Source organism: Lepidochelys kempii, chromosome 3 (assembly GCF_965140265.1).
Source record: "Lepidochelys kempii isolate rLepKem1 chromosome 3, rLepKem1.hap2, whole genome shotgun sequence".
Classification (NCBI taxonomy): domain Eukaryota; kingdom Metazoa; phylum Chordata; order Testudines; family Cheloniidae; genus Lepidochelys; species Lepidochelys kempii.
Genome location: NC_133258.1, coordinates 133,724,404 through 133,796,492, shown reverse-complemented (window position 1 = coordinate 133,796,492; position 72,089 = coordinate 133,724,404). Strand labels below are relative to the sequence as shown.

General features: G+C 43.4%; 1 protein-coding gene across 2 annotated transcripts; it reads left to right on the top strand.

The window, feature by feature from the left end:
• The first annotated feature begins 44,259 nt into the window (after positions 1 to 44,259).
• Positions 44,260 to 50,648, top strand: IRF2BP2 (interferon regulatory factor 2 binding protein 2). Of its 2 annotated transcripts, XR_012158156.1 has the most exons (3): positions 44,260 to 47,379; positions 47,944 to 48,855; positions 49,719 to 50,648. XR_012158156.1 is itself a non-coding variant. In XM_073338131.1 (2 exons), the coding sequence occupies exons 1-2, from the start codon at positions 46,392 to 46,394 to the stop codon at positions 48,657 to 48,659; spliced, it is 1,704 nt and encodes a 567-aa protein (XP_073194232.1). In that variant the 5' UTR covers positions 44,260 to 46,391; the 3' UTR covers positions 48,660 to 50,648. The 2 variants fall into 2 exon arrangements, 1 of the variants encoding a protein (XP_073194232.1); XM_073338131.1 differs by having other exon boundaries at positions 47,944 to 50,648.
• Positions 50,649 to 72,089: the final 21,441 nt, after the last annotated feature.

Genomic DNA, 72,089 nt, shown 5'->3' with positions numbered 1-72,089 from the left:
GATTTAGTTGTAGTTCTTTGTACCTGTGAAAAGGCAGGACATGGGGCACATTCAGGAGTCTGGATATCTAAGATTTGTGAGGGGACTTTGGGGCACCGATGAGGATTTCCCCAAAGGGCAGTTGATGCAGCAGTGAACACAAGCAGCATTTCATAAGAGAAGTAAAGCAGATTTGCAGAGACACTCCAAGAGATGTGGGAGGAGGTGAGCCGGTCTGGGTCAAGGTAGGAGATAAAGATGACAGAGTTGAGTTTTAGGACACTTCTTGTGATGTAGGGAGCTTTAAGAACCATGGTGACACTCTGTACAATCTGGAACAAAAAGTCCTATCACTTAGAAATCAGTTGGTTGGAGACTGACTACATGAATGGAGAAGACTGGACGCAAATTATAAAAAACACCCCTCATAACGTGCTGACTCAATTCAGATTGTTTTTATTTCTTGTTGTTTTGTTAAATTAAAGTTCTTTAGTTAACTGAAGACATGATTAGTCTACCATGTGGTCAGGAGACTTAACACTCGTCTTCTCTGAGAGAAGCTCTTCAGTCTTTGAGACATGTAAAGGTCGGCAGTTGAGAAAAATCCACAAGTTTATTTGGTAGGAACAGGGAGGTTAGAGAGGAGTTTGATAATGATTGTGTTATTCAATTCAATGAGAAATGTAACTGCACAAAAAAGTAATAGAATGCAGCAAAACAGATAACCCTCTGTCTAGTTAGTATTTCACTCATGTCTGGAAAATTAGTACCAGGTTTCATGCTTATCTGCACCTATCTGTGAACATGTCATGAAACTGAACTTAGCACAGAAGCCATTACTCTTCTGCACTTTAAAGAACATTATTGGTTTCATTACTTTATCACTTTTTCTGCAGTATATTAAATCTTTGTATTAAGGTGAAGAACTAGCAGCTTTATTTATTTAGTGTGGTTTGATAGGCTAGAACCAATTAAAACTCCCAAAATGTCCCCTGATTCTTGTCCAAAACTTGGGATGGATTCTGTGGGTGTTGTGAACTTTGCTCCATCTCAGTCCGGCACCCAGGAGGGCTTATTCTAAGCACATTACAGCCACATGTGCAATTTAAACATGCCCATATATTTGATCCCTATAAATATGCAATTGCTACAGTAGCACAAAAGGAAAGCAGGCCCCAAACTGCCCCAGAACAGAAAAGCTATTATGGAAGATTCCCAATTAGCTTCAGATGCTGGAGCAAATCTGACTACGTCTTCATTTTATCTAGCAACTGTTGGGTCTACCACATCCTCTGCTGCTCTCTCTGCCTTGGAATCCTGGGAGGCTCCAGGACAAGTGCAGTGGTTACTGAACCTCAAGAGGAGGAAACTACATAGAAACAGAAAATTGGGTAACCAAAACCACCAAATACAGCATATGTTAACAAACTGGGTCTCTGAAGCGTGGTTCCTCACAAAAACAAATATGTGAGGAGAACAGGTTCCTATTTTGCCCATATTCTCTTTGGGTTTGATCCAAAGTCCATTGAAGTCCATTGAAAAGCCCCCCTCCGCCCTCCCAATGATTCAGGGGGCTTTGTATAAGACCCTTACAATACCGTGAGAGATGTGAAATGCTGTATTTTACTAGTTGAGGGCTTGTCTACACAGGATGTTACTGGGCAGCAAGCCAGGGTATGACTCTACAGTGCACTAGCTTGCCACACAGTAAGGTCCCATGTGCACACTGCTCCAGTGTACTAAAAGTTCTGTAGTGCACTTTGATGTACTCCCATTACAAATATACTAGCAATAGTTGGCAATAAGAAAACACTCCCTAAAATTACAGCTGCCTCCTCCTGTAATATAACATAGACATGCATGGGTAACATCGCCAACGCACCACTTGAGCATTACTAAAACCGAAATACCCATTAGATAAACCCATCTAAGGTAAAAGCATGAGAGAATGGATTGACTTTGCACTGCGCCCTGGAGGTTAACAAGCTCAGATCTGTTGGACCAAAGGGGGAAGCAATTTTCAGAGATGAGGACCCTCCTCCACTGGGAACACTTGGCCCCCAAAGCCTTCATCCAGCACACACTGAAGTCAATAGTAAAGTTTGCATTGACTTTCAGTGAGTAGAATCAGGCATCAAATCCCAGCCTCTGGAGGTTCAAAACCTATTAACATTTGCACAGAGCCAGCTGGAAAGGCTGTTTAGCCCTTAATTTTTAACAAGTGGCTCAGCAAAGTGAAGCTGGAATGTACATTTGCAAGGAAAGCCACAGATGAGACGAGAATGCTAACATGCTTCACTTGAACACAGCTGGTGTTCTTAGACTTCACTGAATCCATAGTAATCTTATCCTCATGAACGGAGGTGATGCTTATCCAAACAAATTCCTCTTTGTCACTTCCTACAAACCCTTCTTCCTCATCTTGTTTACGTTTTTGTATATGTAGTTAAGTTTTGATTTACTTGTTTATGGCTATATTATTAAAGGTGGTCAACTTTTTTTTTTTAACGAAAAATGGCTTTTTGACCAAACAAAAATTTGCGTTTTGGTCAAATGTTTCTGTTTTTTGGAAGAAAACCTAATATTTTTCAGTAAAAATTTTGTTTTCTTTATCAAAAAAGTGAAAAATTTTCACAGGATACTCCCCTTTCCTCAAAAATTCTTTAAAGAAAGAAGAGAGATTTCTTGATCTGTTCTCTGTATTATACAGTTGTCTCAATACATGCTTTGCCCACTCTATCACAATACAAGCAATGTCAATTTAAAAAAACAAAACTATGAGATCTTTAGAAAATAAATAAGAGATGCACAGGACAACTCAGATGGGAGAGACAAGCAAAGACAAATCAAGAAAATTACGGAGAAACTACCATGTGGTAAGACAATTTCAGGTAGGCCATGATATACACTTGACTTTATTCCACTTAACAAATGGAGCGAGGACAATTTTACTCTAGCTGAGGATCTGCCCCCTAATTCCTCTTCTACCCCCTTTTGGTTCAAATTGCTTCTTTAGTCAGAAAGGGATTTTTTTTTTTAAAGACAAGGTCTTGTCTACCCTGGAAGACTTTTTAGCAACTGGAACTAGAACAAGTAGAACTAGCGAAGTTATGATATTGTAAGAGATTGAAAGTTGAGTAACTGAGAAAGGTAAGTAACTGAGTAACTAACTGTGAGAGATTTTTTTGTCAGTTTATTTAACTCCAATGCACAAGAAATATATGGGAAAAAGGATGTCTTTGTTAAAAGAGAGGACACTGCCATCTCTTCAATTAAGAGCAAGACCTCATGATACACATCTGAGACCTACCTGTCCCCCAGCAAAGCTAAAAAGGATAGATTTGACATTCCTGACTTTTCTTAAGATATTAAATAAGCAGGGGAAAACAAACTAAATATCCACCATAGAGGCCTTCTTCATACATCATAAAAATGCAAAAGGGGGTACAAATCCAACTTTTTAACAATCCTTTGCAGGTCACCTTTAATATGGAAGATGCAGGGTGCATACTGGGATCTGTAGCCTCCGTGGACTGTTATAATTAATTATATTGTCTACTTAGTGCCCAGAACAATCTCCAGCACTATAGCATTTTTTTTATTAATGATATGTCCTGCAGCAGTAGGAGTTGAAGCCATAGGAGGCGATGGCTCTAAGTAATGGTAGCAACCCCTTAAATTTAAGGAAACTGCTTACGTTACTTTGAAATGTACAGATGTGTTAGTGTGAACTAACAAACACTCAAACGTTTTCCCTGCATAATTTTAATCACACAATGAAATTGGTCATTGATACTCTTGTCAAACACTTGTTTTATTGGAAACTTCAATCTATCAGTTGCAGCTCAAAAGCCAACTCTTCACTCAGTTCCACAGACAGAGTCAGAGCTCAACAGAATTCTGTTATTGCCTTAAAGGTACAGTTACCCGACACATGTCCCTTATCTAAATAGCGGTCAGGATCTAAAACAAGAAGCTGTTGCCTATGTGTGTGTCCGAGTCTCATCCTGAGGCTGACTGACCACAACAGAAAAAATTTTAAAAGTTTTCCATTGCTGTGAAGGACGGTTTCTTAGCCCTGGTCTACAATACAAAGTTTTGTCGGTATAACTACATTGCTGAGGGGTGTGGAAAATCCATGCAAAAACCTTAGTTCTATACCGACCTAACAGTCTAGACAGCACCATGTCAATGGAAGGGCTTCTCCCATAGACATAGCTACTGCCTCTCAGGAACGTGGAGTACCTATGCTGATAGGAGAAGCTCTTCTGTTGGTGTAGGTAGTGTCTTCACTAAGTACCGCTGCAGCACTGTAAGTGTGGACAAGCCCTTAGTTTCTATTATAGCATCTGCAAAGTCATAGCTTAACTGTTCTGGGTGGTGAAAAACCTGGTTGATCCCTTTTTATTTGCACTCAGTGGATAAGCTGAGTATTTCTCACTTGTGAGGCATTTTAGACTGTGCTGCAGATAAGCTTACTCACAGATAAAGACAGAGCTGTCTGCCTCCAGCATAGTGGAGCTGTGTCTGGAGGGCATAAATGCAAAGTTTGCTCTGCTTGAGTTTCAGCTGATGTCACCAGGGCCGGCCCACAACATTTTGGCACCTGAGGCAGGGAGCTCAAATGACACCCCCATACCCCCTCGCTTGGACCAAAACTTTGAAAGGTCTCAATTCTGCCTTCTTCCTGTTCTACTCCTCTCATGGTACTGCTCTGCTACCTACCCCAATAAAGGAGAACTAACCACTTAAATTGCCTTGTTCAAAAATTTTAAGTAACACTTAACTTTCAAACGCCTGAACCGCAAATGTACCTTTTCTTGTCTGCATAGTAAACACTGGCATTTTTATCAGTTTGAATAATCAAAGTGGTCCTTTCCGTGCCTTCTTGGTTGCAAAGATTTGAACTGCTTCCTGAAGGTCCACAGTCTGGGCCAGCTCATGCTCTATTGAGATGGTTGCAAGGTTGACCAGCCTCTCCTGTGTCATTGTGGAGCGTAGATGTGTTTTTATTAACTTCAGCTTGGAGAAGCTGTGTTCTCCACTGGCAACTGTTACAGGAAGTGTTGAAGTATGCGCAGAGCAACAAAAGCATTTGGAAAGAGGGTGGTCATCTTATTTGTTCACATATATTCCAGAACAGCCTTTGGAGTTGATCCTGCTGAAATGTATCTTAAAAGGGCTTTCAGTTCATCACCTAAATCACTTGCATCAATATCACGCAGGTCATCATGTGTCAACCCTGTCTCTAGTGCCCTGCATTGCTGGTGTAGGTTTCAGGTATAGTGAGGAGTTTTGGAATATCATACAACATCCCAAATATACTGCTGTGTTCCTTGAACTGCATAAAACGTTCTTCAACTGATTGTATTGAACAATCTAAGCACCTGGTTAAAGAATTCAACTTTGAATTGTTGTTTGGGGTCTCTTATGGGATTATCCCGTGCCTTGTAATCAAAATGTCTTCTTCTTCTTTGGTGACTCTTGTATTCTTGAAGGGTGCAAAAATAGCTTCAGTGTGAAGTTTCTCTGCCAACTTCTGTGCACTCTTCAGAACGTTTTGAAATCCCTCATCTGACTGGTAAGACTGTAGGTATGACTTCGTGTTGTCCAGTTGTTCCATTGCTCCAGATATATCAAGGTCAAAACCTCGGATTCTCTTGCTTACAACATTTATTTCAAACAGTATGTCATGCCACAACACTACGCCACACAGAAATTTGAAGTTATGTATGCTTCTGGTGATTCCATTTCCCTCTGCCACTGTTCTCCCACAAACAGTTCTTGTCCTAGCATTATCCTCCTTAATGGCAACTGTGGCATCATCTATCTTCCCAATTTGGTGTTTGATAGGCTTTATCGCCTCCACTCAACTTTCCCATTGTGTGGCACTCAGTGGTTTCAGCGTCAGAGAGAATGTTCCCAGATGTTGTTTCAAAATTTGCCATCGATGAGTTGATGCAGAGAAAAATACATAGATGCTTTGAATTACATTAAAAAATTCAGCAGCCTCACTAGAAACTGATGCTGCATCACTGACCACCAAGTTCAATGAATGAGAACTGCATGGAACAAAAAAAGCTCGAGGGTTTAACTTTCGGATCCGTGTCTGCACTCCTCTGTTCTTTCCTCTCATGTTAGCATAATTATCGTAGCCCTGACCTCTCATGTCAGCTATTGCAATTCCCATATCTTCCAGCTTTTTAAGAAGCACATTTGTCATACCAGGTCCTGTAATATCATCAATGTCAATAAATTCTAGAAAATGCTCTCCGACAGTCACCATTGCAGGGACATTTTCACTAGGTTCTACTGTTGTTACAAAACGCACCATTAAAGTCATTTGTTCCGTATGGCTGATGTCAGGTGTGCAGTCCAGAATAACAGAGTAATATCTTGCTGACTTCAGATCTGCCACAATCTTCTGTTTGACATTTGTTGCCAGTAACTGTATGATCTCGTTTTGAATTGTTTTTCCAAGGTCGTGGTATGTGTACATTTCTTGGGTGGTAACTCTTCTTAGATGCTCCTAGAGTACAGCATCAAACTCAGCCATCAGCTCCACAATTTTAAGGAAGTTTCCATTGGTGACACATACAGCTGATCTGAAGTGCCACACAGTGCTAGGTTTTGGGTAGCAAGCATTCTCACAATGGCAATGAGCCTTTTCGGAATATTTTGCCAGTAAAGAGACTATGATGCAGTCTTCTCTTGATGCTGATCATCTATGGTGGCCTTTAACCTTAGTCTCATCTCAAGCTCTTTCCACCTATGGAATGCTCTCTGGTGATTTGCTGCCTTCTCATGGCATGCCAGATTTGTAGCCAGATGTTTTCCAGTCCTTTGTTCCTGTAGAACCCAATGTGGCTGGAATATTAGACTGGAAGAGTTTGCAACAAAAACAGTATGCAGCATTCTGGGTTTCTGAGTACATAAGCCATGGCCTCTCCACTTTGTCACCATTGGGGATTTCACGCCAGTAATGTGTTGGATGGAAATTTCTATTTTCATTGTCTTTGGGGAACATGAAGTTTTTCACTTGCTGTGGCCCATGCAGTACAAGGAAGTCCCTTAGGCTACTGATCAAGTGGGTCCACAGTCCTGGGCCATTGAGACTTAAGGAACTAAACTCAGCAGCAGCTGTTTCTTGCGCCTTCACCACACTCTTCTCTGATCTACACTTTTCTTCAGGAATGTGCATGGTTACATCCATTTGAGATGGAGATATGGATGGTGCAGTAGCTGCCAGCTCACCTGCAGTCTGACTAACTGGAAGATCAGGCATCTCCTCACCACTCACATCCTCACTGGGGCCGGAAGGCTCACCGTGAACATGTGTGTCTATGTATCTCAGGAGAGCTCCTTCCTGCTTAGATAGAAAACCTTCCTTTGCTTTCTTTCTTTTTCTGAATGCTGCCCCAGAGGGGCGTTTTCTTCTTTCACTCATGACTGCTGTTCTGTGCCAGCTATAGTGGCTCTCAACACTCAATTGAAGGGGACAAATAAGCAGGCTGGTAGCAGGGCCTGAGTGAGGGAAGATATCGGCGTCTTAAGGGCCTAACTGGCTCCTACTACTTTGGTTGACTGCCTGTTCTCCTTAAGTGGGTTCAGGGAAGCAGCAGGAAACAGGAAGCTCCCTGAGAAGCTGGTGTTAATCAGTCCAGGCTCCTGGGGGTACTAGAGAGGTACCTAAGAGGCTCCTCCTCCTCTCTCTCCCTGCGGCTCCTGCTGCTTTCTGTTATTCCCTCTCACCTTTTCTCCTGCCTGCCTGTTATGTCTCTTGTGCCCTCCTCCCTCCGGCACAGCACTCCACCATCTCTGTGCATCTAGAGCAGAGAGAATACATATGCACCAGCAGGAGACACAATTTTCTACACTCTGGGTCCTAGTGGCGCCCCCCCACAGTCTGGCACCTGAGGTGGCCGCCTCAGTTCGCCTTATGGTAAGGCCAGCCCTGGATGTCACCCACTGATGTTCTGAGGCATGTGTGGACCACAGTTCCATCTTACTCCCCGCTGTTGAAAGCCAGTGAGAAAGTGGTGGGGCCATTATTGGGTTTGATCTTCAAGGGCTCCTTAAGAGAAAAGATGCCAGCTTTTCTTTAAAAACCAACTGTTAGCTACTTGTTCAAGAAACCATCTCCTAATGCTCACATTCTCTCCACTTCTTTCTTTACAGAAAACTATCAGGAAGGTTGTGGCAAGACAATTCCAGCAGCATCTGCAGTGCTAGGGGCGTTTTATCCCAATCAGTTTGGTTTTAGTCCTGGATGCAGACTGGAGACTGTGCAGGCTGATGATCTTCTCCAGGCGTCTGTGTTGATTCTTTCAGATTTCTCAGTTGCTTTTGGAAACTCGTGGCCAGAAGGTAGCACTAACACTCCTTCAGGCCAAGAATGGATGAATGGAGTCCACTCTTTTCTTTCTGAGAGATCCCAGGGGATAGTATTGGGCAACAGTTTTCTTGCTTCGAGGTTGCTCTTGTGTGGGGTTTGGCAGAGTTCCTTTTTGTTCCACCTTCCTGTTCAATATGTATAAAGGGCCATTGGGAGAGTTAATGATGAGGTATCTGGATTATCGTACCGTCATTATCCATGACACTAATCTGTATCTCATCCAACCAGACCAGTAGAGTGGAGTGACTTACTTAGTGTCTGGTAGAGATCGAGGCATATATACAAATTATTTGTCTGAGATAAAGAGGAAGATAACCTTTATCAGGGTAAGTGAAATAGTTGGACAAATAGCAGAGATTATAACAGTGGTCCTTTTTGAGGCCCATGATTACTATTTTAAATTTAGATTCATAGCCTGAGAGGTTTTATTGTCTCCCCAGCAGCTCTTGGATGTCTAGTTGATAGTGATTGCTTTTTACAATTCTACAGGTCAGAAAGCTGTGACTTTTTTTGCTTTTGGAGGTGGCTTTCCCATGGCTAACTATGCCTTAGTCAGCTCCACACTGGAATGCTGCAGTGTGCTTTACTTGGGATTACATCAATCCCATCTGGAAATAGCAGGTAGTGCAGAATGCAGCAGCCCTCTTGTTAAGTGATACTTCTCCTACATGACTGTCTCCACACAACTTGACTCCAGGAGACTGCCAGCAGGTTTTAACCATGATTTCTGAACCAGTGTTGGGCACAGTCTGTCCTGGTGTGCATTGATCATTCAACTGTGTTGAGTGCCGATTCATCTGTACCCACTGCTGACACACCTTGTAGATGAGGTTGTTGAGACACCATTGTGGTATGGTTGCCATAAGATTTTATCACCATGTGTTTGGGAAGCCCTATGTCAGAAGGACATTGCCAGATATTTGAAAATTGCCATTAGCTGTAACTTACCCTTATCAGTTGGCAAATCACATCTTCTTCCATACTGATTTTTTTTTCCATTTGTCAACCATTGATTTATTTTCCCATGTGTTTTGAGGAGAACTGAAATTAGCATTGCCCTTCTTGTCTAAGAATAACTTCAATTTACTGTACATGGTGCCTTTTTATGCCAAAACATCTTTGGGCACTAGTAACATCAATCGATGTCAACACGACTCTTGAATAATTAAGCAGTGCAGTCAAACCTCGTTTATCCAATAGCATAGTGGACTTAGAAGTAATGTGGATAAACAGGGTTTTGGATAATTAGGAGACATTTCAATGTACTTAATGTATCGATGTCTTTGATACCTGTTAGGAGATAGAAAAGGAGTACTTGTGGCACCTTAGAGACTAACCAATTTATTTGAGCATGAGCTTTTGTGAGCTACAGCGATGAAGTGAGCTGTAGCTCACGAAAGCTCATGCTCAAATAAATTGGTTAGTCTCTAAGGTGCCACAAGTACTCCTTTTCTTTTTGCAAAGACAGACTAACACGGCTGTTACTCTGAAACCTGTTAGGAGATACAACTCATTTCCGATCAGCAACTGTTGAAATAAACAAGGTTTGGCTTGACCTTGTGCAGGGCATTTCCCTAGTCTAGGAAGCTTTTCGGGACAGAGACTGTCATTTTCTCGCTATTCGTGCAATGCCTAGTGCAATGGGGCCCTGAGCTGGTTGGCCTGTAGACACTACCACAATACAAATGTTAAATTGTAATGATGATAAATGACAAGACTGGGTTTGAAGGCCTGATGCTGTGTAAAAGTGAGGAGGAAATTATAGCGGTATAGGGCTAAATTTTGCCCACTGCTCTATTTGTGCAACCTCACTGAAGCCAGCAGGCAAGTCTGAGTGAACATTTGCCCCCGAGATTCTTTAAATTTTGTTTTTAATAGATGATGCTTGGTATAGAGAGAGAACTTCTAGAAAATAAGGACCTGATCCTATGCCACTGAAATTACTGGGAGTTTTGCCATTGACTTTCATGGGACTAGGATCAGGAACTTAATGCTCTTTATATGAGCCAGTCAGATTACCTGAATCACCTCTCAGCATTTCATTTGGTTTATACTATTGTTTTAGAGTCACTGCACAACCAGCAAAGCAAGCATAAAAACACTGCATCTGATTCTCAGGTCTGTTAGGGCAGCTTTGTGCCTGTTTACTGGCGCAAGACTGCTCTAGAGTTGGCAGCTACAGTGACTGGAAGATTCCCTTATGTAGGGGAATCCTCTTCCATGGTGTAGACCTCCCAAAGTGGCTCATACATACTTCTCCCGATAAGTCCCTGGCATAGGGGGCATGGCTAGGGGAAAATGGGTGTGGATGGGCTATTCTTATGCCCCACAGATTCCCATCTCCCAGATACCACTCATTGACAGTTGGTGTAGTTTAGTGTAACCCTGAGGCTGTTCTAGACTATACTGAGAGCCAAACTGACACAGAATGGTCCCCACAGACAGGAGGCATAAACAGCTACTTTTCAATCCTTTCCCCTGCTGCAAAATAGTGGCTGTTATTTTTTTAAATTTCATCAGTATAGTTGGAGAATTAAAACATAATAGACATTTAGAAACTTTCTCACTTTCCCCAACTATCTGCAACAGTTTCAAGATAAGTAATTATTTTTAAAATCACGTTGAACAGAAGACTACTTTTAAAAGACATATGCTTGTATCATAGCACAGATACTCTCTCTATATCTACTTTGTATCGTTAGTTATGCAAAGGCAAAGAAACTACACTTACACGGTAATTTTGTTTGGCAAGGTAAACCACAAAAGATATGCTGTGTCATGCCTTTTTATGAGTACGCAAGAATTGCCAAAGAAGTCTAAATGAGATGATCGTTGTTAGGAAAAGAGGAAATAGCCCTGGTCAGTTATACAACACTGAGACTTGTAACCACTTGTGGTGGATAGTTTCAGGACCGGTTTAAGTCTAATTTAAAATTATTTTCTTAGTAGCTGACAGCAGCTTCCAAAGTGATCTTTATGTTACTCCATCACCACCTAAATTTTGTTGATTTGCTTTACATTCCCCACTAAACTGTGGCCTGGTAGTTACAGTAGTTGCCACATGAACAGGAATTGTTTGATTCTCTTGACCTATACTGTAAGGCAGTTGTGAATTTAGGGAGGTGACAAGGGGGAAGACACTTCTAGCAGAAAAAAATGATCCTTGAAATTTACTGTGGACACGCTTGCTATAGTGACAGCTATTTTCAACTAAGTGTAGAGCAGCCGGTCACATGCTAGTTTGTCCATATGCAAAGAACAAAACCCACATTTCTCAGTCGAGATGACTTTGTTTCAGATTATGGAATGACAGCCCAAAAAAGAACAAATAATGGGTGAAACCAGGCTCCACAAAAGTCAATGGCAAAACTCCCATTGACTTCAGTGGGGTCAGGATTACTGCCATTGTCTCCAAAGGGGAAGCCCTTGAGGAATTCCACCATGATTTCAACAATTTCCATCCCACCATCAACCTCAGCCTGGACCAGTCCACACAGGAGATCCACTTCCTGGACTCTACAGTGCTAATAAGCGATGGCCACATGAACACCACCCTATACCGGAAACCTACTGCCACTATACTTACCTACATGCCTCCAGTTTTCATCCAGACCACACCATACGATCCATTGTCTACAGCCAAGCTCTAAGATACAACTGCTCCAACCCCTCAGACAGAGACAAACACCTACAAGATCTCTATTAAGCGTTCTTACAACTGCAATACCCACCTGCTGAAGTGAAGAAACAGACTGACAGAGCCAGAAGAGTACCCAGAAGTCACCTACTACAGGACAGGCTCAACTAAGAAAGTAACAGAATGCCACTAGCCGTCACCTTCAGCCCCCAACTAAAACCTCTCCAGCACATCATAAAGGATCTACAACCTATAGAATCATAGAATCATAGAATATCAGGGTTGGAAGGGACCCCAAAAGGTCATCTAGTCCAACCCCCTGCTCAAAGCATGACCAATTCCCAGTTAAATCATCCCAGCCAGGGCTTTGTCAAGCCTGACCTTAAAAACCTCTAAGGAAGGAGATTCTACCACCTCCCTAGGTAACGCATTCCAGTGTTTCACCACCCTCTTAGTGAAAAAGTTTTTCCTAATATCCAATCTAAACCTCCCCCACTGCAACTTGAGACCATTACTCCTCGTTCTGTCATCTGCTACCATTGAGAACAGTCTAGAGCCATCCTCTTTGGAACCCCCTTTCAGGTAGTTGAAAGCAGCTATCAAATCCCCCCTCATTCTTCTCTTCTGCAGGCTAAACAATCCCAGCTCCCTCAGCCTCTCCTCATAAGTCATGTGTTCTAGACCCCTAATCATTTTTGTTGCCCTTCGCTGGACTCTCTCCAATTTATCCACATCCTTCTTGTAGTGTGGGGCCCAAAACTGGACACAGTACTCCAGATGAGGCCTCACCAATGTCGAATAGAGGGGAACGATCATGTCCCTCGATCTGCTCGCTATGCCCCTACTTATACATCCCAAAATGCCATTGGCCTTCTTGGCAACAAGGGCACACTGCTGACTCATATCCAGCTTCTCGTCCACTGTCACCCCTAGGTCCTTTTCCGCAGAACTGCTGCCTAGCCATTCGGTCCCTAGTCTGTAGCGGTGCATTGGATTCTTCCATCCTAAGTGCAGGACCCTGCACTTATCCTTATTGAACCTCATCAGATTTCTTTTGGCCCAATCCTCCAATTTGTCTAGGTCCTTCTGTATCCTATCCCTGCCCTCCAGCGTATCTACCACTCCTCCCAGTTTAGTATCATCCGCAAATCATCCGCAAACCTATCCTGAAGGACAATCCCTCACTCTCACAGATCTTGGAAGATAGGCCAGTCCTTGCTTGCAGACAGCCCCCCAACCTGAAGCAAATATTCTCCAGCAACCACACATCACACAACAAAAATGCTAACCCAGGAACCTATCCTTGCAACAAAGCCCGTTGCCAACTGTGTCCACGAATCTATTCAGGGGACACCATCATAGGGCCTAATCACATCAGCCACACTATCAGTGGCTCATTCACCTGCACATCCACCAATGTGATGATATATGCCATCATGTGCCAGCAATGCCCCTCTGTCATGTACATTGGCCAAACCGGACAGTCTCTACATAAAAGAATAAATGGACACAAATCAGACGTCAAGAATTATAACATTCAAAAACCATCCAGAGAACACTTCAGTCTCTCTGGTCACTCGATTACAGACCTAAAAGTCGCAATATTACAACAAAAAAACTTCAAAAATAGACTCCAAGGAGAGACTGCTAAACTGGAATTAATTTGCAAACTGGACACCATTAAATTAGGCTTGAATAAAGACTGGGAGTGGATGGGTCATTGCACAAAGTAAAACTATTTCCCCATGCTTATTCCCCCTCCTCCCCCCCATTACTCTCACCTTCTTGTCAGCTGTTGGAAATGGACCATCCTGATTATCACTACAAAAGGTTTTTTTTCTCCTGCTGATAATAGCTCACCTTAATCGATCACTCTCATTATAGTGTGTATGGCAACATACATTTTTTCATGTTCTCTGTGTATATACACCTCTACCCAGATATAACGCGACCCGATATAACGCGGGTTTGCACACAATGTGGTAAAGCTCTGACATGCTGCTCTGAGCAGCGTGTTAAGGGTGCCATGCCATGCTGGGTTGGGGCTGAGGGGTTGGATAAGGGGCAGAGGGTCTCGGGGGTGGTCGGAGTTCTCCCCGTTAGGGTCTGGGAGGCAGGAGCTGTGGAGGGGTACTTTTGAGGGTCCCGCAGTCCCAGAGTGGCCCGGGGGATTAGCAGGGGACCGGGAGCAGCCTGCTCCGCTTCCCTCGCCCCAACCCCAGCCATGTCGCTCAGGGGAAGGGGCTTGAGAGAAGGGATTCCCCACTGCACTCACCGGCAGCGACGAAAGTGAAGCAGCCCGGCCCCCGCCTGCTCCACTCCTCCAGCTCCCAGCCGTGGTGCTAGCTTCCCGCCGCAGGTGAGTGTGGGATCTTTCCCCAACCCCCCTGCCCCCTCCCCAGCAACATGGCTGGGGCCGGGGCAAGGAAAACAGAGCAGGCTGGGACCCCGTCACTCCACTTCCCGCCGCAGGTGAGTGCGGGGGCGTCCTTTCCCCAACCTCCCAGCACTCACCGGTGGCAGGAAGCGGAGCACCGCGGCTGGGAGGTGGCAGAGTGGAGTGGGCTGAGGCCAAGTTGCTCCGCTTCCCGCCGCTGCCAGTGAGTGCCTGTCAGGGGGCAAGGGGTGTGGATGGGGTCGGAGCAGTCAGGGGACAGGGAGCAGGGGGGTTGGGTAGGGGGTGGGGTCCTGGGGGTGATTAGGGATGGGGGGTCTCTGGAGGGGGCGGTCAGGGAACAAGGAACGGGGGGGCCAAAACAAGTTCAATATAACACAGTCTCACCTATAACACGGTGAGATTTTTTGTCTCCCAAGAACCATGTTATATTGGGGTAGAGGTGTATATATCTTCCTACTGTATTTTCCACTGCATGCATCCGATGAAGTGGGTTTTAGCTCACGAAAGCTTATGCTCAAAAAAATTTGTTAGTCTCTAAGGTGCCACAAGTACTCCTCGTTCTCAGCACTGTGAGTTCCTCAGTCAGTAACATTCTGCATTTGACCTGAAAGACCGCAAGTGGCAGCTACCTCAAAGCTACTCCTGCAACTGGCTGGTACAGACTCCTCTATATTTAAAGGTTCAGCACACAGGAAAAAGAATGACACCATCTCCTTTCAGTTACATAGCTCCACATACCACCCCATGCACTCCATTCTGACAACAAGCCAGTGGCAAACCTCAAAGGATGGAGTTCTATAAATATACCTTGGGCTAACTTCTTCTCTACTGATTGATTTCCATGGGATTACACAAGGAATGATTTTGGTTCCTCGAGAAGTTGGAGATGTGAACATGAAAATTGTTATTCAGTTTGTAAAAGTGCAACTCATTACAAAATCCTCTGGTTGTTTGTGCAACTTCTTAAAACCAACACACTCCACATCCCAATTTTAAAGGAAAAAAAATAGACTCCATCCACAAATTAAAAACCTGGTAGAACCTGTGTCCCTTGTTCTCACTGTTCAGAAATACACTTGAGAAAACACGCCATTCTCTGTTCCCTGAAGGTCTGCCTTTTCAAGGGGAAGCTAATACCAGACTCAAGGACTTTCTACTGATAAGTGTTTCCATCCTCCCACCAGCCTCTGGACGTTAATAGCTAGGGACTGTAGGTCAAATGTACTGGCTAATCTCAGTTGTCATGGCAGAACATAGGAAGATAGGTGGCCCTCCATGTAGCTCTGTCTCAAGCTATATAGGACATTAGGCCCTGATCCAGCAAAGCACAAAGTGCGTGCTTAAAATCCTACTGACTTCAGTGGGACATAAGCATATATTTAAGTATCTTGCTGAATGAGGTCCTTAAAGAGGTAAGACTTGATCTACAGCAAACACCTTGAACTGAACCCAGAAATGAGCCGGAACTGAGTATAGTCTTTGAAGCATTGGTGTAATGTGCTTTCTGTGGCCAGCAATGGTGGCAGGTGAACCACCACATTCTGGGCAGCGTACATTCAGTGGGGTGATAGTGAATGAGGAAGGGTTACATGGCAGTGGGAACTATCTGGATCCCTTTATTAGTCAGTTCCACATTTGCTAACTTTTATGAGGGATTCTTTTAATGGTGCAAAATATATGTATAGAAAGTTGTGTTTTGGGGTGTTAAGGCTGAAAGTGTGTTTCATTGGATTTCAGCTACCTCTTGTTTAACAAAGTTTTCTGTATGGAAATAGAAAGGACCTGCTCCTGTTCCCATTAACAGATCAATGGCAAAACTCCCACTGGCTTCAATGGAAACAAGACTGAACCCTAAATAAGGCCTAAGATAAAGGGTCATCAACGGAAAGATGGTAACAGTGATACATTTCTAAGGGTTATTATTCATCTATGATCAAATGTTATCTTAGACACAAAGAGGGAATTTTTATGAGCTGGGAAAACACTGAAAAGGAACTTGAAATAGTTTTCTCTCATGTCAATTCAATCCACAGGACAAGTAACATTTTCATATCTCGCCGTTCTAAGGGAATGCACTTCCTGGGTGTAAGAATTCAAAGAATTGATAACCAGCTTCATACAAATGCTGATGGAAAGGAGACCAGACAAGAAGACCTTTAAAAAACACAATATCGGGTTTCATCACATACCCCGAAGGACAGCCTCCCATGTAGACACATTCTGAGGAGTCAAAGTCTTGTTGAAGATAATGATATTTGTAAAAGTAGAAATGCAGAAAGTGATGGAGTGGTTTATAAGTAGGGGCTGTGACAGCAAGAGCATTACAGCATCAATACATTAGGAATAAAAGAGAGTTTTTTTTCAAAGACACAAGCGAAACCTCTGTCCCATTTAGCACTGCTTTCAACCCAGCTCATAGACAGCTATCTAAAGTGATGCAGTGACACTAACCATGTCCTTTCAAGTGATGAAATATGGAAAGAGACTTTTTAACTATCTCCTCTTATAACTCGGAAGAGGTAAAAATCTACGCTAAGTGGGTCTTCTCACCCATTCTCATTTGCCTGAAGAGAGAAAAGCAGACTTGCTATTACTAGCTCCAAAGGGTAACTTTGTGGGAACTGTACCATTGTATTAAATATACAACAAAAAGGGGGATGGTTTCCATCAGCCACATTCTGGCAAAAAAAGAGACAAGAAAAAGAAATCAGAGACTTTGTGCTCTGCGGAATCGAATGCCCTTGTGGTTTATTGTATATTAGAGAAAGAACCTGAACTATAAAAACCCATTTCCAGTTTGAAATTCTTCTGCACTGAAAAGGTACGAGGACCAAAATGAGAAAGAGACAGACACACAACTTTCAAAACAAAGAACCCCTTTGTAGATTTTTAGACTATAGCTGCTTCCAGAGGCAGGAGCAGGTAAAGTTCATCAGCACATTCACCACCCCTGAATAAAGCTTTGCCCTAAGAGCCAGGGTTTAGTCATCCGACCCAGGTTCCCTAGCAGAATCCCCAAAGAGCTGGTTGTCTGCTTCTTCCACTATAGCACACAACCAGTTCACTTAAGGTGAATTAACTTGCATGTTTTTCAGATAAAAGTTTCTCTTGCTTCAGTACCGATCAATGATGTTATGTAAGAGAAGCCACATCTCTCCTTCCCCCTCGCTCCCCCTTACTTCCCTACACCATTCTAAGCAGCATGGATCTGTGGGGAGGAAAGAAATCCGCTGTGGAATGACAGCAGCATTACGCCACAGCTTCTAGGAGCACCTGCTGCTGTATCCTCTCCATGGCAAGCAATGGCTGCTGGAACTCCTTAGTGACTGGTCATCTAGCTCTGCCTGTTCTCTTCCAGACTGTCCCCCAGGGGTGCTGAAACAATTTGTATAGTGGGGGTGCTGAGAGCCATTGAACCAAACTGTAAACCCTGGATATGATGGAAACCACTTCAAGCCAGGGGGCGCAGCAGCTCCCCCAGCACCCTTAGTTCCAGCACCTATGCTGCCTCCTGCGCCACCCAAATACCAGCTGTGCAGGAATCCTGCCTCCCCCAGCAGTGGAGCCATACTAGTTCTGCTCTGACGGGCACCCTATGGGGCATGTAGGAGGAGACAAAATTTTCCTCCAATCTGTTGTTCTCCTCACACCCAAGCAACATGCCCCCAGCACAGACGTGCCATTAAACACAATGGGCCAGACCTCCCTGCTGCTGTACAAAAGTGCAAGGAGGGCAAAGTGCATGAAGCCTCCTTCCCTTGCTTGTCTCTGAGCAAAACGATTGCCTCTGACTCTGATGATATTGCCCACCTCAAAAGTGGGCAGGGAGGAAGCAGGGGCCCCCCTTTTATGGCTGTAGCAGCAGGTCCATTCCCCCTGCATGCTGATTTGCTCCAGGAGGCATTGTTGGTACTGTTGGTACATACAGAACAAGAATCAGTGTAAACCTTGACGCTGTCCTGTTAGCTGGGCTCTACCCTCTTTAGATACTTACTGGCAAGGTCTTTGGTAACAGCAGCCACTGCACTAGAGCAATACAGTCCTATCTAGCCACAGGCTTAAATTCCATTCCCTGGCACATATGAGGATTCAGTCCTTTGGGGAATCTCAGCCCTTCTTGTCGAAAATAAACCAATAATGTGGAAACATTAAGTGGGGCGGCTCTATCCCAGTTAAGCCAAGCAGGCCCATTTAAATGATCTGAGGCCCTGGAAGGTACATGTTAGCTCCAGAAATCATGTTTGTGGCAGTATCTGTAGTTAAAACGTTACTGGAACACAAGTTCAGTCCCAGTGCTATGACTGCTCCAGAATCACTAAACGTATTAAAACTCTGGGAAAATATTGGTAACTATGACATGCCTGCTATTATATTATACTCTTACCTTTATGAAGGCAACAGCAGTAAGCCCAGAGAAACTGAATTCCTCCTGGGAAACTGAGTTGGAGAGCACTTTAATTGTATCCCAGTCAGTGACAGATTTAACAGTCAGCAAAGGCTGACCGGGCCTTGCCTGGTCCATGCCACTCTCTTTCTCTCTCCCATCTGCCAAGGGCAGAGGGACAAAAAGATGGTTCCAGGTGCAGGTTTTTATTCTTTCTTTCTTTCAGGATTACCCCTATAACTGAAGGAAAAATGAAACAGCACAAAAATACACTTTATTTAGGCCTATATACTTCCAGTTTAGTTATTCTCATATGGCAAGATGTTTGAAAATGAAAACCCTAAGTACAAATACAAGTCTGATTTTACAAAAGAAAAAGGAGATTTTGTCATTACAAACTGCCTCCAAAGATCCTAAGGAGCAGAAACTGTCATTTTGTAAACTTCCTGATCAACTCCTGCAGTCTGAAGTAGAAAGTCAAGAACTGCCTCTCAATTCATCAAGCATGAATCTAGGGTGACCAGACAGCAAATGTGAAAAATCGGGATGGGTGTGGCGGGTAATAGGAGCCTATGTAAGAAAAACACCCAAAAATAGGGACTGCCCCTATAAAATTGGGACATCTGGTCACCCTACATGAATCTGTCATTGTGTCAAGGTTTAATCAGGAAAACAATTTGTGCAGTACCACTGAAGTTGCACCTCTAGTCATGGCTGATGATATTTCCAGAGAAAGTTTGCTTGAAACCAGCACAAATGAAGATCATGTAGATGAGCTACAAACCAACCATAGGTGATCTTAAAACCAAAAAAACCCACCCCAATTTGAAAGGAGCAAAACAAAAAGCCCTGTAGATAAGCAGGTCTACAATGAAATGGATAGCTCAGTAGTTTGAGCATTGGCCTGCTAAACCTGGGGTTGTGAGTTCAATCCTTGAGGGGACCAATTAGGGATTTGAGGCCAAAAAAAATGAGGATTGGTCCTGCTTTGAGCAGGGGGTTGGACTAGATGACCTCCTGAGGTCCCTTCCAACCCTGATATTCTATGAGTGTTCCTGATGAACTAGGTGTGAAGTGCCCAGCTAATAAAAGTTGCTTTCAAGATTCCATTTAATCAGCTGAGCAATTAAGTATGCTTGTATAGATTGGTCCTTTCCAGCCCACTGAAAGTGATATGCGAAAACGATAGTTTCCTTTTTTACCTACAAGCCATCATTTTTCATCTTCATTTTACAGAATGACAATAGCACTGCATGAAGATTTGCATGTCAAGTGGCTAGCAAACTCATATCTTTTAAATTTCACATATGGTCACATTTATTGGTTGTTTGGAAATAAAGAAACTTGAAAACCAACATGGTTAACTGGGATTGGAAGAATATGCTCAAGTCAATGTCTGTTCATGGGAGGAGCAAACAACATGTAGTCATGTGGCAATTCTACAGTTTGAAAGGTCATAGTATCAATGCTTGTTTTAATAAAGAAGCATCTGAAAATATTAAAAAATGTAAGTACTAAAAATATTGCTTGACACAGTGAAAACTTTAGCTAGTTTAGGTCTCCTCTTCCATGGTCACTGTGAAGTGCTGGAGAGAAACAATTGTGGTATTTACTTGAGCATCATTAAGCTACTTGCCAGACATAATATAACTTTTTCCCATCATATTAGTGATACCAAGATAATCAAATACTTGAGCAAGACAATTATTGATGATTATCATCAGAAACCAAGAGGCACATACCTAATAGCTGCAAAGAAGCTACGGTTTTATTGTCATTGCAGATGCAACCACAGATATTAGCTATACTGATCAAATAGTCATTTTGCTTCTCTTTGTTAATATTGATCATATCAAAGGACAAGTAGATATAAGAGAGAATTTTGTAAGTTTTGTGGCAGAATGAGGTAGATGCTACGTCCTTGTGTGCATAGGCGCTGACTCCATGGGTGCTCCGGGGCTGGAGCACCCACGGGAAAAAAATGGTAGGTGCTTAGCACCCACTGGCAGCACCCCTATAGAGCCTCCCTCTCCCCGCAGTGCCTCCTGCCCACCAGTGGGCCCTGCTGATCAGCGCCTCCCTCTCTCTCCCACCGCCTACCACCTGCCATGGATCAGCTGTTTCACAGCATCAGTAGCCACTGGGGGGCAGGAGGGAGGAGCGAGGCGCAGTGCGCTCAGGGGAGGGGTGTAACTGGGTGGGGAAGGGGCGGGGTGGGAAGAGGCAGGGGCAGGAAGAGGTGGGGCTGGGTGGGGCCTTGGGTGGAGTGGGGGCGGGGCCTTGGCAGAGCCAGGGGGAGCACCCCCTGGCAGATTAGACACTCGGCACCTATGCTTATGTGACCAGTAAACTGATGTTTTATTCTGCAAGTATAGACTAGACCCCAAATATATGTCTGGACAGGTATATGAACGGGGCCAGTGTTATGGCTGCAATTTGTGGAGGACTGCGAGCAAAAAATGACAGAATATCTTTCAGGCAAAAGAGGCAAAATGTATGCACATTACATCTATTGCTTAGCTCATCAAATTAATCTAGTTCTGTTCCATGCTGCTGAAGATAAGACCAGTCCAGAACTGAAAGTTTTCTTCTCAGTTTTGTAGGAAATATATAGATATTTCACAGACTAACCATAGATGAAAAAAACTAATTATTAAGTATAAAAATAATCTTCAAACTCTGGCTCAAAAGAATACAGTTTTGCAAATGGGAGAGGAATTGGAGATGCACTTCAGGCCCCTGAAGACATTGACAGGATTGAGGCTGCAGATGAAATTGAACATATTTCTGAAGAACGAAGGAGACCTTTACATTTAAAGGCATTCTGCAAGACTAGATAGGAAGCTCAAATGAAAGCCACTGAGGCAATGATAGTAAATTTTCAGCGTATAATTGAATGCCTAGAAGATGAAACTGTCACTGAACACAGGAGTAGTGAGAACATACGATAAGCAAAAAGCAACCTGTCTCTGATGGATTGGATGTTCTACCTAAATCTGTTATGGTGGCATAGGATCTTAGTTATCATGGCTGCAGCCTCTGGAATACTCCCATCAAATAATATTGACCTGTTCCAAGTCCTCCAAACATTTGACAGCAAAGTGAACAAGATCAGCAAGCTCAGATCTGAAGAAAAGTATGAGGAAATTGTAGAAGAATCTCAGAACAGGTGGGAAACAATGGGTTTTGAAAATGCAAACGATCCAAGCCACAGGAAGAGATATGTATGCCACATGGATGATGAATTTGTCCACGATTCTGTGTTAGGTGCAAAGGATAACCATCAAAGGAAATATTTTGAGGTCTTAGGCAATATGGTAGGGGAACTAAAATCTTGGTATGAGGGATTTCAAGAGGTAGCTACTCTATTTGGTTTCCTCCATCCCAGCAGACTTCAAAATATAATGCTAGAAGAGTGAAAGGAAGAAGTTCTTAAACTCATGGAAAATACTCATATTTTTCTTTGGACTTGGTTCATGAGATCATGTCTTTCAAGATGTGTTATTTTACCAAGGACACAGAGGTGTTCATTTTGTCAAGTGGAGTCCAGAGGTACCTGAATTTCATAATGTCAAGTTCTCTTGATAATGTTTTACCAGAAATGGAAATGTGTCGACTCTCTCTCACCATACCAATTGGAGTGGCTAGTGCTGAATGTGCAATGAGCACATTAACACATGCCAAAAAACTACACGCATTCAACGCTAGTTCAGACATGGCTGGGTGACCTTACTTTCCTTTTAGAGTAGCAGCCGTGTTAGTCTGTATTCGCAAAAAGAAAAGGAGTACTAGTGGCACCTTAGAGACTAACCAATTTATTTGAACATAAGCTTTCGTGAGCTACAGCTCACTGCATCCGATGAAGTGAGCTGTAGTTCACGAAAGCTTATGCTCAAATAAATTGGTTAGTCTCTAAGGTGCCACTAGTACTCCTTTTCTTCTTACTTTCCTTGCAATTGAGAAAGATGAGATAGTAAGGCTGGAGCTCAATGGCGTCACAGAACAAATTGCCAAGGACAAATGTTGCTGTGGTGCAAGGGTCCAATTATTGGAATTCACAAACCAACATGATTTGGCTGAGATTCCACTTCTGTTGAGGCCTGTACTTTTAATTTTTTTAAAAAGCTGTTTATGTTTTAAAAATCCTAAGGTGATAGAGAGACAAGGCGGGTGAGGTGATATCTTTTATTGGACTAACTTCTGTTGGTGAGAGAGACAAGCTTTCGAGCTCACACATAGATCTTCTACAGGTCTAAGGTGATGTGACCATTAGGCCCTACGCTGCATGTTTGCTGACCATGCTCTCATGACCCTTAAATCTCCCCCTTATCCTAATGGAATATCAGCCATAATATTTAAAAAATCCATACCTGATCTACAGTTTCAGTTCACTCAACATAAGATTCTCCTAAAGATACACTCGCATAAAAGAGGAATATTAAATGTTGGTGGCATAGGAAAGCTCCGGGTTCATTGATGTTCATGCTCGGGTCTGTGCTAAGGTGAAGGGTGTTTGGAGAGATGTGTGGGACAGAATACATTTTAATTGTGGATATTCCTTTAACACTTGGAACTTTCAAACTAACTCGGATGCAGGTGGAATTAGGCTGTACAAATTCTCAGGGACTCTGTTTCCTTTTGAGCTGCCCTTGTAACCAAAGAGCTTATCTTGCACAGATGGAAATCTTGTTATTCTCCCAAGATCAGAGACTGGTCAAATACGTTATCAGAAATGACAGCTCTTGAATATTCTGTTCTTACACAGAACTCTTCTTCAGGTCTGCTTCTTCAAACCTGAAGAAGAACTGGGTGTGAGCTTGAAAGCTTGTCTTTCTTACCGACAGAAGTTGGTCCAATAAAAGATATTACCTTCCCCACCTTGTCACTCTTATTTTGATTTAAATCAGGCTTATTTGAATCAAAATAAAGAAGCTAAAGTAACACTGGTTTAAACCAACATAAGAGTGTCCACTCGTTTAACTAAATCTGTTTAAAACCACACATAAGTTAAATCAGTGCAACTTTTTCATGTGGACATGCTGTCTGTTACAGACTAATCATTACCTTTCTTGGTTTAACACTGTACAATTGCGTTTTACATACAAGCAAAGCTGCTGAATGATATTCCTAATGGGTCAGATTTTTCTAACATCTATCTCTTTGTTCTTTTTAGATTTCAGAGTTCTTTTTGTCTTTCATCTTTTTACTTCCGTGCTGAATTCTTTACAGAGGATTCCTCTCCTCTCTTCTCCCGAAACTTTTATTTTTCTCTTCTAGCTCTTACTCATTCTATCCATCTTTCTTCCTACAGTAGAGGCACATCAATGACTATTTGTTAATAACGACATTTTAATGATTGGCGTGTTTGCATTTACTTCCTATCTACGTTTATTTGTGGGAAAAATATTTAAAATGAATCAAGATTTGGTTAAAAGAAGAACAGGAAAAAAGAACACCCCCCACCCACCCACACATACTCTGCAGACATGCTTGTTTAAGCCATCACTGTCTTACCCTCACCCCATCTTGAAACTCCGGTATTCAATGTAAGGGTCATGCTGAGTCACTGACAAAGGTTAATAAGCACAATGTTGCAACAGCAAACACCCATTAGAGGAACAAAAGAGCTGTTGACAGTTAACAGTGCATAGCTAATTCTGATTAAAGGCTAGAATGTGTCTTTAAGGAACCATATGTAGTGATGGGAGGTTCAGAAAGGGTTGTGTAACAAGGAGAATTCTGGGGTTCTGGGGAAGTATATTCTGCAGCAGAAACTCTCTCACCCTTTTGCAGGATGCAGAATGCGATCCTCTCCACATAGCGACATGGACAACCTCTCTTTTGCATTTACATTAGCTCCACATTGGTTACCATTCTGAAACCTGTCAATTTGCTCCTCCAACCTTCAGCAGATCCACAGGACTCAGACATGGAGTTATTGATGATCCGCTCTATGCCAGTTTTTGGGTTGGCCTGTCTGTCCACAAGATCAGTGAGGCTGGTGGAGAGTTCCTTATTGTGTACCCCTCAGAATGGTGTACTTAACAGCTATAATGACAGGTGTCAGAGTAGCAGCCCTGTTAGTCTGTATTCGCAAAAAGAAAAGGAGGACTTGTGGCACCTTAGAGACTAACAAATTTATTTGAGCATAAGCTTTCGTGAGCTACAGCTCATGAATGCATCCAATGAAGTGAGCTGTAGCTCATGAAAGCTTATGCTCAAATAAATGTGTTAGTCCCTAAGGTGCCACAAGTACTCCTTTTCTTTTAACAGCTATAAAACACTTACACTTTAATAACAATGTACTAATACTTTCAAGAGAAATGCAATAAGCATGACTATTTACATTTCTTTCCAAGGAACGTGATTCCAGATTCCCTGCCACTTGATGCTGGGATGACTTGGGGTTGTCAGACACCCTGTTTTGGAGAAAGAAAATTTAGAAGCAAGACCAACATTTCTTTTCTTCCTCAGTAGTGCAACATTACTAGCAATTAGTTCAGAAAAAGGGAGGGAAAGCATTACGGTCCCTCAGGCTAACATTTTTTCAAATCACTGCTTGGAAAACTCGCCTATCAAAGCCTGTGTTCCCTGAGGGTGACAAGTCTAGTGTTTGGTGAATATACGCCCATGTGGCTGCTTTATAAATCTCCTCATTTGGGGAATGTGCAAAATGTAGCACAATGCTGTTGACCCGGTCCTGTGGGCTCTAACCAGGCAGGGGTCGTATCTGAGAAGAAAGAGGCAGTAACTCTTTCAAGCTCTACTCACAAATACATTCCACCCACATTGAGGCATGGCTCACAGTCCATTGCGCAGATATTCAAAACAGATTTGTACGTGGTCTTTGTGCTCCTTGGGCTTGTGTCTCTCTCAGTGGAGTCCAAATACACTCCACTCTGCTGGACTTCTTGTGCTTTTCTTCCCCTCATTGAAGCTCATGGACCCCCACTGAGCTTCTTGGCTGTCCCTCAAGGAACCTCAGATGCCCCATTGGGCTCGTAGGCTTCTTGGGTTTGCCCTCTCCTTTTTCCCAACTCCCAGTAGATTGTGCAGGCCTTCATAGTGTAATCCTGCGGCAAGTGCTTTGAGCAGTGAAATAGTTAATAGTTTAAATGTCAACCTTATTATCTGACTTGGCATCCATGGAAATGTATGGGACAATTTACACCTCTCAGAGCTATTGTTTCAGGTTCAGCTAATGCAGGCATCTGTTACACTTGATTCACCTTTTTTGAGGCTGTTTCCTCAACCATAATACCTAGAAACTTGCTTTAAAAAAGGGCATGGCTTCAGGAGAATAAGGCAGCAAGAAAGAGGTTCTGGTACACTGTTCTGCCACATAACAGCTTATTCTGAGTCCTGGGTTTAATTCACGTTGGTGTGTCCATGTCCTGCTGCTTGTAATAAAATATGTTCTTAATCATTCTCTTCTCTAGATTAGGCCCTAATGAACAAGAGGGAGCCTACTGACAAATTGGAAAATTGAGGCACAAAGAAGTGGGAAACTGAGGCAGCACTGGAGAGGTCATCATTCTATGGTTCCTCCTAACATGCACACTTCTATAGAAAAGCAATCAGTTACATTTGGGATTTATCCCAAAGAATCATTGGATTAATCCTCACCAGAACTGTCAGGCTGGTCTTGTACAGCAGTGTGATCATGAAAGACAGGATTGGGTCATGTTTGGGTGGAGGCAGTGAAAAGCTGTTTTGTAGGCCCACCAAAAATGCTAATACCAATTCGCCAAAACCAAACCAAATGGCAGTAAATTAAACAGCTGGCATTGAGATGATTTGGAGTGAAGGAGTGTTTCAGCATTGTGGATAGCTCTTTTGCTGTCTTGAATTTTATTAGGTTCTTTTGAGTTTCTCTGGGATTTAAGGAAGAAAAGGCAGAGGAAGGGCGTTGCACAAACTTTGTGTCCATTTTTGTGCTATGGATGCTCTCATATACACATTTTTACAGATAGATTACCTGGCAATTGCAATTACCTGCACATTTCATTTTCTGTTAAGATAAATATTTCTATAACATGCCTCCTAACATACAATTAGGAGCAGTGACTCTGCTGCATAGGGCTTTCACCTTCACATGGAACACACACATGACAAAAATATGGGTAATTTTCAAACGTCATCAGAGCTTTCACATATTATTTCCTTTGTGTTTCTTTCGGTTTAGAAGACATAAAAGTGCCTGTACACAGGGTCTGAGTGCCCTGCCAATTGCTACAAATTATACAAACAAAATGATACAATACAATCTATTATTGTTATAATGCCATTATAACACACCATTTGGTCTGAAGATGGTGGGGGGGGGGAGCCACAAAATGACACTTTGCATAAATTATAAGAATTTCTGCAAAGCTTTCCACTGTTCAAACAAGAACAATAGCATTCTCTACACGGGAAAAACATCTGTAAGAGCCATGAGTTTGTTTCTTTTCGGCAGGAGGGCCTTGGCCATTTCAATCTATGGATGCCCTGAAAGTCATGGGTAAATGTCATGGCTCTAAAGAGAAGATGGGATTCTTTATGCAGATGGGGTTAACATTAATTTAGGCCTTGTCTACATGGCAGGCATGTCTGCAGCAAGGGAGATTTAGGTTGAATAATAGGAAAAACATTTCTAACAATAAGGATAATTAAGTACTGGAATAGGCATCCATGGAAGGTTGTAGAAACCGCATCACTGGAGGTTTTTAAGAACTGATTAGACAAACACCTGTCAGGGATGGTCTAGGTCGGGGTTCCCAAACTTGATTCACGGCTCGTTCAGGGTAAGCCCTGTGCCACTTCCCGCAGCTCCCATTGGCTGGGAATGGCGAACCGTGGCCACTGGGAGCTGCGAGCGGCCATACCTGCGGACGCACAGGTAAATAAAGTGTCTCATGGCCTTTCAGGGGCTTACCCTGAACAAGCCAATAACCAGGTTTGGGAACCCCTAGGTATACTTGATCCTGCCTCAGCACAGGGGGCTGGACTAGATGACCTCTTGAGGTCTTTTCCAACCCTACATTTCTGTGATTCTACAATTCTATTTGAAAGGTTTTTCAGTATGTTTTTCTGCTATACCTAGACCAAAATAACGTGTTGGCTTAAACTATTCCCATGTGAATCATTGAGCCCCACACAAGTCTATGGGGTTTTGTTTGGTTGGTTGGTTGGTTTGTTGTTTTTTTTTCTAAATAACTGCACAGCATTTTGTGCAAATATCCCATGGTGCAATGTATTGGTGCTAAACTCTATGCATTCTGAGATTTTTCTTGCAGAGCATTGTGGGATACCTACTGGAGCCTGCTGCAATTCTGGGAGTGGGGTCAAATTAACAAACTCCCATGATTGCTTTCCTGGTATCCCATAATTCTTCTGTTTTTATTGATCCACAGCCATTTTCAAACTGCTGTCAGGCAGCATGAAGGAAACACTGTTGAGCCTTAAGATCTCGGCAGTCATTAGTAGGAACAGAGTGCTCCAGATGTATTAGCAGTCACAGAGCTGGATGGCTTTGGATGAGCTGGGATGCAGCCTCCGAGATGCCATGCAGATACTGCTAGAGGAGGAGGAGAACGATAAAACTGAGCAGTTACTTCTGCATCATATTTCCATGGAGTGGATTCACTTGGTGGCGTGCCACTTCTGTGCTCATCCCACCAGCATGACAGGTGGGCTAGGGCTGTGATGCAGAGCTGTGATGACCACCTGTGGCAGCAGAACTTCAGGAAGCAGAAGTATTTCTGGAGATCTTTGCAAAGCTCACTCCGGACTGCAGCAGCAGAACACCAACAGGTGAGTTCCATCCGGGGTTGAGAAGAATGTGACCACAGCCCTCTGGAAGCTCTCCATCCTTGCTCGCAAATTCTCCACAGCTTTGAGAGGGTGAGTACAGCAGAATTAAGCCACGCTCCAGGCCTGTCCCAGACCTACTGACTTCTACTCCATGGAATTCCTACCTTGTGTTGTATCCCCAAAGGGATTCCATAAACTCAAGGAAAAAGAAAGTGCGGCATATCACAAAGCTCTGCCTTTGATTCCACTTGAACATACTGTGAGGTCCCTACGATAGCATGAGGGGAGAAAATGATCAGGCCCCAAGTGATCTATTTACTCTAGGGCCTACCTCTGATCTGGGCAAAGGTGTCAATATTATAGAACTGCCTGGCAACAATGTCAGTAAACTCTTCCTTTCTTGATTTTTCTCACAATGTTTTTAGTTAAATGCCAATCTGATAATCTCTCAGAAGTATCCCATCAAATATACCAGTGATTAAATGTGGGGAACAGCTGACCAAGATGAAAACAATAAGAAAAATTAGCACTGAAGGACAGGCCCAATGGTTTGGAAATCACTTACATAATGTTTTCTAGTATTCACTCACACAAGAAAGTGTCACAATTCAACACAGCTGATGTAACTAGCAGTAAGAAAAAGTCTATCTAAGCCAAGTCTGAGTGATGCTGAGGGTCTGCCCAGAAATATTCTTCAGTGTTGAAATCCTCACTCCAACATGACCACATGTGAAAGCAGCAACAGTGAAATCAGGCCTTTGCCTTGAGAAGCATCATTACCAGTAAAGAAATATGGCTTGCATAAGAAGGATCCAGTCCCACAACCCTTGTTTGTGTGAGTAGTCCTGTCTCACCCAAGCAGTCCCATTGAAATCAATGGGACTGCTTGGGTGAGTAAGACTACTCTGATAAGAGCAGCTGGATCAGACCCTAAGGTGCTCAATTTCCATAATCAACTGGAAGCTGAGGATACTCCACACCTTGCAGCTCACAATCCTGACTGGGAAAAAATACAACCAAGAACTAGAAGAATGGAACTACTCTCTGACTTACTAAAAAAAACAAGAAGGCCTCCTGATTTTCTAGTGTTTGTCCACCAGATATTACCTGATTTGATCTTATCCAAAAGACAGAAGAGTCCAGTTAGGCTCTCTCTTTATATTAAATTATTCTGACTGGAATAATAACTAGACACAAAACATCCCAGTGAATGTATGCATTGTTATAAGATACTTTTCCTCACAGATTTTAGTTCTGCTTACTTAATCATTCATGCTTTGTCCATGAATATGAAAATACCTTGATCACTATGCAGTAAGAGTCATCTTGGCACCATCTGTTTATATTTGGGATCTGAACCTTGTAAATAATAAAATGTACTTTGCTCACAAACTCATAGTTCCTAGCAAGAGAGTAGTTATAATTGATTAAAAGTACAGTATTGAAGGTATTACTGGCAGCAAAATTTTGGTCTCTGTCCACTGAAAGGATTGCTTCCTTCCCATTGTCTACCTTGTAGGAGACTAATATATAAAGTCACAGGATCATTATCTGTATATTACTCTATTTGTACTGATAATGTGCTTGGCACTGTACAATAATCAAAATAAAGATAGGCCCTACCCTGAAGAGCAGTTCACAGCCTACTTTTAAGCCTCTTCACCTTCCCTGAAGACCCCAGAACGAATGAGTGAGCTTGTTTACAGGTCTATAGCTCTAAAAGTAATGCAGCTGGCTTTCCTTATACCTCTAAAATAGGCATCATAGCTCTAAAAGAAGGCAAGGAGCACCTAAGGCATCCGTCTTTCATAACCACAGAGCACACAAACTGGAAAGAGTTAGGTCTCCTGTATCAGGCTCCCTGGGTACACACAATTGGATGAAAATATAGCCGTGGTATAGCGGTTAAAAAAAGAAGTGAGTAAACTAACCTAAACTAAACTCCATGTTACCCAAATGAGAAGTGAGTAAGCTCACTTTACCCTTGACTACACTACTAGGGACAGTTGTGGATGTTTTAATAGAATGATCGTGTTTGATGGATCAGGATTATGTGATCTGGCCCAGGCTAATTCAGGCCTCAAGAGGGGATGGGAGACAAGACTTTTTGCAGGGTTGGGGTGGGATTTTGTATGGAAGTCACAGCTTTTGAGCAACAACAGGATCTACCAAGAAGGAAGAGTCTTCCTCATCAAGAGGGACCTGAACATAGGATTTATACCCTACCCTCCTAAATGGGACTGGCCCAAAGGGAAAAGCACACTCTTATGAGTTGGGTGAAACATTATGGATTGAGTTTGAACCAATCCAAATTGTGTGACTGAGTCCCCCATTTAAGACAGTTGTAAAAGATAGTTAAGGAGCCACACCTAAAACAAAACCTAATAGAATCTGCCCAGAAACTAGCACCAGGTGAGTGGAGGGTTCGCCTGGGTCTTGTGACAAACTTGGGGAAATGTTCGGGTGGAGAGGAACACACAGAAAACTGAAATGATGGTTTGGAAGACACCTAGAGAGAGGTTTTTGGGATCAGAGTGCATGCTGAAAAGAGCACTCTCGGTCCTCTGAGCAAAAGAAACTATTTCCTGGTACTTGATTCCTTCTGTGTTTAGAGATATAGGACTTTGCACATTCTTTGTAAATAAACAAACCAGAAACTTTGACTAGCCAAGTAGGTTAGAAAAGGGGCAACAATAGGTTGATCATTTTAAGTGCTTTAATTCTCATAGCCAATTTTAAAATGAGGAATTAGTTGCCAAAGGAGGGAAATTTTACAGGAGGCAAAGCTGAATATGATTATTCATATCAGTGAAGTTTAGACAAGTGTATTACAAAATATCTATACAACGGAGGGGTCGAATGGAGATCTGAACATGCTATTGGCCACCCTACACCGCATTAAAAATACCTTACATCTCTTAGGCTACCCATTAAATAACAGATAGTATGTCCTGTTAATTGTTAGTGTGTTCTGACCTTAGACTTTGACCAGGTATTTAATAACACCATCTGCTGTCTGCGTCTGCAATACTGTTATTTTTACATATGGATTACTCTTCTGTCTTCAAAAACAAGGCTGTAATAACAGTGCTAAATGGTAGCAGAACCAAATGAGATTTAAATTACACCGTCCAAGTAAAACATGAAGGGAGAACAGAACACCAAAAATACATCAAACTTATTTTACTGGCTTAAATCTAAAAATCCTAACTTGCTAGAAGGTTGATTAGCTGTAGCTCAAGTCTTGCTGTCCTTACTTGGGGAAAAGTCCTATTGTTTTGCCTGAGAGAGGACTGTGGGTGAAATTTACCCCTGTGCAGGCTGCCTGCACACACCCTGCATTACTTGAGTCCTCAAAATAGGCTGACCCTTTGGACAGAGGTGAAGTTCACCCTGGAGGATGAGCTCTTTACTCTTTATTTGCATGCCCTTTCCTCCCCACCCCCCCCAAATCAACCCAGCAAATAATATTTTAAAGAGACACTGTTGAGTATTTTAGGCCACAAATAATTAATCACTTGAAATTCAAATATTCCTCCTAATTATATCTATAATGGTATTTGGTTTTTAAAAATACATGTATTTAGCTCTGAATGACCAACTTTATAAGAGCCCACATATGCAAAGGCCCCAGTCCAGCTCTCATTGAAACTGATGGGACTTTTGTCATTGCTTCCAGTCGGGGGCAGGATCAGGTGCAAAAAGAATTGTGCATTTATCTATTGCTTCAGGGTCTTATATGTAGCGTTGCCAACTCTCAATTTGATTGCATATCTCACAATATTTGGGATTTTCCTTAAAACCCAGCTCCTTGAGTGAAACACTGACCCTACTGAAGTCAATAGCAAAACTTCCCTTGACTTCAGTGGGTCAGACTTTCACTCCAAAATTGTGTGATTTTTGTGAGCGTCCTTTTTTGTTTTGCTTTAATAAAAGCTGAAAGTGCCTAGCCCTTATACTTGTGGAGAAAACCTTGAAAACCTTAAAGGCTTAAAAAACAGAAGGCAAATTAAAAAAAAAAATCCCAAGGTGATTTATTTTTTAAAGTCAATTTCATGATGTTTAGGGAACCTGAATGTTTTGTCATTGGCAATACTGCTAATCACTATAGTATCTCAGTGTGTATGCACTGTAATAATGAATCATGCATCCTCTCTAGCTTTATTTGTGCGTGAGACCTACCAAAAGTGCTTTGCCTTTTTTCCTACTGAAATGGAGAGGTTAACTTTTAAAACCAAACATATGAATCTAATCCGGAGGGTATGTAAAATATGGGGGCTGAACTATTTGACAGCATTTGAAAGACGCATGTCTTGACATGTTTTCTATTAGAAAGGATTTTAAGCATTACAATCTGTCAAATGAGGTATCTGGTTACATCTGAAAAGGGGTTCTTACCTTTTCCTCCCACTATATTCAGGAGGAAGGCATCTAGAAGTCTGATTCTGAAGCCCTAATGAACAGACACACTGACTTATTTTATAAATATGTGAAATGATGTATGTCTGTCTTTTTTCCCCTGTAGTTACTAGTTTTGGAAGAAGAGTTGAAAAAAACCTAAGCAGATTCTTTACATATTTACTCTGCATCAAATTCTGAATCATAGAAATGTGTAAGTATATTTATGTATGTTATCTAACCTCAATTCAAATACACTAGTGGAGCATGTTATGTTGGGTTTGGCATTTATAAACAGCCTAGCTATAATTTCCATAACTGTTGTAAAATAAAATTTGTATAAATTACAAGCAATATATAAAATCTAGGCAGAATTTATTTCTAAAAATATCTGTCACTTTGTGTACCCTGCATACAATTTACCTCTTGTGCATGTTCTTTTAAATCTGTTCATGGGGAGTATTACACTACCTGTGAGCAACTAGGAACTTGTACAAAGATGCAAAAAGTCTTGGACCAAGTTTCCAAACCCTGCTGACCTATTCAGCAAAAAGTCTGCCAATGCATGGAACTCTTTTAGTTCTTGTAAGCAAGCTCTCTCATCAACATGCTTCTTTCCAGCTTGTGTTGGCCTTTCCAGTATGGTCCGTTCCAAAGGAAGAGGGGCTTGAGCACATTATGTGATTCACTATAATGTATATGATATATTTTTCAAAGTTACTTAACAAAAGGTTGGACTCCTGGTGACATAGTTCTCCTTAAGCATGTACACACACTACAGACAGTAGTTTAGACATGCTGGACTGGGATTCCAGCTCTAGCCAAGCAAGCATGATGTTCTCAAATGCTGTGGTGATCTGTTAGCTACATAACCTTTTGACCTTGTGTTGAATGGCATTGTTTCTGATCTCACTGGGCCAATTTCACCCCGGTGTAAGTCCAATAGTTTCAGTAGAGTAACGCTATGGAGGAATGTTGACCAATGTGTTTCAGGGTTGGAGCACCCACCGGGAAAAAAAATTGGTGAGTATTAAGCACCCACCAGGAAGCCTCCTTATCAGCGCCTCCTCCACCCCCCAGTGCCTCCTGCCCACCATGGCTCTGTTGTTCTGTGGCGTGCAGGAAGTGCTGGGGGGAAGGGGAGGAGCAAAGATGGGGCACGCTTAGGGGAAGAGGCAGAACTGGGCAGGAAGCTGTGGGGGAGGGGGTGGAACTGGGTGGGAAGAGGCGGGGCAGGGTGAGGTGGGGTGGGGCCTTGGGGGAAGAGGTGAAGTGGAGGCAGGGCCTGGGGCACAGCTGGGGGGAGCATCCCCTGGCACATTAGAAAGTCAGTGTCTATGCCAGCACACTAAAATGGTGAGGACCCTTGCCACTGGGATATTCTGATGTGGGTCTCTCTGTCTCTCCTGTTGAACCTGTTCCACTTTGGATAAACATTGAGTGTTGCAACACCTAAGTTCCTTTGTGGATCCGGGCCAGGGTGTATCGCGAATGAGGTGGAGGATTCCAGGAAGAGAAAAGAGTCTCATGGTGAAGACAACTGAATGCTGCCCTGGAGAACTGAATTCTATCACTGCTCCTGCCACAGTTACTATGTGATGCTGGGCAAACTACTTAAAAAAAGCTTTTCACAGGTAATCACTAATTTTGTGTTCCTTATTTTCTGGGTATCCAACTTGGGACTCAAAGGTCTGCTTTGCAGAAGTGCTGAGCACTCACAGCTGCTGCTGAAGTGAATGGGAGTTGTCTTTTGAACATATGAAATGTATATGATGTTAAGTACTCAGAAAAATCAGGTACTAATTATCTCAAATTGGGCACCCAAATTTAATCTCTCTGCATCAGAACCCTCTCTGTAAAATGGGGACACCACCACCCAGGGGTGCCAGAATAGGGGAGGCCAATCGGGCCATGGCCCACCCACTTTTTACCCGCCATAAGGGCAAGCGACTAAGCAGAGGGGGCAGAGAGGAGCAAGCGGGGAGCAGGGTCTTGGGAGGAAGAGGTGGCATGGGAGCAGGGCCTCAGGGGAAGGGGTGGTGTGAGGGAAGGGCCTCGGGGAAGGGGTGGGGCCTCGGAGGAAGGGGTGCCGCAGGAAGGATGGGGCCATGGTTTGGGCACCTGTGGTCCCCTCACCTTTAGGGATCTTCTGCCGCTCCTGACTCCCCTTCCTCACTTCACGGGGGTTTAATGTTTGTGAGGTAGTGAGATACTATAGTAGTGAGCACCATACAAAAGCCCATGACAAAGTTAATAATTCTGTGTTCAGAGCAGGATTTGAATAGTCTGCTGTAAATAAATCCTAGGGCCACATATTGAACAATTAGCAGAAAACAAATATTGAATAGCTGTTCATTAAGTGAACGCCCTCCATTCTATGCACTGAATAAAGCTGGGGTCCCAGGAACAGAATAGTATGTGATCATATAATTAAAGACTGAATCATAATCCATACACACAAGGAGCCAAATTAAGGTTGCACAGGCAACTTGAATTCTGGCATTTCCTATCTTTTGAATGCTTGACTTCGCAGCCTTAATAATGTTCCTTTAACAGGTGTGTGTGCGGCATACTATATAATATGGGCTAAATCCCGCCCTAACTACTAATATAATATATAATATGGATAATATGGGCTAAATCCTGCTCTAGCTAGTGCAGGTGAGAGCAGAGATGCACACACTCTTTGCTCTCACCCGGAATCCTGGAGTCAGGATTCTTCTTGGCCAGTTGGGGCCTTGTGCTGTGGCGTGCACTTCATTGGGGAGAGTTTGTTGGAAAGGTAATCCAGCTGGAGGCCACAGGACTGGTGTTGGGATCGATGTGTATCACTCCCACACTTCTCATAGCCAGCTCATTTCAAAGTCCCTTTTGCCATACTGATCCCTGGATCAAGAAAGGGAGGATGTGTTACCATGGAATTGGCTGAATCCCTCTTCTTCGGGTGTGTCCCCCTCCAGAGATGGTTCCTCGGGATACTAATATTATGTAATTACACACAAAAATTTTAACTGAAGGCTGAGTCAGGCAGCAGCTATTACAGAGATGTTTCTGAGAAGCTCCAAACATTTTTTTATTTGGTCTGAATTTTTTTTCTTAATTATAATGTGTGCGGTGTTACATTTAGCAATACTAGTAACTGGTGGAAGGGAAGTAGATGACTCAGGGGATTGGTAATGAGATACACAGCCTTTCACCGTGGGTCAGCAATTCAAATCCAGCTCAGGTCATTAATGTTGAGATGTTATTGCCTTCTAAAGTTGTTTGATGCCCTGTGTGGAACGAGTTTGGTGGCATTAATCCACTTCCTCAGGTACAAAAATCCCCACCATAAAAAATGTCTCTACTCTGGCCTCCACTACAGTTTGCTACTCTTGATAGCAGTCTCTGAGGAAAAGCTAATGAATGAAAAGGCATAGACACTGCACTACTCTCTCACCCTTACTGATCTTGGTAAATCACTGTGGAAATATGTGTCCACCATGTAGTTGTGTTACTGATACAGGGGTTCAGTCCTAAGGCTGTCAGCCTAGCGCTTTTCACCAGCACTTCTTTCTGCACCAGTCAAATGGCACGTTAAGCCCACTGAATAAAAGTGAATCCTGGAGCCTACCCTGCACACCTAATTCAATCCTCCACACAGTAAATATGAAGATGCTTTTGACGTACAGGTACTGAGGCTGCACAGACACTAATGCAAGGACAATCTGCGCACAGTCCTCCAGGCAAACCCAATATAGGGGGAAACAAGTGATGTGGAGAGTCCATCCTTGGTGACATAATCTTATAGCTAAAGCCCAGAACTGGGAGATCTGAGGGTTGTTTTTTTTACCAGTTCTGCCAAATACTCTGTGTTACCTTGAGTAAGTCATTTAATTTGCCTGTGCTTCCATTTCCTCATCTGTAAAATGAGACTAACACCTACATACCTGACAGGCTATTATGCAGCTAAGTTAACTGCATTATCTTTATTATTATGATATACTGGTAATGTGCAAAATATCATTAGTTATCATTATTAATTTTGCATGTATTAATTATAATTCCTATCAGTGGCCTCCTTACAGTGGTCAAAGTGAGCAAGAGTGCTTACTGTGGTGGTTTTTTTAAACTGGAAAAAGCATGATGGAAACAATGAAGTAGTAGCTGTTTTCAGAAGTTAGAAATATATCATGAAATGCCTTAACAGCTGAATATTTTTACCTATCATAGTTGCACACATTATGTAATATTACTGAAGGAGAACAGGGATAACAATTCTGTCTTTTAAATTTGTTTATTTTGTCTATTTGACAGCACTTCAAGTAAAATTTTTAAGAGTATCTAATTGATTTAGAAGTCTAAGCCTCACTTTAAAAAGTGAGTTGGGCACTTAGGCCCAAATCCTCTACGTATGTAAGCAGTGCTTAATGTGTAATGAAAGAGGTACTGGGGCTCAAGCAATTTTTTTACATTCATAATTAATGCAGCAAGCCCAGAGGTGCCAGGACTATGAACTGCCAAGCCTAGATGTGCCATGGCTCAGCCTGGCAAGCCCTGGCAAAACTTAAGCACTGTATGTAAGTGTCTAACTCCCATTGATTTCAATGGGTAGAGAGAGACCAACATTTAAACAAATAGAAAAATGTGATTGTAAAACCACAAAAAAATTGGCAGGGAGAAACAAGGCCAAGGGTAGTACCTGAAACTATCCTTAACTTTTCTTTTAATTGGACTAGATTTCAAGCTGATGGTGGTCCCTTTAAAGGTTTAAATTGCTGTACTCTGTGCAGTGTTTGAGTCTGCCCATATACAGAGGCCAATGGGGAGGAACATGTTCATTCTAGCTGGTCTGGTGTGGAGCTGACAACCAGCTCAACTTCACTGCTTCAGGGGGACATTTTGGAAATACTGGAACCTCCACACTGCAAACAGCGTTAATGGTTCTGGCACAAGCCTTGAGAGGGTTTTGGCCTTGGCTCAGATATTCAAGTTGCAGTGGAGGAGGTTCAGATTGGATATTAGGAAAAACTTTTTCACTAAGAGGGTGGTGAAACACTGGAATGCGTTACCTAGGGAGGTGGTAGAATCTCCTTCCTTAGAGGTTTTTAAGGTCAGGCTTGACAAAGCCCTGGCTGGGATGATTTAACTGGGAATTGGTCCTGCTTTGAGCAGGGGGTTGGACTAGATGACCTTCTGGGGTCCCTTCCAACCCTGATATTCTATGATTCTATGATTCTATGATTTTAGACTTTTATTATATGTGAGGGTCTCTGTTCAAAAAGGATCCACATGGACAAAGTGTTGCAAAGCCTGAAATCTCCACAACACTTTAGGAACGTACTGGCATAAACTGCTCCTGGATATTGTATTTGTGTTGGTCGAGCATAATCAGCTTTTATATTTGTCCCTGACTGCCATTAAATGGATTCTGTCTTTTCCTTTCAATAATTTCATGTCCTACATAGTATTTTGACAAAGGATAGGTTGTAGGCTTGGGACAAAGATTAATTGTTTGTTAGTTGTATTCAGGCCAAACTAGGAGTTCTTAACAAAAAAAAAATTGCGCCTGCCAAATGATAATCTTACTTCTGTGTTTTGGTCTCAGTTTGTAACAGGCTTCCTGTGAAATTCTTGTCCTTTTTCCATTTTCTGTGGGGCATTTAGTAGCCTATTGAACTAATGTGGGTATAAAGTAATGAACACAGCTACAGCTATGTCATAGAGGGGTCACAGATTCCATGACTTCCTGTTTATTTTTAAAAGGGGTCACTGGGGTCACCGTTGTCCCTCCACCCCTCACATCAGGAAATCCAAAGCCAGGGTACACTCCATCCGCTTTCAGATCTCAACAAATCCTATGTGTTGATTGCATTTTTGGATGCAGAGGAGCAAGGCGAAGTGTAAGGATAAGAGAATGTGACATTCCCTATTTATCAATCTGAGAAAAACTGTTAGGAGCTTGACTTATCAACTGTCCTCATTTCTGGCACCTGGAAACATTGCTTATAAGTCTCTATTTTTAATTGGATTGTAGTAACCTCTGAACTTCTCTAGTATTTTCATAATCCTGTCCCTTCCTGGCAAGACACATTGTAAATATCTGTTGCAGCTGACTCTCTAACACAGAAGAATAAGGTCATTTTGCTAGATTTTTCAACTGTGCTACTTGAAAATGAAAAAAGTCAGCTGCTGGATTAAAAACAAAATTAATTAAAAGGTTTAACATTTTCCATTCTCTCCAACAAACGCATTTTGCTCTTACAAATTTTGCTGCAGACTACCTCAGCAGGCGCACAGTAGTCTGCTATACATTGCAGGATTGGGCATTTAGTTTTTTTACATTGTATCTCCCTGAAAATTAGCATACTCATATATATGCATGAATACTTTTTTAAAGGAAAAATCATAAAAAAATTAATAAACCATAAAAAAATCATAACAAAATAAGGAAAGACTTAGCATCTCCATATTTCAGGCCTTATCTGTGGACAAGTGGCGTATCAAGGCCTTCCTGATGTTTCCTTTTCATAAATGTCTTGCAAACATGGTATCCTATATCCACTAAGAAATTATTCCAAAAAAGTCCCTCATAGCAAGCTTCAAAGAGTCAATACCAGGGTTCCATATAAAGTAAAAAGCTGACATCAAACTTCTGTTTGGATTTTTTTCTGATTCTCTGACACATTTTCTTCCAAACTGAGCTAGTGTGATGACCTTAATCTCGCCTTTTGGCATTTTATTTTGTATCCAGCGTCTCCTTTAACTTCTGCTACCATCAGTTAGCTTCCATTATGAACAATAGCTGTACAATACATAGAAACATCCAACATAGTGATGATTATTAACAGCTTTTTAAAATATAAGCCTGATCCTGTAAACACACACACGTGCTTAATTTTAAGCACAAATAGTTCCATGGGAATCAATGGTAGTGTTCATGTTTGAAGATCAGCACATGTGTTTAGGCCCTGATCCTGCAAACAGTTAAGATCACATGTGGCTTTAAATTCACTAAAAGAAAAGGAGTACTTGTGGCACCTTAGAGACTAACCAATTTATTTGAGCATGAGCTTAAGTGAGCTGTAGCTCACGAAAGCTCATGCTCAAATAAATTGGTTAGTCTCTAAGGTGCCACAAGTACTCCTTTTCTTTTTGCGAATACAGACTAACACGGCTGTTCCTCTGAAACCTTTAAATTCACTGGGACTACTCACATGCATAAAGTTACAAGCGCACATAAATGTTTGCAGGATGAAGGTCTCACTATGGGCCTATTCTAAAGCTCATTGAAGTAAATGGCAAGATTCCCACAAAGTGAGCTGTAGCTCACAAAAGCTTATGCTCAAATAAATTGGTTAGTCTCTAAGGTGCCACAGGTACTCCTTTTCTTTTTGCGAATACAGACTAACACGGCTGCTACTCTGAAACCACTGACTACAGCGGGCTTTGAATCAGGCCCTATGTCCTTGCTATGCTATTAGAAAAGGACATAATAAGATAAGACTTACTCTTGTCAGTACTTCCACTGAAGTCAGTGACTAAAGCTGGCAGGATGTGACCTAGATTTTACTTTCTAAAAATTTATTTTAAAAATCTCACAGGCATTTTGTGACACAGAGCAGCAAATCCAGTGTGGCTATTTTAAGCTGCATCTTTGAATGTAGTACTTTTCATTTTAACCTTGGCTGTGCTGTTATTTTACCAAATTCAACTTCCCTCACAATGAGGCCCCTTCAGGACCGTTTGGCATTTGTCTCCGCAGTGGATGTTTCTTTTTCACTAGAAAAGTTTGCTGAAATGTTTCCTTAGGGATTAGTTTCAATTGAATGAACAGCATGTAACATTTGCTGCCTCACTACTGCTGCAGCGTGAATTGTATATTTCAAAATTTGTAAATAGAAATGTTTGGGGGGTTTTTTTTGTTTTTTTTTTACAGAAGAACATGGTATTTTAAATGAAAAACAAAACTTCTAAGGTTTCTAAAATGGCCATCACAGCCTCTCTCCTAAGCAGAGTGAGTGGCCATCTATAGGCAAGTCCCTGTGGTTGCTTTAGCTTCTGAATCATTTGGCACATATCTTGCAGTACTTCAATAAGTAAATCACTTTTAAAGTCAGCTTACATTTACCTTTTTCTAATCCTTTCAAGCAACCTAGCACGTTCAAGAACAATAACAAGGCAGAAATGTCAGTAAGTCAATGGGAGTTTTGGCTGCAAAGGTTGCCAACTTTCTAACTGTACAAAACCAAACACCCTTTCCCCGCCCCTTCTCCAAGGCTCTGCCCTGCTCAGTCCATCCCCCCTCCCTCTGTCACTTGCTCTCCCCCACCCACCCTCACTCGCTCCCTCATTTTCACCAGGCTGGGGAGGGTCCCTTTTCGACTGAGTGTTCTGGTTGAAAACCGGACACCTGGCAACCCTCGGGAATGGGCCTTAAGTTTTAAACTGAAGTACCTAGTTCTCACAAATGCAAAATAACTGCGTACCCAAAAATGTGCATAAATTAAGGCTGTACTTTAATGTCAGGTTTTAGTTGGCCCAACTTGCGAGGCTCTACACTCAACTTGGTGGCATTTCTGTTTATTTGGGTAGTACATGAAAACTTTTGAACACAGCATTGGATCAATTACAAAATTTCAGAGAATATTTTAGTTCTCAATGGAGAGAACCCTATGGATTTTTAAATTCTGTATAGCTCAACAATTGATGGCACCATTAACACCTTCCAGCATAACTATCACCCTCCCCATCACAGCTCTGCCCATCCTCCCAATACCACTTACCATGTTGACACTCTGCATTACATATCTCCCAGACAAATAGAAAAGAAATAATAATGGGGGGGAGAAGTTTGGAGCATGGAGGGAATGGGGGGCACACACAGTGCCTGACATGGAGGAGAGAATAGTAAACCCAGGTAGGGGGTGAAGGCGAAATGGGGGCAAACAAAGCCCCTGGCATGGGGGACAAAGGAGGAAGTGGGGGAAAAGAGGGAGGATGGTGCTTGACCTACAGTTATGAAGTGTGCACCCCCTAGTGGTGCAAACGAATAATTCAATAACGTCAGCAGAAACCACTGATGAAATAACAGTCTCACTATGCACAATTGAGGGTATATTGTTTTATAATGGGCGATATCCTGCTCACCATGCACCCACAGGCAGTCCTACTGAAATCAATTAAACTGTGAGTAAAGCAAGCCCTCAACAGTTCTCTGCAGGCAACATGGCATTACCACAAACCACCAGTAGGTGTCCACTAGCAGTAACGCTATTCTTCTATATAGTATTACAATAACATAACAATGGGTACTTTAGATAGATTAAGCCCAATGGGCTAGATTCTGTAAAAAAGAAAGAAAGAAAAAGAACTGAACATATCTCCTTTGTTTGACTTCCATACTAGTAAGGCCATGAAATGATCAGGTTTGGGGAGCTTATAGGACGTGATATAAAACCCACATTTTCTATTTAATCTAGACACTGTTTGAGGAAAATCGTGTTCAGCTTTTTCACGAGTGCTGTAATGTTTCTCTCCCATTTTTCCAGAGTTAACTGGAAGCGATAAAATGATAGTTAAAAACTTAAAATTGCTCATCTTGATTTTCCCAACAAGCTCTGGTTCTTATGGGGGGGGGGGGAAGTAATCGCAATTTTGCCCTCCAGTTTAAAGCCTGCCACAGCTGAAAGATTTGCTCCCCCCCCGCCTTTACTAACACCGCACACTGCTCATGATCGTAAATGCACAAACACTCGTTCTTGGCTCCCAACCAACATATATAAATACATGCAATTTTTCCTTCAAAGAACCTAGAGGCTAAGCAAGAGGGCAAAGGAGTACGTGACTAAAACATCCTAACTTCCTCTTTCATAAGTCATCACATGATGAAGTACAATTACAATTCCTGCCTTGTCTCTGCGAATCGCAGACGCATTGCCTCACCCTAGAAACCCTGCGCTCCGCTGCGAGTGTGTCGGCAGCAATTTCTGCAGCCGGGTTGGCAGGAATCCAATTTCAGTCTGGAGAGAAAGGGCAGTGGGTGGAAGGCAAAAACAAGGATCTGTTTACTTAGTATACATTGATAAAGCTTCTTTAGAAGGAAAAAAAAAAGTACCTTTAAAAGAATTTGACACAATATGAACGGGGAGCTGTTGTGAAGCAGAAAACAAGACGTGTTAACCCTTTTAGCCCCGGGGGGAAAAATCAGGACAGGAGTGTAGTCCAAAAATTAGCCATTTCATTGACAAGCTAACCTCAGGAAAGTCACTAGGGCTGGGCTCCTATACCCATGAAGTTGAAAATATTAACAGATGATTAATGAGAAACTAAAAGAAACTCTCTCCTTTTATGTGTGGGAGAGAGAGGGAGAGAGAGATCCTACAACTAGACCATGTTTTTGAATTTCGTTTATAGCTGACGGGGCAGCCCCAAAAGGGCAAGGTTTGGTTCGAGTGAATGTGCAAGGCGGTGTTTACATTACTCTTGCTTCACTCGGGAAGGATTTACGGGCGGGGAACGGCTTAACCCTTGAAGGGACAGATTGCATTACCTCGGGGGCAAGTGGCGTGTGTGAGGATCTGCGTTATCACCGGCTGCAACTGGTTCGGGAAGTATTACCCCTAGTTCCACGGTGTGTTCGGGGATGAGCGGCGTTGCATCAAAATCCTCGGTGCACTTGCACTGATGTGGGTGGGGGGAAGCGGGTTTTGCATCAACACCGGTTGCACGGCGCGCGCGCGCTGTAGGGGGGAATGACACTGTCGGAAGACGCATTAGCGAGCGGCACCGTTTCTGGAAATCCCCCAGAGCAGAATCATGCGGCGTTTGCATGAAAAAACGCTTCAGTTTTGGGATTAAATATCCTCTGTGTAATTTCAGAACAGGGTTTTTCATGTGACATAAGATCAACACAATTGTTTCTCCGAGGGTGGTTTATTTCCCCCCCTCCCCGCGCGCTTTAAAAAAAAAACCTTTCAAGGCACCTGGCATTTTCAACAGCAGCACGGTAGAAACCTTAGCAAGATTCCACCCCCCTGGCCAAGCCAGTAGGGGAGATCATATAATTTACACTCGCCTCGTCTAACAGAGCCAGCTCATTCCAGTCCAAAGAAGAAAGGTTGGGGGTGGGGTGTGTTGAGAGACAGCGGCCTACGGCGTTTGATTCTCGAAAAAGAAAAGAAAGAAAGTGGAGCTCGAAAACTTGACAGATAAGCTGAGCTTGACGATGGGGCGGGGGTGGGGGGTGGGGGTCATTTCCCAAGCTTAACTCTGCAGTTGGATGAAAGCATTCGCTTGCAAATAGGGCAAGGACATGATATCTATTTACTTGTTCGCTTTGATGACATCGCACTAATTAGCTCCATGAAAATATCTTGTGTCCACGCTACGTATCGTGTATGTGGGCTGCAAAGGACAAAACATCAAAAAGCCCAGCTGGGACTGTAATTACAAGTCAACCCCATGCCCTCCGCCAGTCGGTTCTGCAGTAACAAATCTCCCAACAGCAACATAGTCTGCAGTGGGAAATCAGCCTCATGCCAGCCTGTCTCAGTTACTGACCAGCGGTACGCCCGAGTAACAAAAGCTTCAGCTGGTTGTCAGTGCAAAGGGAGAGAGTACTACAGTATAGATTGCGGCTCATACACCCATTCCTGTGTACTGTACACGCTGCTCTTCTTGCTACGTTAAGTAAAAGTTAAGCCTGGCAGTGGGAGGGAGCTTTTAGAGCCCAGAAATAGCAGCAAGGGAGGCGGTACTTAGTGCTGTGACGGGGCATCGGCGGTGCTGGCTGTAGATTCTCTCTCTGAGTCTGTCCCTGGAATGTGCGTTTCGTTTAATAAGGTTTCAAGTGCCAATTGCATAGAGTCACGTCCCTCACCGAGTCTGCGCAAAGGGCGCAGCTGCAGCCCTGAAACAAAATGCGGACGTCAGAGGCTAGAGCTCAGCTTCCTCCATCCCTCCCTTTGTAACCTACATAACTCAGCAGCAGCACTGTGGGAATGGTGACCCAAAAGCAAGAGTTTGAGAGAACAGCTTCCACTTTGTTTACTCTGCACAATCACACACACAGCTCTCTCTATATATTTGGACTACTTCTGGGTTGAATGATGACTTCATGTGCAAATGACAAATGAACAGAACAACATCCCTTTCTCTTTTTGACTGGCTGCAATTGTCAGACGAGCTGTTTGGAATTCTCAGTGCGGAAGAAGGAAGGGAAAAAAATGTCCGCAGGTTGGGGAGGAGAGAGATTGTGTTTCTTTGCTAATCTGCACTAGAAAATGGAAGGGTTGTGGCTGCAAATGACAAGGAAACCTAGAATGTCCCATTTCCGAACCAAATGAAACAATTATTTACAAATCCAGAAGAGCTAAATAGCAATTGTATTTATAATGGTCTTCTACCTTGGCTAAGGCAATGAAAAAACAATCCTTATACATGTACAAGGAAATTACATTACTTAGCGCTTTCTTTCTTCCAGGCGCTGTACACATAACTAACTCTCGCAACCCCCTGGCTGTTGGGTATTATTAACCCCTTTTAACAGAGGGGGGAAATTGGGAAAGTTGTGAAGTCAAAGGGATTGGGCCCGGAGTGATTTCCTCAAGGCCAGGAAGCGAGTTAGCGTCAGAGGCAGGATTAGAACAAAGGTTAGATTAAATTCCAGCCAAAAATCAACCATCACAAAATTCATCCTATAAAATATTTTTTTAAATCAAGTAAGGTGGCATTGTTTTTAAAAACACTTTTGCTCAATAAAAAGATTTTTTTCAACCCTGCCTGACATAATTAGCACTTCTCTCCTCAGAGCACTTCACAAACACTTCCTAGGCTGCAAAGAAGATGGGGGAAGGAGCGAAAAGACCCCTATTTGCATCCCATTCACATGTGCAAGCCCTTGCCGCTCCCCCACCCTCGGCTGACTAGGAGGGAGCTGGCTATTCTTGCAGCTCTTGTTGTCTTGGGACTCTTGGCAGAAGTTCAAGGAGCAGCACCAGCAGCAGGCGGCCAAAGGAGAGGGCGCCCAGCGCGCAGGCGCTTCGAGGCACTGTCGAAGAATCGAGTCACTGGAGCAGAGCGCACAGGCGGCGGCTGCTGCTGCTGCTGCCGGAGTCCCCGCCCCAGAGCGAGCGCCCGGGCTGCAGTAGTGAGCGAGCGAGCGGGACAGGCGGAGTGAGCCGCGCGCTGGAGTAGGCAGCCGAGGGTGCAGCGACGGGGCTATGCGCTTTCCCGCGTCCCAGTGACTCCAGCCGGGAGGCGTCCGCGCCCAGGAGCCCGCTTGTTTGCAGGGGGCGGGCAATCGGCTGAAGATCCTGCGGCAGCTGCAAAGCCGGAGCCTGCCCGTTTGGTCTCCGGTTGCTGGAGGAGGAGGAGAAGGAGGAGGAGGACGCGCGGGGGGCGCTCGCTGCCCCTGGGCTGGGACATGTCGTCCGCGGCGGTGGCGGCTGCTTCCCGCAGGCAGTCGTGCTACCTGTGCGACCTGCCCCGCATGCCCTGGGCCATGATCTGGGACTTCACCGAGCCCGTCTGCCGGGGCTGCGTCAACTACGAGGGGGCCGACCGGGTGGAGTTCGTCATCGACACGGCGCGGCAGCTGAAGCGGGCTCACAGCTTCCAAGAGGGCCGGGCCCCGCCGCCGCCCCACGCCAAGCAGCCGCCGCTCAGCGCTAAGGAGATCCTGGTGCAGCAGCAGCAGCAGCTGAACCACACGGCCGTGGCGGGCGACGCGGTGCCCCGGCCCCAGCCGCAGCCCCTGGAGCGCTACCCGCTGGCGGCCGCCGCCGCCGCCTCCGAGCGGCAGCCGCCCCGCCTGGGAGCCGAGTACGGCGGCAGCCGGCAGGTGAACGGGATCCTGGTGCCCAACGGGTTCCCCAAGCCCGAGGAGCCGCCCGAGCTGAACCGGCAGAGCCCGAACCCGCGGCGGACACACACGGTGCCGCCCACCCTGGTGCCGCTGATGAACGGAGCTTCCTTGTCCGCGCCCATCAGCATCAGCAGCCGGGCCGCCGCCGCCGCCTCGCTGGCCGCCATCTCAGGGGCGCCCGCCCCCATGCAGGTCTCCGTCTCCCAGCAGCAGCCGCCGCCGGCGGCGCCCGGGGAGCTGGGGCACAAGCGGCCCGGCTCGGTGTCCTCCAGCAGCAGCGGCGGCGGCGGCGGCGGCGCGGGCGAGCACGAGAGCAAGGAGAAGCAGCCGCGGGGCTCGGCGGAGGAGCTGGGGGTCGAGGGCAAGGGCCGCGGGGGAGCGGAGCAGGAGTGGCTGGGCAAGCCCAAGACGGTGCGGGACACGCTGCTGGCGCTGCACCAGCACGGGGGCCACGCGGTGCCCTTTGAGAGCAAGTTCAAGAAGGAGCCCGGCATGGCTGGGAGCAGGCTGCTGGGGTACGAGAGCAACGGGGCCGTGGCCAAAGCAGGTGAGGGGGAAAGAGGGTGTCGGCCCCCCCACCCCCCCATAGCCAACTCCGACCTCCTAACTCCACTTCCTGGTGCCTAGCGCGGCACCGTTGCTTAGGCGGCAACGTGTTCATGTGCTGAAGCAGCACAACAGAGAGCTATGAGTCAGGGCTGGCGGGTAGACACTGACAGGGAGAGGGCTTTCCCTCCCTGCGCCGTCCTCGCCATAGGAGCTGCAGTGAAGGCACCAGTAACCTTTTCGCCTACTAGCTGCGCTGTAGGGGTGTGCTTCTGCAGGTTGCATGCCTGCAAGTGGTGGGTGAGTGCGCACATGCACAAGTTGTATAGACCACACACACATACTTTGGCTGTGTGCCATGTTGTGTGTATGCATTTGCATACGTCATACTGTATAATTGGTATTTGTGTGCAATGCCCTGGCTGTGTATTCATTTAAAATGGAAGCCTTTTCAAGCTTGATGTGTGTAGCTGTAACTCCTTTATAGCTGCATTCATCTGATTGCTTATTATTATTATTTTTTTTTCCTTACACATTTCTCCTCCCCATTCCTTTGTATTGCTAGGGGCTCGGGCAGCGAGGAAGAGGAAGCCTTCCCCAGAACCAGAAGGTGAAGCTGGACCGCCTAAGATCAATGGAGAGTCACAACCCTGGTTGCCAGCCTCATCAGAAGGGATGAAAATGTCCATGACTGCTACGTCTTTCATGTCCCCACCACCACCAACTGCCTCGCCTCATTCCAACCGGACCACACCGCCTGAAGCAGCCCAGAATGGCCAGTCTCCTATGGCTGCGCTCATTTTAGTAGCAGACAATGCAGGGGGCAACCACTCCTCCAAAGATGCCAACCAAGTTCACTCCACCACCAGGAGGAATAGCAACAGCCCGCCCTCTCCGTCCTCTATGAACCAAAGAAGGCTGGGTCCAAGCAGGGAGGTGCCAAGTCAGGGGACAAACACTGCTGGGGGATTGGAGCCGGTGCATCCTGCCAGCCTCCCGGACTCGTCTCTAGCAGCCAGTGTTCCCTTGTGCTGCACCCTGTGCCACGAGCGCCTGGAAGACACCCATTTTGTTCAGTGTCCCTCAGTCCCTTCCCACAAGTTCTGCTTCCCTTGCTCCAGACAAAGCATCAAACAGCAAGGAGCTAGTGGCGAGGTGTATTGTCCCAGTGGGGAGAAATGCCCTCTGGTGGGCTCCAATGTCCCTTGGGCTTTCATGCAGGGGGAGATTGCGACCATTCTTGCAGGAGATGTGAAAGTGAAAAAAGAGAGAGACTCGTGACTTTTTCCAGTTCACAACCCAACATTACCTGTAACTAAAACTGCTTGAATTGTGTATATATCTATAAATATATATATATATATATATATATATATATATCTCCAAGACAAGGGAAATGTAGACTTCATAAAACATGGCTGTATAATTTTGATTTTTTTGAATACATTGTGTTTCTATATTTTTTTGAAGACAAAAGGTATGTACTTAAAGGCATTTCCTCTTTTTGTTATTAGCAACTATTTGTTGTGCTTCCTTGGTGACAGTTACTGTTCAATGTAGGCTGTGACTTGCGCTGCTTTTTTTAGAGAGCACTTGGCAAACCAGAAATGCTTCTAGCTGTATTTGTATGCACTTGTTTCTTTTTAAAATGCCAAATACATTTTCTGACATTGTAAAGATTGCCTTACTGTCTGTGATTCCTTATTTTTGGGCCTTGCTCAGAGTAAAGCTGGATGCGTGCAGATTTGATATAAAATGGTAGTGGGGAAAAAAGACTGATAGGGTGAAATGGGATGTCCCCATTACAGCTGAAAGGCAGGTGAATATTAGAAAGCACAAGTGGTTTCTTTCTGAAACATTGTTCTCTTGTTGCAAAAGCAAGTTTTTTAGACTGAGTCCAATTCCCCTCTGTTTCTAGAAGGAAGTTGCCTTCATAGTAGGATGTTGAGAGATGTTTGAGAGGCGCTGCTGAGTTAGGGATTTCTGGGTTGTTTGCCTTTTAGGAAAAAAAAGGCAAAGTTGACCACAGTTCACGTGATTGGTTGTAAGATTACAGAACTGCATTTATTCATTGATTACATAATGTTAATGCAGAATTTTGGTAATAAACTTAATTACTGTATTGGTGTATACACCAGTATAGCACTGCCATCTTTAAAGATCCATAGCTGTTTTAGTGCCACTCACATACTATTTATGCTTGGGGAAAACTAAAGTTGTGGGTTTTTTTGTTTTGTTTTTTTTTTAATTTGCACATAGTGCAGGTGGACTTTGAGTTTGCTTATGAGTTACTTATAGTACTGTTGGTATTGTTAACTATCTCTTACATCATATTTCCAGGTAGTGGCAGGTACAAGATGGTACAATGACAGAAGCAACTGAGGTGCTGCCAGGATTGCCTTCGGGCATTTCAGTGACAGCCCAAATGTGGGTGGAAGAAACCTGTAATCTCTGTTATGTGTGTTTTTTAAAACAAACCTAATACTACTTTTCTGAAAATGAAAAAATAAACTGGTGGAATGAAAGCAATTAGGGTTTCACAAAAGGGGCATGCCCCGCCTTTTTAAACTACTTTGGAGTACTCTTTGTAAAGTCATTTCTTTTGATCAAGCTTCTGCATCAATCAGCAAGCAGACTTTTTTTTAATCAATAAATCATTACTAGAAATGGCTAAGTCTTATAGTGATGTTTTTGTGCTGTTTAGTTCATTAGCAACACTGCAAAAACCCTGATGTTTAGGTGTGTTTAACTTGGTCATAAACAATTGTTCTGGGCAGAAACACGACTACAAGTTCTCATCCCTGGGGCAAATAATATAATTTTTCCAATTTTTTTAGGGAAAAAAAAATCTGTTCAACTAACTTTAACCGTTTGGGATGCTTTTTAATCTAGTGTTATGATCATATTCAGGCTGCTATTTAATGCAGAGTAGATCGTTTGGGGAAGATTTTTTTTAATGGTCATTATTAATATTTGAAACTCAGACTGCACATCCATAGTCATTTTTTTATTAAGTGTTTCAATGAGCACACCACTAACATGTTTCTTATTACAGGTCAATGTAATATTAAATACAGACTTGCATGGTAAACCAATTCATTAAGTCAATATTACGCTTTAAAATTATACCTATAGTTCAGATTGGTGTCTTATGTAAACATGCAGACAAGTTGGAAAAAAACGCACATATATACAACTGTAAAGGATACTTTGGAACACTATGGTCTCTGTAAATGTGTATTTAGCACTTTATTAAAAAATGGATTTCAAGCCGATAGATGGTAACAAGTTCTTCAGAGTTGTTTGGCATAGTAACTCATAGTATGGAGTGCGTATGTTTTTGATAAAATGATATCCCTACTAAAAACTGCATGAAATGATTGCTCTGCTGTGTTGGCCAACTGTTCACCTTTGAGCACCTTGACGTGAGGTGGGAAGGTAACTTTTCCCGCTACTCAAGCATATCCTGCTTCCTGGTCTGACTGACATTTTTGTGGCTCTCCAAGGAGACCTTTCACTTAATCTTTTATCTGGAGGAAGTGTGTCAGTATATTGTGGCCCAACAGCATCTTTGGACTTATTCTTTAAAGTAGTTCAAAGGGTGGGAATTCTCAGGCCTTGTTGTACTAGGTGATGGTACACAGACAACACAGGTGAAAAAGAAATGTCAAAAAGTTACTATACCTGTTCTGACATCTAGGCCCGATATCTCAATTGATTCTAATACACATGATGACATTTCGTTATTACAAAAGTGCTTGAAACCAGTATGCCTTTTTTATTTCTCAAATTTCAGTTGAACTAAGTTTGTCTTATTTTGTTGCTTGCTGAGTTATGACATCACAATGATCACGTTATTCACTAAACCAATTTAGTGTTTCCTTGGCTACAAAGCTTTTTTTAAAAAGTTCTTTAGCTACAATAGTGCTACTGTTAATCTTTTTAAACTTTTTTAAAGGTGATAGTTTGCGTAGTAATAAAGTGTTTTAATGAAGAATGTGTGATTCTCAAATCTCACTTTAATTACTCTTTTTAAAGTTTTTACTTTTTGCTGGAATATCACCTGCACTCCGCTTTTGTTGTTTATAACTGCTAAACTAACACATTACTATTTTTACCTATTTTTTATCTTTGGCATTAAATAAAATATTAGGAGCTTTATGCACTTCCTGTGAGTGGTTGTTTTTTTTTAATTAAAGAAAAAATTAAATTGGAAGTCTACAGCCACTGAAGTGCAATGATGTAGTGGCAAAATCAACAGGATTTTTTAAAAATACACCTTTTTGTCCTTAGTACCATATAGGGAAGCAAAAAGCAGGGATGAGAGAGCTGAAACATGGAAAGGGCAGAACGAATTGTCCATTGGGAAAATGAAATTCCTCCCTCCAAGAGGAGTAGAGGGCAAAAGGGTAAGAGCCCTCTCATTTTGTTCTTGATTTGTATATTATGGTGCAGTATCGTCCATCAGAGCCCCTAGTGGGTGGGGAAGTAACATGGCATAAGGGAGACTATGATGGCCTTTGTGGTGGCCTTAGAAAACTTGGTATGTTTTTGGAGCGGTCCTCTTTTTAAAGAGACATGCTGTAAACCAGGCAACCATGTGTTTTATGAACTAATACTTAAGAAAAGGGTATAAATACATTTGAATGTGCTCTCTAGTGGTTTATTATGTCATCAGTACCCCTGGATCCTTTCCTTCTGCACTTGGGCTAAATCCCACTTGCCCTGCTTACAGGGATAACAACAACAATGTTCCACTGATTTCAGTGGAACTTCACTTGCCAGGAAGGAGAGCAGGATTGTCTTTATTCTAGGTTGGCTGGAATCCTTTTTTTAAAAAAAGTCCAGACCATGGGGATGGCAAACACTATATTAATGATCACTTGGCATTTTAATCAGGCCATGGATTGCAGCAATCCATGGCCTGATTAAAATGCCAAGTGATAGTTAATATAGTGTTTGCCATCCCCATGGTCTGGACTTATGATGGCCTTTGTGGTGGCCTTAGAAAACTTGGTATGTTTTTGGAGCGGTCTTCTTTTTAAAGAGACATTCTGTAAACCAGGCCCTGGCAACCATGTATTTTATGAACTAATACTTATGAAAAGGGTATAAATAATAATAATAAAGTAAATCTTTTGATTGGTCAACTATTTACATTTAGGGTCCTAAATCCTGCACTTAAAGATAAAACTTGTTACTTCTGTCAAAGTTTAGCCAGAGTAAGGAGTGCTAAATGGAGTGCTGGGCATTCAGGATGAAGGGTTTATTTTAGAAGATGCAACTTGAAGGTTCCAAAGCAGTTTTTCTTATCCATTATCTGTGACTGCAGCTCTAAATAAAACTCTTCCTGATTACATTTTACTATTACAGTCATTCTAACCATAAATTAAAGCAGAGTTTGTTGGATTTGTTAAAAAAAGAAAGTCTAGACTGACATTAATAGAGAAGCCAAAGATGTTTTTTCACACTTCTTGTTTCATATTATCAATGTGGCAGTCCCCACAGAAAGTGCCTCAGGACCATTTATAGATTAGTTTTATTTGGTAATGTGTAAAAGGTTTCTCTTTCTGATTCCTAAGACTGGAAATGGGATCATTCAGAAAATGTTCAATCACATGGACGCTATAGAAGGCCTGAGTCATTTGCTTGCCTTTTGTTCAGTCGGAGAGATTGAGAAGACACGCCTTTCCTCTGTTACAGAGCAAGGTCAGGCTGTGCTAACAGATGAATGGAATACATATTTACCCATTTCATCATTCCAGGCTTTCTGGAGCTGGGGCGCCAGAATTAACTCATTCACTGCCTTTTCCAGACTATTAGGAGATGCGCTCTGTACAAGTTAACTGTTAATCATACATTTTTCACACAAATGAAGTTGAGCTGAAATTGTATGAAAATGTTTGCTTTTTAAAAGGAAGAGAAAGGGGGGAATGCAGCCCTAGTATTTTTAGAAGATCCTAAATACACTTCAGAAAATCATTTCTACAAAACATCCATAAACAGGCCTGCATAGCTGGAATGGGAACTTATAAAGTACAACATCCATTATTTCAATAACTGAGTTTAGATAGGTAACACACATCTAGACTATCTAAACTCCTTTCTCTGCAGTTGAAGAACAGTTTTTACTGAGTCAGCTTGGGAAGATTTATCCCCGTAGAACAGTCAAAGTCCCCTACGGAGAAGAATCATGATACCAGATGTGTTCATAGAAAAGTTGTAAGCTGTGTTCATATTATCACAATTTAACACTTGCAATCTTGCTTCTACCATTCACTATCTTTAAAAGTTTATTATCCTTAACACATAATAACATTGCAAAATAGTAAGAGATTAATAATTTGTACTTAAACACAACTTACTTTTAGTATAATGAGAAATAATGAAAATCCTAAAGAGAAATACAATATTACAGTGTCAGCTAGTTGGAACAGGGCTACAGTATCTTTTCTCAGAAATTTAATTTGTGTGTGTTACCAAACTGCTGTGGATAACATTGTACCCTGGTGAATGGCAATTGCCTTGGAGTTACATAATGGAAATAAATGGGGGGGAGAGGAGGACAGTGTGCAGTGCTGTTTACTTACCAGTGCTGAGTATTTTCATACATGTGCTGGAACAAAACAGGATCAAAGGCAAACAGAAAAAACTAGGGAGGATTTGCTGCACTGATATGGGAAAACGGGGCCCTAGAAGGAATCCCAGCTACTGGCTTCGATAACACACAATTCCTGTTTAAAATCCCAGGGTAGGTTCTGCTCTCATTTACAAACCAAAAATGCCATGGTCTTTAATAAGATTGCTGCAGTTACTTCAGCCAGGATTTGGCTCTTTGCTCTTTACATGGCTCATACCTCTCAAATTTACATCTTTTAGCACCAATATTATAGGACTTACATGCGGGGGGAGGTTCCCCAGTGCCTCAAAAGCAGGCCTCCTGTTGGTGGTTTCACTCTTTTCCCTGCATGATTTCCAGTAAAGCCAGTTTCTGCTGTGCACTGGAAGCGATTACTTTAGAGGCAGAGTGTGTGTGGATGGGAGTGGAGGGTGCATAGGCTTGGCATAGGAAGGCTGTGCCCTGGAGCCAGGTTGGAGCCTTTCTGTTTATTAAAAGAAAAGGAGTACTTGTGGCACCTTAGAGACTAACCAATTTATTTGAGCATAAGCTTTTGTGAGCTACAGCTCACTTCATCGAAAAGTGTAGAAGATCTTTTTATTCACACAAAGCATGAAAAAATACCTCCCCCCACCCCACTCTGCTACTGGTAATAGCTTATCTAAAGTGATCACTCTCCTTACAATGTGTATGATAATCAAGTTGTGCCATTTCCAGCACAAATCCAGGTTTTCTCTCCCCCCTCACACAAACCCACTCTCCTGTTGGTAATAGTTTATCTAAAGTGACCACTCTCCTTATAATGTGTATGATAATCAAGGTGGGCCATTTCCAGCACAAATCCAGGGTTTAACAAGAACGTCTGGGGCAGCGGGGTAGGAAAAAACAAGGGGGCAGCAGTAGGAGCCTCCAAAGGACCTGCAAGACAAAGGTAAGCTGCCTAGAGAGAAATCGGGAAAGAGGAAAGCAGCTGCCCTTTGATCATGGACCTACCGCTGGCGTTCTTCATCCACCCTGGATTTCCCCTGCATGCATCTCTGTAATTCTGTTAATTGTTCCTGATGCCTCTTTGACCCAGATTCATTGCACAATCCAAGGTACTAAAATGTAACCCTGCCTCGGCCTAACTTTCAGGTCTTGTTTGGGTGTCTGTTTGAAGGGGAAGGAAATAAGGGTGTAGTGGGAGGCTGTACCTTGTTTAATCATCGCACTGGTTACATCCTTCACTTTGGGTTTTTGTTTGTTTTTTTTTTTAATTACAGTAGCAGTCAGTGCCGTGGTTGTACAGTACCCACCGCAATCAGTGGCGTCTTATTAGTACTCTCGCAAGTGCAAACTTCATTAGCGGGGTTGCGTCGTGAGTAATTAACTTCCCAGGCAGCGCTTTTGAGCTGCAGTGTAGTCACGTGCTGGGCCAGCGAGCCAGGCTCGTTCAGGGCCCTGGTACAGGCAAGCTGAGTCCCGCCCAGTGCTTAGCAGTTACACAACCGCGTTCACCTTCCCCGCTGCGGCTCATCCCGTGATTCCCGTGGTTCTCTCTCAGCGCCAGAGGCTGAACCCTGACCCTTTTGCAGTCTGGGGGACACCTCCAGGGGACTTCCGTGGGGACCACGCTGGGATTTCGTTCTCCCCCGTTGCAATGGCAAAGCACTAGCTCCCCAGGCTGGGCATGCGGAGGAGGAGGAGAGGAGCAGGGAGGCGCCATTCACAGAGAGAGCGAGCGCGCGCGAGAGCCCGCAGAGCCTCCCCCCACCCCCGAGACACGGAAACGTGCCTGACCCATGAATCCAGGCGGAGGGAGTCCCCTTCTGAATGAGGCAGTTCGTACAGTCACTGTGCACACAGCCCTTGGCTGGTGCAATAACAAGAGCAAAGCGCTGGCTCATCGTGCAGCCTTGCAGCCTGGGCATGGGGAGGAGCAGCCGCAGGCCCCGGAAGCTGCCTCTGCTCGCGGGGCTGAGAGCTCCCGTGCCCCCTCCCCGGCTGCCTCTCCCGCGCCGGCACCAAAGGGAACTGCACCAGCTGCGCTAGCTATAATTAGAGCGAGCAAGCGAGGAAGGTGCTAATCCCCCTCCCCCCTCGCACCCAGCAGCCCCTCGGTGCCTCCCTCAGCCGCACCAAGAAAGGAATTCGTGTGTGTTGACTACCGCTCTTTATCTGGATGGGTCACCTCGTGGTGAACCAAATATAGTAAACGACGGCTGCTGCTAGCGATGCCGCTTCTTCCAAGGGGGAGAATCCAGCATTGCACAACCCAAGAAAGATCAAACGCATGGCACTCGCGCAACTGCCCTGAACCTAGTGCGGGTCATCAGGCAAATCTCCCAGGGTGGGGTGGGAAGAGTCGCACAGGTAAACCCCCTTCAGAACCTATGTGTTCGGAGGAAATTTTGCTCGTGCTTGGATCGATTTTAAGGCCGTTTTAAAAGTCATCTCTGCAAAGCACGGTATGGTCTAATGACCTGGACACAGAACTGGGAGCCAGGAATTCCTAGCTTCTAATCCTGGCTCTGCCGCTGACTTGCGGTATGGCCTTCAGTAGGTCATTCACCTCATGGTGGGGTTGTGAGTAAGATGATATACTCGCCTGTATTTTAAGGGATGTCCTTTATTTTTTGCTTCATGGCTGTATTATGACCTGCACTTTAAGAATTACTAAGGACCAGCAAAATAGTATGTTTTCAAGTAGTATTCATACAAGGGATTATATGCTGTGATACACATTTATTTATTTATTGTTTTGCATAACCAATAAGTTATTGTGAAGTGGATTCCTTATAAAGGTGCTGCCCCATATTGATTATTCAGTTCTCTATTTCCTTGAAATGTAGGTAGTCAGCTCAGTTGAGGATTACTTGGGACTTGTTGATACAGGGAATTGTTCTTGAGTTAGGGGACAGTCAGGAACAGTTAATCAGGAACAACTCTAAGTGTAGACAAGCCGTTTTCATTGCTTGTCAACGCTTATGTAACGAGTGCTGTAAGTACAATGAATTATTTTATGACTACGGCTTTTGCTTTGTTTTAGTTATAATACTTTGCACTTCTATTCCATCTTTCATGAGAGAATCTTCCAGTGCTTTACAAACATTAACTAATCTTCCAACATCCAAGTGAGGCAGGTAAATATTATTCCCATTTTACAGAGGAGGAAATTGAGACACAGAGAGGCTAAGTGACTTGCCAGAGGTCACACAGCAAGTCCATGGCAGGACCCAGAATGGAAGATAGTGCTCCTGACTCCTATACCCCTGTTCTAACAACTATATTATTATGCTTCCTCTCTTAAATTTAAAGGTCCACATCCACAGAGGTACTTAGGCCCCTAGCCCTCCCAGTTTTAGACCCCACTGCAATTTGCAAAACTCTTGCTCAGCTGCTACCTGAACTCAGTTGATGTCTACATTTTTGCTGTATAAATTCATTAGACACCTATGTTTTTGCCTCTCAGCAGGTGCTTCACTAAGTGCCTAGATGCCTGTCTCCTACCTAAGCCTTAGAGTGATCCATGCACTCTAAGGGGGTGAATATAGGTGCTCTTCTGCAGATTTTGCCTGCAGAGCTTGATCTAGTAGGTGTGCTCAGAGGCTGCCTACTACATCGGGTCCCATTCAAAATCTGGCTGGCAGTGGCACTGCTAGTATCTACCTTATATTTCTATCCTAGTAATTAGCGCATTCATGGGGGAGAGCCAGGTTCAATTCTCCCATAGGAGCAGATAGGATTGGAACAGGGGTGCCCCACCTTTCAGGAGCATGCTCAGACCACTGAGCTATGCGATTGTCTGATGTAAGGTGCCCTCAATCTCTTTTATTGACACTATTCCACTCTGTGTAAGTAATTAAGGAGTCAATGGGCCCAGGAAAAGAGGGGGAATGACTCGGTAGTCTGGTAAGTAGGGCACCCACTTGGGTGACCCAGGTGCCAGTTCCCCCTGCTTCAATGGTCTCTGTAATTATTTATCCAGACTAGAGCAGCTTCAACAGAAGAGACTGAGGGAGGGGAGCTCCCCCTCCCTCAATTATCCCATAGCTCAGGAAGTAGAGCCATCCCCTGAGGGATGGGAGACCCCTGTTCAAATCCTTTGTACCCATCAGACAGGCTGGTGGGAGTAGAACCTGGGTCTCCCCCATCCCAGATGAGCGCTCTAATCACTGGGCTAGAAGTTTGGCATCACCACCCTCATCATTGTTGCGTGTGAAGTGAAGCAGGCACCTAATTCATTCTTGACAGAAAGAATTTAGGTGTCTAAGCTGCCTGACTCCAGGAGTGGGGTTCCCAGTTGTGGATCACAAGCAGAGACTGGTGTCTAACTCCGTCAGAAGGGAGAGGCTTGGTATATACCCCTCCCATTGGCTAGCTTTGGCAGCTCCTGCCTAGCATGCTGTCTTTTGTGGATTGCATTCATTCTTAGGTGCCTGTCTCTACCCAGGCATACCTTTTCAGATCTACTTCATGTAATAATGAAACAAGAACAGTGCTCTAATCCATCTTCCCCATTGTAGATCACCTTTTATGGATTTTCGTAACTTGACAGTCTCTCACTCCAATGTTGAAGTCCTTCACCAGATGGCTGTTTTGAACATTTAAAATGTTTACTTAAGTCATGCTTCTCTTGCTGTACTTTCTTTCCGGATGTGATTGCTTGCCCCATGATAATATAATCTACTGTAACATTTTTATAGTAATATATTTTAGTACATCAGCAGAGGAGGCAAAAGTCTCCTACTCATATAAAAAAAGTGGCATGGAATCTTTAATGTCCATGTAAAGTAGAAAGAACTTGATTTTTGGGGCCTCAGCCAAACGACCTCACACAGTAAATGGGGATGGATCTCAGTTTATCTGCCTCTGAAGGATGAAGAGTTGAGTGAAACCTGCTGGCATCTGAAGCTGTAGGCAGGGTAAGTAGTTCCAAATTTAAGCTTAGACATTTGAGCTGTTCTCCTGCCCCCTGCTTTTGAATAGGAGAAGAAAAAAGAGCATAAATGGTATGAAACAGACTGATTTTCCCCCATTGCTTTACAATATTAGACTTCCTTGTATGATTATATTGATGGAGCTTTTGTTTTTGTGTAGACCTTTTTCTTTTCCTGGAAGAGAAGAATAACATAATGTAACAATAATTGAACATATTCATTTTTTCCCATGACGTATTTACAGAATAGGAGGTAATTAAATAGCACCATCTTGGTTCAGTTATTATTTGGATTAACATAGCTTTAGAATTTTGGACACAATCAAAACTAGCTTCCATTGTTGTCAGACACATGGAAATAATAACCAGTCAGTGGGCAGTACTGACTTTGATCTTTTATTTTCTTCTTTTCGTTTTTGAAATCCATGTCGTAATAACAGCAAGACATTCCAGGCAGAGTATTTTCTGGGAATTATCACACTTGTTGAGTAGCTAATCACTTGGCCTCCTGCCACATCTCTCAGAGTACTAATAGTAATGGATTGGGGATTTCTGTGTGTGATTTTAGTGCTTATTAAAGATGCCAGATTGGCAGCCCTAGAAACTGAAGTTGTCTATTTATTATCTGTAAACAGGGAACCAGTGTGAGCTGCAGCAGTGTGTGTGTCTCCATTCTGTGCCACAGATATGCCCTGAAGAGGATAAACTGCTTTGGGGGTTGCTACCTTCTCTACTGAGCATGTCAATTTTGGAGGCTTGTTTTTCTGGAGAACTCCACAAGGAATTGGAGTGAGACCAACCAACTCATTTCATGAAGGCCATTGAAGAATCATCATCTGGTGACACTTTTCAGTCACTACCAACCTGCCCAGAACTTGACCTGGCGGATGAGAGACTCTGTATTTTATAGCTAATCCCCAGAGTTAAACAGTCCATAATTAACAGCAATATTATTAGTTCATGTGTTTTTCATTTTACACAGACAATGTCATTCTGTATGATATCATCTGAGGTGAATGCGCTGCCCACCATGTCTTCCTTATCTACCTCCCACTCCCAGTATCTTCTAGAACCCTTTTAAATAATAACCGTCAGATTCTATGTGCAGTGCAATTTCACTGACTTCAGTGAGGCTGTTCTGGTATCACTGAGTGACGACCATAATAGTATTCTATGGTCACATTAAATCTTCTCATTGGACTTGACCTAGGATTCATTTAGGTTTCTTTCCGATTAAAACACAAGGGAATATGGAGCATAATGTGATATGTGCCCATTTCATATTGGAATTATCCAAATAATGAGTTAGATACATAGACAAACATATTGACAATGCTGTATGTCTACAACCAGCCTACAATGGGGTGTATAGCTCCTCTCAAGAGACTGACAGGGAAGCAGTTGAGTAAGCGCTACAGTTGCCTTGCATCAGTACAGATATGCAATGCGTACTGTTTCTTTTGGTTAATGACTTCCTGTCACTTGCTAATAAATCGAGATATACTGCAATCCAAGTGGTTTTAAGACTGTTGTCTGGGAATTTCACATAGGCCATCCCAAGAGATGAAACAACATTCAACTAAAAAGAGATAGTGAAGAAAGGGTGTTAAACCAACTCCAGGAAGGGTTCTCATCAATAATAATGGCCTACATTAAGGAATATTCTCCCATAAATCGTGGTGTTGTCAGTTCTCCAGGCCTACAGATGCATGGGAAACATGTATGCATCAGAAACAAGAAATGCATTCAAAGGGATAAATGATGAATAAGGGACCTATGCTTGAGTATCTCATGCAAAATTCAATGCTGCAGCATTGTATTATGACATCAGAAAGGAAGATAAGACTGAGTCCAAGGGTGGGAATTCTGGGACAGAAGCAAGAATGTTGCCAATTGAGCCATAATGATGCTCTGAATAAAACCCTACATTTATGACCCAATCTTACAGTCTTAACTTAGGCAAAACTCTATTTCAAGTCAATGAATAAAGGATTCAGGATCAATCCCTTACTTAATATTTTATCTTTTGGGGGGTGGGGGAAGGCATGTTTTCCAGTCAAGCATTTTGCCCTTTGCAATCAGCCATAAACTAATGTGGGTTCCACGCAGTAGTTTCCTTTTTATGCAGAATGGAAACAGACTTACTCCTGTTGCTCAGAACAGGAACAACATGTGGTACGCCCCTTTAGGTATACCTCTCTCATCACTGTTCAATAAATAAATGTCAGTCTTTTGGGCCAGGTCTACACTACACTACACTACACGCCTATATCAGTATACAGACCTTGTAGACAACCCTATGTCGATGGGAGAGCTTCTCCTGTTAACATAGCTACCGCCTCTCAGGAAGGTGGATTAACTATGCTGACAGCAGAAGCTCTCCTGTTGGCATAGGAGCATCCTCACTTAAGTGCTACGGCAGCCCAGCTGAATCAGTGCAGCTGTGCCAATCAAGTGTTTTAAGTGTAGACCTGCTCTTGGTCATACTACCCATACATTTAGTAGATCGCAATCATTTCAAAACTACGCCAATAGCCCTAGTATAGAATAATCAAACAAGATTAGATAAAACAAATTAATAAGTCCTCTTTGGATGTAGTTAAATATAGTTTAAGATTAAATTTAAACAAAATAATGTAAAATAGAGAGAGGATTATTTGGGATTATTTTCTCTTTGAAACTGGGAAAATAATGCAAAAGTAAGGTTTTTTTTCAGGCAAAAAATGAAGCACAATGTTTTAGAATTAAATTGTTCTGCGCTTACTTGGGTCAAAGTTTATTATTGCAATAAGTTACTTTTAGGACTGACCCAAGTTGGGCCTCATCCTGCAAACATTTACACTTGCTGAGTTCAATGGGCTTATTCGCGTGTGTAAAATTACTCACATGCAATAGTGTTTGTAGGAGCAGGGCCTAGATGTGCACTATCAGTCACATTTCTAAAGCACAGTCTGCCCTGTTATAATTATTTATAAGAAATCCTGTTGTTATAAATATGTATTGTAGTTGAATGTATTACCAACAGTACATTATTATTTATTCATAAATAATTAAATTATAACAGATTTATACTTCATTATTATCATTGCTATATGATATAAATTATGTAGGGCCTTGTTTATGTTTCAGGAACTTGCAGATCTCTGTGTTGGAATGGCATTCATTTGTAACACATTTTTTGATCTGGGACAGCTTTTTAAAATTGGATAATTTTAAAATCCAATTATGCTGTTACTGTGTCCTTAGAGGTGTCCAGAAGGTATAGGGAAGTGTTGTTAGTATTGGATTGCAGAAGCAGACCATCTGGCAAAGGGAAATGGTTTGAATTTGTCAATTGGGGTGTATTTCATTATTATTCCCTTGGTGCACTTAGGCTGTGTCTACACTACCGTGGTAAGTCGACCTACGCTACGTGAATAAAGTAGCTGGAGTCGACGTACCTTAGGTCGAGTTACCACGGGGGGTTGACGGGAGAAACTCTCCTGTCGACTTACCTTACTCTTCTCGTTGGGGGTAGAGTATGGGGTCGACTGGAGAGTGATCTGCTGTCCACTTGGCGGGTCTTCACTAGACCTGCTGAATCGACCGTCGGTGGATTAATCTCAGAGCGTGGATCCCGGCTGTAGTGGAGATGTAGCCTTAGAAGCTGACAGAGAATGGAACCAGAGCGGACATAGGAGTCTGACATGGTGCTCCCTGACTGGCAAATGGCAGGTTTGATAAATGCTGGAGTTTTTTTTCAAATCAAATTTAGTTTGGTTTTTCTATCAGATTTATTTTAACAACCTGAAATGCACCAGATTTTCCTAGTGCTTGCATCTCTCTGCCATGCATGTGCATTGATACGATTGAAAAAGGCGTTGTCTCTTAAAACAAGCAGGCAATTTACAAAAATATCCCTTGGGATTTTGATATTGATGGTGCACTGTGTGTCCGTTGGAGATTGCTGTATCAGACTTGGGAGTATCACACTGCTTTCTTCAGTTACTGGCTTCCTGCACAGTTCTCAACTGTTTTCTTTTTCAGTTGGCCCTGTCCACTTCAAGCTTTGCTATTCTACTTACTAATGAAGAATTAAAAAACATTGGGCCCTACTGTGTCCTTCTATGGAAAAAACCCACATAAGAGTTACATTTACTTGGAAAACTGTGCTGGTTTTTGAGGTGATTTGCCATTGGGAGAATGGCAGGAGGAAGGAAGGGTGGCAAGCTTTGTGTGCATCCTCAGAGCTTCGAGATATTTATATAGAGAATCAACCCCTCCTTGCTACTACGCAAACCTCCTTGCCCCCTTGCCTGACAGCTGCCTCACAGATACGGGATATCAATCCCTTCCTTACCTGCTCCTGCATCAACCCCCAACCTCTTAAGGAACTTGATGGCACTATTGATTCAAATTGGTTGACTACATTCACACTTTATTCTTAAAAATGTTCAGAACACCGAACTTAGCCAAATGTGTTGTCTGAAGACAAAGCAGTACAATACGACAAGGAGATAGACATACCCTCCTTCCGGAAAGAACAGTCTCACAGCATGTTCAGCTTAAACAGAAAGTATGCTTCAAAAATCTGCTTTTCAGCTAGTAGTATTTATAGTCTGATTTTACAAGTTACAAAACTCTTTACATGGCACTAAAATCCAACCCACCAGTTCATAACCGTTCCTTAACTTGTTGGTGTACGGTGTCTTTCTTATCTCTCTTTTGCATACCTCATTCCAAAGCAGTTGAGTGGAGAGGTTTGTCCCAGCCTGTGCTAGGACACACCATTCATGCATCTTGGCTTTGACGGGCTTCCTATTTTCTAATGCCATAGCTGACTTCAGCTATGGCATTAGAATACAGCTGAATATTTGACATGGGTGAACAGAATTGTGGGGAGAGCATGATACATTCAGTTAACATAACTTCCCAAGATATACGTGTATATTATATTAATTTACTGCACATAACGCCCGTTAATGTGGTGTATACTATGCCAGACATGTATGTATTGGCTTGCAGCACAGAGCAGAAACCATGCAAATTAACACTGATAATCAGCATTAAGACCTGCTGGGATCTCCCAACAGATTTGACAAGGGATGATGGTACACAGAATGGCTGTGCTCACTGTCTACTACTCACCCATACCTCTTAAGCCCACAACTCCCCAGCGGTATGGTATTTGTGAAGTGGGGCTTCCAAAGGGCTATGGGAGGAAGGTGGAATGTCTCTTAGCCCCCCTTCCCTCTGACAGATATTGGGCCATTTCTGCCCAAATGCCCAGTTTTATCCTCTTTGAATCTACAAGTGGAAGGCATGTTAATGCCCTACCTTTGGTATGACCAGTGTGGTTGTTACAGTGTGCAATTGTTTGCATGAATATATTGGTGATTAACAGAAGGGGGATTCCTCAAACTATCTGTGCAGATTATTTTAGCAGTAGTGCCCGTAGCATGGCTTGTCCAGGTTAACTTGCCTCTTCCTTCACATACACCATGTTGAAGGTCTGTTCTTGCCTTCATTTTAATCACATCAAGTTGAAAAATGGAGGTGTTCTCTGTGCAGAGCCAAATGGGTTAAACACATTTTACTCTTCATTTAGTTAGAAAGCATCCCAAAACTGCTTAATGTGTCTGGGCCACAAAAGAGTGCAGGACCCTACTCCCACCTGTGCCTGGTTTTCTTCCTTGATTGAGTGATTGCTGGCTATGGCTAAGCCTGCTACGAAGGGGCCAATAGGATATAAAGAGCTTTCTGCTCTCAGTGTGGGAGAGAGAACAGAGGAAAGCAACAGCTGGCTGGGGAAGCTCTCCTGGGTGGCTCTTGGCTGAGAGGGAGCTGGGGAAGGAGACTGGGAGGTGCTTGGCTGAAATTGTCTGAGATGGGCGAGGAGGATACCTGAGGAAGAGCAATAGCAAGGGCTCTAGAATAAGACCAGTGGTGATCCCTACGCAGAGGGAAGCTGGGAGTGGAAGAGGCTGTGAGAAGGCCTAAACTGAAGTGGCCTTGGGAATCATGACGCAAGGCAGTTTTGGGTTTAGGGCAGACTGCTGTTCCATAGTACAGGGTTCCAAGGCTGGAGCCTGCGGTAGTGGGAGGTCCTGGGCTTCCCTCTGGAACCACCATAGGTAGTGGTAAAACCCTGCAACTGAGAGAAAGGTCTCTGAGAGGTGCAGTGGCCTAGAAGTGCCAAGGATTGCTTGATGTCTGATATAAGGAGAGAGGAGGAGCCCCCTTCAGCCACAGGGGAAGGATGTAATGGTTGCCAGAATCTAGGCAAGGGACTTTTTTGGAGGAAGGTGGGAGACTTTTGATTTGACTAAATTGCCCTACCAGCCCTGGGAAGACAGTAGTCCTTTGGAAAACTGAGGCATGATCACACACCTGCCTTCAGAGAGGTAAGCTGCATCCTCTTCCAGTTCTGCATCTATGCTTTCCCTCTTTCTTTTAAAGATAACAGAAAAAAAAGTGAATAAGAGGAGATCCAAAGAGAGAGAAAACCATACCTTATATATTCTCCCTCCCAACCCATGCTGCAGAAAGCATCAGCTCTGTTGCATCTGCAGATGGCTCAGACTGCATATAGCAGTGCACGTGCCATGGCTAGCTGACATCTAGATGTTTGATTATTTTTTTTTTAAGTTACTAGCTAGCCAGCCAACGGTGGGCAGATTTGAACAGCATCTTCCTTAGCTCTTGTCAAGAGAAGAGTCATTGCAGCAGGCTGCTCAGTGCTCAGAACTGAACCTCTCCTCCTGTCGTCCCCTCTGACTCTGAACAAATATTGGATTTTCTACCATTCTCCAAATCATAGGTGGAATTTCTGCTGGCTGCGACTAGGCATCTTTATACCACGGTACCTCCCTGGGCACCTGTATGTTCTCTAGTCCCTGTTATCTCAACAGTAGGTCTCTGGGTTGATTTGATCTTGCTTATGCTGGTGTAACATTATCTGCTTTATCAGAGTGGCTGTAGATTCTCAGTGGTGTACCTGAGATCAGAATCTGGCCCTTAGAAGCGACTTTCTTTGGTAGTGGAGGGGAAAGTGGGAGGCCCTTCTTGTCAAAGAGCGTGATTGGTTTTCTCAGTCTGGCAGACAGCACCAACATGATGCTGTTCTGTTTCTGGAGAGTTCCCCAGTGACGCTGTATATAGCGGCACAAGAGAAGTATCTGCAACATGATGCCTCTCCTACTACGTGGAGCCTGTGAGAGTGAAGCTTACAGCAGCAGCTGTGTCCATTAACTATCTCTCTGTAATCCCTCTTTCATTATGTCTGAGTCTCAGCTGAGCTCTGTGTTACACCAATTGCCTATGGTATGGCTGTTGGCTTCGCTTAGATAAAGAAGACACCACAGGGAAGTGTTTGTTTGAAAATTAGCAGCGAAAAGGTTATGTTGTTAGCTTGTAATATCAGGGAATGACAGCCGTGCACAATGTGCGTAGGCAATACCGGCAGTGCATTAAGTCATTCAGCATTTTCATGCCTTTAGTAGCTAAAGTAGGCAAAATATATTAGACCCAACTCTCTTCTCTTCTGTATTTGTTTTAGTGATTAAACTCCTGATGAAGGCTGGGGATCAGATCAGACTCTGACCCAATGTACAACAGTGGAATACACTTGGTTACTGAGCTGCATCACAAATGAATAGCCACATTCTTATCAAACTACAAGTAAACTTAATTATTATTTCATGTAGCTGAACAGTCACAAGAAGGAACGGTTCATAAAACCAAACTCCATTGTTATAATTAAACATTTTCTAAAAATAGTCACTGAAATAGACATTGAATTCTCTTTGCCTGCATTCACATCTCTCTGGTGTTCACTTCCTCCCCATATTCTAGGGAAGTATCGTTCAATATCATTTGCAGAAGCAGCAAACTTTAAGCAAATATTAGATTATCCAGGCAAAGGGACTGTCTAACTTGTAAAGCATTCCCACTGGAACCCTGATTCTACACCGGGGTGGGGAGGGGGTCAACCTAAGATACACTGACTTCAGCTATGCTATTCGCGTAGCTGAAGTTGCGTATCTTAGGTCGACTTACCTGGCCGTGAGGATGGTGGTAAGTCGACCTTGCCACTCCCCCTTCGACTCCGCTTCTTGCGAGCTGGAGTTCCGGAGTTGACAGGGACAGTGTTCGGGGATCAATTTATTGCATCTAGATGAGACACGATAAATCGATCCCTGATAGATTGAGCACTACCCACCAATCTGGCAGGTAGTGAAGACCTGCCCGATCCAATCAGGGAGCAGAAACAACAGCATGGCCCATTTGACTCAATTAACGCTATTCAGTTTCTGTTGCAACTCGATTTCTCCAGACCAAAAACTATTTGTATAACCAAGAGCAGTTGGCAAGTAACTTCAAATACCAAATAAATCTGAGGAAAACTGATGATCTACAACAGAAAAGCGAAACACATGTAAAATAACTTGCTGGAAATTATTACCTCACCTCTAGTAAATACCTCACATTTAAAAAAAATGCATCTCTCTGGACCTGAGTAGCTAGGAGATGGACAAATAGAGAAAAACTGTTGCCCCAGCACTTGCTTCTGGGGCTCAGAAAAATGTGGTTAACTTTTTTTGGTGGTGGGGTGGGATGTTGTATATCTCTGCCCATCCTGCTTTTTTTGACATCTCCCTTCCTCCCCCCCAAGTCCTGAAACACTATGGGAGGACCTACCCTCCTGGTATTTCTCAGCCCAAATCGAAATAATGAAAATCTCACAAGCAAATCTGATCTTCTGAGACTTCTAGCCTGGTGAAGATCAAAGGTTCACATCAATTTGGATAAATAACCAACCGTTTTGGTGCTTCTACAAAGGAACCTCCAGGATACTAGGTTGCTGGTTAAGGCCTGAGCACATCAAACTTGTCTTCTGCTCTCAACACTGGCTTCCCACAGCACATCTACTCAAAATCCTTTTTTTTTTTTTTTTTTTTTTTGTCCTTATCCTCAAGGCATTCAGTAGTCTGGGCTCAAGATATCTAAAAGATAGACTGAAGCTTTGGCATGATGACCATGGTTGACATCTCCACTCCTTAGGCACAATGGAGCTGTCCACCACAAGGACAGCTGGAGTGCTGGAGACAGAGGTGTTTAAGGGTCTTCTCTGGTGAGTCTTCTGATGTACAATGAAATCTGTCCTAAGCAACCACTCAAGGGACTAGTAAAAATCAAGTCCCTAACAGAGGTGGGACTTTAAAGGTCAGAGTTGTAATGGCAATAGCATGAGAATACTTGGACATATTTGCTTGAGAGAGAGAGGATTGCATGCTGGTGTTGGTAGGGTGTTACATTGTACATGTTTATCTATATGGTCTTAGCATTATTGTTATAAACTTGATGACAGGAGATTTGTGCCCTTTTTAAATTCATGCAACTCCCATTGAAGTTAGTAGGAGTTTCATCCATGTAAATGGGAAGAGAATTTGGTCTACTGTGCTTAATTTTTAAGAGTCACACAGTTTACTCATCAGAGGGCCTGGTTGTGCCTTCGGATACCCAGGTAGCTACATCCTGTATCCATGGGCAGAAATAGGCCCCAAGTTCCTGATTTCCACACTGAATTATGCACACAAAACACTAGAATCAGAACTGTACAACTAACTGGCATATGCCCTTAGTGCTGAAAGCTAAAGGAGATTCTCTATTAGTAAGGCAAGGTAGAGTTGATGGTTACCTGTTGTAGGAGAGCAGTACTCCCCACAGCTCCTCCCTCCTTAGCTGGTGTGCTAAGAGCTCCCCCTATTGTTTAAATCTGATTTAACCACTGCCTTTAGCTTTGAATTTGGAGAATGTACACCTCCAGGGTCACTTCTGATCTCACAAAACTTCTGCTTTCTTTTTTTTCTTTCCCACACCATAATAATCCTCTGAATTTGAGAAACCTTATGTTTAAAAAACACTGATTGAAAAATGCAGCACTTCTTTCTGAGGAACTAGGAGCACTTCCCAAACTGTAATGAATGAGCCTCGCAACACACCAGCGAGCTAGGTGAATATTATGAAGCCCTTTTTACAGATGGCGAAACTGAGGCTCAAAGACTAAGTGACTGCACCCAGGAAGTCTGTGGCAGACCCAGAAATGGAAAGCAGGTTTCCTGAGTATTCGATCTCTGAACCACAAGAACATTCTATCTCCCGTTGTATTTTTCTTTTTCTGAGTGACGCACTGCAGGCAAAAGTAAGCAAATGAGAAAGAAACAGTCGAGTATTAGAAGAGAACATTGAGAAAGATCCATCCTTACAGACTAGACAGGCTTCTAAAGAGCCATTTCACGAACTAGATTTACTCTCTCGGGAGGACTTAAAGTGGGATTTGGAGCATTGTCGTAACATAAGCCACTTGCTGGCTATGGTGAAGGACGTAATGACGACTCTAGGCTTCTGAGAGCTTCTGCCCCTTTACAAACCACCAGTGGAAACACCATTTACATTAGCCTTGTCTGATACCTCCTAATTCTATTCTTAAGAGCACTAATGCTTATATGTGCTTTCCTGGAATGACAGGATACCAACAGCAAACATGGAGAGATGTTATATGAACAAACATAAATTTTTTCCACTTCTCCTGGGACAGCACACTTGTCCTAGCTCCTGTGTCTCCTCAGAGATACTGGAACAGAAGGAAGTCCTCTTCCCATACTCTGCATGTGATGTAATGACAAAAATCCCACCCAGGTACCATGGTGATGGGTATTCTAGAATACCCAAACATAAATTGGCTATCCACCTTGAAGAGCTCACAATCTAAATTAAGGCAAGATGCAATAAGGGAGTGTAACAAACAATGAGACAGAGAGGGAAAGAGGATGGACAAGGGTAGTGGAGAGGAAGCTTCCCCCCTCATTCCAGAAAAGTACAATCCCCAGATGGTCTTGATCTTCAGTTGATAGCTGTAGTTTCCCACTACACAGGAAAAAGGGCCATTGAGGCCTTCTGTACATGTGCTGGTTTCTACATATTTGAGAAGTACCAAAACCACTTCAGGCAACTGGAAAGAACAATATTTTAGAAATGCATTAGCAATCTGCATCATCTCTGACGTCTAGAAGTAAATACAAACACAGCCTGAAATTAAAAGGGATTTCAATTAGAGCAAATGTCCATGGAGGGGGAAAAATATCAGTCAAGTATCCAGCCCTCTGGGGGCCGGAGGGGAAGGGGAACAGGAAACTTAACTCCTCTCAGTCAGCATCAGACTCCCCCATCTCAATTCTTTTTGGATGTCTGCATTGGTCAATATCTTCATAAATGATCTGGAGGATGGTGTGGATTGCACTCTCAGCAGATTTGCAGATGATACTAAACTAGGAGGAGTGGTAGATACGCTGGAGGGCAGGGATAGGATACAGAGGGACCTAGACAAATTGGAGGATTGGGCCAAAAGAAATCTGATGAGGTTCAATAAGGATAAGTGCAGGGTCCTGCACTTAGGACGGAAGAACCCAATGCACCGCTACAGACTAGGGACCAAATGGCTAGGCAGCAGTTCTGCAGAAAAGGACCTAGGGGTGACAGTGGACAAGAAGCTGGATATGAGTCAGCAGTGTGCCCTTCTTGCCAAGAAGGCCAATGGCATTTTGGGATGTATAAGTAGGGGCATAGCGAGCAGATCGAGGGACGTGATCGTTCCCCTCTATTCAACATTGGTGAGGCCTCATCTGGAGAACTGTGTCCAGTTTTGGGCCCCACACTACAAGAAGGGTGTGCATAAATTGGAGAGAGTCCAGCGAAGGGCAACAAAAATGATTGGGGGACTGGAACACATGACTTATGAGGAGAGGCTGAGGGAACTGGGATTGTTTAGTCTGCAGAAGAGAAGAATGAGGGGGGATTTGATAGCTGCTTTCAACTACCGGAGAGGTGGTTCCAGAGAGGATGGTTCTAGACTATTCTCAGTGGTAGAAGAGGACAGGACAAGGAGGAATGGTCTCAAGTTGCAGTGGGGTAGGTTTAGGTTGGATATTAGGAAAAACTTTTTCACTAGGAGGGTGGTGAAACACTGGAATGCATTACCTAGGGAGGTGGTGGAATCGCCTTCCTAAGAAGTTTTTAAGGTCAGGCTTGACAGAGCCCTGGCTGGGATGATTTAGTTGGGGATTGGTCCTGCTTTGAGCAGGGGGTAGGATTAGATGACCTCCTGAGGTCCCTTCCAACCCTGATATTCTAGGCTTATGGAGACTATAGCAGCATAGCAATGTCAGTAAAGGCCTAGTGTAGACACAGCTGACACCAACGGAAGGGTTTTTTCCTCTCAGTGTAGTAATGCCACCTCCCTGAACAAAGTTAGCTGTGTCGACATAGCTGCATTGACACTGGGGGTTATGTCAGTATGGTCTCTTCACATGCCAATATAACTTTTCAGAGTAGACCAGACCTAAGATTTTAAAAAGCTCTCAGAGCTAAAAAGCTAATCACAGCACTCACCCCTGAGTTTTGTGTGACACACTAGGGAAAATGTCAACCTCCAACCAGGATCCTTTGCCTCAGCCCCCGTTGTCTTGGGATCCTTTGCCTCAGCCCCCATTCTCCTACAGTAGGGTAGGGTGGGGTACAAACACATCCATCCTTTCTCCATAATCCATCCCAGTTCCTAAAGATCATTAGCACCCCTGGATTCCCTCATTAATTCTCTCCCTCCCACTCTTCTCAGCCTGCCCATCTGCATATGCACCATTCACCGCCTTCAATTTACCTTGGACTATTGTACTCTTTATTCACTGTCCTTACTGCCTTTCCCTTGTATGCAATGTCCCCACTGAGCATTGCCTTTAAAAATGGCTCCCAAGATGGAATGACTCTTAAATGGTGGCAGTGAATTGGTATGGCAGGGCTTTGTGAGCTGCATTGTCCACTGCCTCGTATCTTGTGCTAGGCAAGGTTTATGCCTGTGCAACATGGGTGTAAACAGCCAAGTCAGAATGGTAACACTTTACACGTACGTTGCAGAGATGTTAACAGCTATACCATGTACAAAGCAGAGGAAACTTGGGCCGTGACTCTCCAAGCGCAGTTAGGTGACAGCTTCATCTCTGCTGCACTTTTACATAAGGGGATCAGATCATCAGCTGGTGTAAACAACTTGAGCTTCACCTATTGACACCAGCTGAGGGCCTGGCCTGTGGTGTTGTAGTTAGCTTCCTGGGAACTGCAGAGGTTGGTGACGTGATCT

Coding starts and splice junctions, on each gene's coding strand:
- IRF2BP2 (XM_073338131.1), top strand. CDS start 46,392: ATGTCGTCCGCGGCGGTGGCGGCTGCTTCCCGCAGGCAGTCGTGCTAC. Junction 47,380..47,943: donor CGGGGCCGTGGCCAAAGCAG/GTGAGGGGGAAA, acceptor TTGTATTGCTAG/GGGCTCGGGCAGCGAGGAAG.